This window comes from Podarcis tiliguerta, assembly GCF_965153285.1.
Source record: "Podarcis tiliguerta genome assembly, chromosome: Z".
NCBI classification, from domain to species: Eukaryota; Metazoa; Chordata; class Lepidosauria; order Squamata; family Lacertidae; genus Podarcis; species Podarcis tiliguerta.
In genome coordinates this window covers 16,671,866-16,742,345 of record NC_139553.1, presented here as the reverse complement: position 1 = coordinate 16,742,345, position 70,480 = coordinate 16,671,866, and the positions used below count along the sequence as shown (strand labels likewise).

General features: G+C 47.8%; 3 protein-coding genes and 1 long non-coding RNA gene across 15 annotated transcripts in view; 2 read left to right on the top strand and 2 right to left on the bottom strand.

Annotated features, from left to right (window-relative positions):
* Positions 1-32,516: 32,516 nt before the first annotated feature.
* On the bottom strand, positions 32,517-37,017 carry LOC310669941 (ankyrin repeat and SOCS box protein 6-like; the record flags this gene model as incomplete). The annotated part of the gene is made up of 5 exons (XM_083424405.1): positions 36,561-37,017; positions 35,285-35,393; positions 35,044-35,130; positions 33,968-34,195; positions 32,517-32,605 (listed from the first exon to the last, which is right to left on the bottom strand). The coding sequence occupies exons 1-5, from the start codon at positions 36,690-36,692 to the stop codon at positions 32,517-32,519; spliced, it is 645 nt and encodes a 214-aa protein (XP_083280531.1). The 5' UTR covers positions 36,693-37,017.
* Positions 37,018-37,402: 385 nt separating this feature from the next.
* ASB6 (ankyrin repeat and SOCS box containing 6) lies at positions 37,403-50,119 on the top strand. 6 transcript variants are annotated; one of them, XM_083423870.1, is made up of 8 exons: positions 37,403-37,581; positions 37,935-38,011; positions 42,436-42,609; positions 43,179-43,360; positions 45,112-45,218; positions 46,392-46,500; positions 46,665-46,751; positions 48,982-50,119. In XM_083423870.1, exons 3-8 carry the CDS (start codon positions 42,479-42,481, stop codon positions 49,659-49,661), a joined length of 1,296 nt encoding a protein of 431 aa, XP_083279996.1. In that variant the 5' UTR covers positions 37,403-37,581; positions 37,935-38,011; positions 42,436-42,478; the 3' UTR covers positions 49,662-50,119. The 6 variants fall into 6 exon arrangements, with proteins under 6 accessions (XP_083279996.1, XP_083279994.1, XP_083279998.1 ...); XM_083423868.1 differs by lacking the exon at positions 37,935-38,011 and having other exon boundaries at positions 37,438-37,581; XM_083423872.1 differs by lacking the exons at positions 37,403-37,581; positions 37,935-38,011 and adding an exon at positions 37,619-37,638.
* A 2,692-nt stretch (positions 50,120-52,811) lies between these two features.
* Positions 52,812-64,469, bottom strand: NTMT1 (N-terminal Xaa-Pro-Lys N-methyltransferase 1). Of its 7 annotated transcripts, none has more exons than XM_083424017.1 (4): positions 64,345-64,469; positions 57,295-57,505; positions 56,191-56,443; positions 52,812-53,376 (listed from the first exon to the last, which is right to left on the bottom strand). In XM_083424017.1, coding segments are annotated over exons 1-4 (723 nt in total). In that variant the 5' UTR covers positions 64,347-64,469; the 3' UTR covers positions 52,812-53,119. The 7 variants fall into 7 exon arrangements, with proteins under 7 accessions (XP_083280143.1, XP_083280145.1, XP_083280148.1 ...); XM_083424019.1 differs by having other exon boundaries at positions 64,314-64,452; XM_083424022.1 differs by lacking the exon at positions 64,345-64,469 and adding an exon at positions 63,206-63,232.
* A 2,653-nt stretch (positions 64,470-67,122) lies between these two features.
* Positions 67,123-70,480, top strand: part of LOC310669738 — an 8,061-nt gene continuing 4,703 nt past the window's right edge. The window contains exons 1-2 of the long non-coding RNA XR_014507341.1: positions 67,123-67,141; positions 68,147-68,295. This is a non-coding gene — a long non-coding RNA (uncharacterized lncRNA). The remainder of the gene's footprint in view (positions 67,142-68,146; positions 68,296-70,480) is intronic.

The following is a 70,480-nucleotide window of genomic DNA, read 5'->3' as shown; positions in this document are numbered from 1 at the left end:
CAGTGTTTCCCAGTTGTCAGTATTTATTCTACATTTTTTTAGATTTGCCTTGAGACAATCTTTAAACCTCTTTCATTGACCACCAGCATTATGCTTTCCATTTTTACGTTCAGAATAGAGTAGTTGCTTTGGAAGACTATCATCAGGCATCCTCACAACATGACCAGTCCAACAAAGTTGATGTTGAAGAATCATTGCTTCAGCACTGGTGAAATTTGCTTCTTCCAGTACACTGATATTTGTTCGTCTGTCTTCCCAAGTGATGTGCAAAAATTTTTGGAGACAACGTTGATGGAATCTTTTGAGGAGTTGGAGATGGCGTTTATAAGTGGTCCTTGTTTCACAAGCATATACAGTGGTACCTCGAGTTACATACGCTTCAGGTTACATACGCTTCAGGGTACAAACTCCACTAACCCAGAAATAGTGCTTCAGTTTAAGAACTTTGCTTAAGGATAAGAACATAAATCATGCTCCGGCGGCGCGGCGGCACAGGAGGCCCCATTAGCTAAAATGGTGCTTCAGGTTAAGAACGGACCTCCCGAACGAATTAAGTACTTAACCCGAGGTACCACTGTAGTAAGGTTGGCAGTAACCCCTCTGCAGAGCCACAAATCCAACTCAATGGTGTAATGTTGGAAAATGCCGATCACTTCTCCTACCTAGGCAGTTATCTTTCTACAAGGGCCAACATTGATGCCAAAGAGTAAGTAATTAATAAGAGCAACAACAACAACAACAACAACAATAATAATAATAATAATGTAGAGCTCTGTCCTGATTGTTGACTCCTCTAATTAAAAGCTAGAGAAGGAACATTTATCAGCCTGATAGCCACATTCCCTTCTGGGGGAGGAATCCATGCCTGTGGTGGATGGGGCCGTCAAAAGTGAATGGAGCAACAGTAGGGTTCATTCCAGCTATGCAAAACCCAGAATTTCTCTATATACACATGTCTTCATCCTGAAGGGAACCACTGAGGGATGGGCTTGGGGAGGTCCATATAGAGAGGACCTGAGGGCCGCATATGTATCCCAGGCCTGAGATTCCTCTATCCTTGTACTAAACAGTTCTGAAAGTGTGTGGATTCTAAACATCTACGGCAGCAAAAGCACGCCCGGAGGATAAGGGATGAGTGAATCTGCCAATTTCAGATTTTTGCGGAGGGTTTTCAATCTTAAATTTGGGTCTCCACAATCTCCGTATTAGTTTGTGATTGATTGATTTTAAAGAAAAATTTATTCCAATATGCACAATTTTGCACGCATATTTGCATGTTATTTAAATGAACACGTGCATTTTTATACACACTTTACCTGAGTATATGCATCTCTCTCTCTCTCTCTCTCACACACACACACACATATACCCCTTTACTCAACTAGAGAAGAGTGTTGCAAATTTCGGAAAAGTGTGAATTTTTGAAGGCTGGCTGAGTTTCGATCCATGCTTGGGAGTTGTAAACAAGGTAGGTGAAAGTCCCAAATTCCTCCCTCATCCCATCTCTACTGGCGGGGTAAGGACTTATGGCCACAGGACAGGGGTACCAAAGACTCCAGGGCTGACCTTTTACCTCCTCCCCATCTTTTTAATTGGCTGAGTCTAGCCCTAGAGGCCGCCTCTTAACTGGGGTAACATCTTGCTGTGATTACTGCTTTTGAGAGCCTGGGGGCATCGTCAAGCTGCATCAGACAGGGTTAGAGGGGTGGAGAAGGGATCTGGGGGGGGGGAAGGGGGGTGCCTTTAATGATTCAAGGCTGTCTTCCTGCTCATTTAACTGAGGTTGGGACGACCCTACAGTTATCCTTTATTATAACCCATTCTTGAACCCACTGAAATCTGTTTCTCTTCCAGGAAAGTTGGGGAGGGAGTGTGGGGCTTGCCTCTCAGGGTGTGAAATTATTATACAGAGAGAATAATCAGTGGTGAAACCCCCTAACCCCCTCTGGATCCCCTCAGGATCTCCTCCACTCTGGTGATTGCTGGTATTTCTAAGGTGAAATATGACCTTTTATGATCAAAGAGGATCGGCGTTCCAAAGGATGTGGAGGAAAAGGGGAGTAAGAGAATGAAGGTTGGGGGGGGGGAGTTTTCTTTCTCCCCAGTCCTAGCGGTCTGATAAAGTTTCTTTAGACACGCCAAGATTTATAGTGCGTTCAGCAGGGGTCCTTCAAATTACCCTGCAACTCTTTGCACATTTCAGAAAGGGGAATCAGAACAGTAAGTCACTGAGAAATTAACTGGCTTTTCAATAATGTCCCATGTTGCTTTCTCTCTCTCTCATATATATATCTATATTCATTCTAGTACTTAAGAGAGACCTAGAGGATTACACAATTTATATAGGATTAAATACATTTATTTTAAAGGAGACATATAATGCCATTTTAAGAGATCCCAGTTGCCAGGCCTGTTGATTTTAGCAGCTGTTTGTTTTCAATTATGGAAAGTGATATACTCCTTTTTTAAACTAGAATGCTTAGATTTATTCGATCATCAGGATGATTAATTGATTAAAAGTAGAATGTACAGATTATAACACACAGAGAAAGAGAATGAATGTGGGGTTAACGACAAGCCTAAATGTGATATTTCTTAATTTTTCTTGGATCATATTCCACCTTTCCTCAAGATTGCACATGCAATTCCCTGCCATTTTATTCTCACCAAATGATCCCGAAAGGTTGGGTAGGCTGAGAGAGTAACTGGCCCGAGGTCACCCGGTAAGTTTCATGGCAGAGGGAGGAGTTTATTTATTACATTTTATTTATTAAAATGGTATCCCAAGGATCTACACTAGGTCAACATAGTCCTGGCCCAAGACTCTAACCCAGAAGAGACCCTCCTTTCCCCTCTCACAGCTACAATACCCAGAGTGGTTCAATAATCAATCCCTCTTCCCAGGGAACTCTGGGAATCATAGTTCTGAGAGTAGGAAAAAGGGGTCTCCTAACATCTCTCAACACTTCAAACAAACTACAATTCCCACAATTCTTTGGGGGAAGCCATGACTGTTTAAAGTGGCATGATACTGCTTTAAATGTATAGTACAGATGAGGCCCAAGCAAAATGATGTGTGAGCAATCCATAAATACCAGCAATCACCAGAGCAGAGGAAGTGAGATCCTGTGGCGGATTCAGCATTGACTATACTCTCCATATAATAAATAGTGCGCTTTGATTGCATCTATGACCACTTGCTGAATATGCCTACAAAGAAACACCAGTCTTGGGGGGAGGGTGGCAATCACTTTCCTGCTCAAGAGAAGTCAGTCCATCAATGTCCATCAATTGCAACAGGTCTATTCTTGAGTTCTTGTTTGGCAGAACCCTAAGACAAGGTAGCCTTTGCCATTCTGGGGTACCACAATTTAAGAAGGATATTGACAAGCCAGAATGTGTGCAGAGGAAGGCAACCAAGATAATAGAGGGTCTGGAATCCAAGCCTGATGAGAAAACAAGCTTGCTCCATCTTTCATGTGACAGTCTTTTAGATATTTGGCTATCCTATCTCTTCTCAGTCTCCTCTTATCCAGGCTAACATACTCAGCTCCTTCAACCATTCCTCAGAAGGCTTGTTTTCCAGGCTCCTGATCATCTTGGTTACCCTCTTCTAAACATGTTCCAGCTTGTCAATATCCTTCTTAAATTGTGGTGCCCAGAACTGGGCACAGGACTCTAGCTGTAGTTTGATGAAGTTAGTATAGAGTGGTACTACTACTTCCCTTAATCTGGACACTATACTTTTCTTAATGCAGCCTAAAAGAGCATTAGCTTTTTTTGCTGCTGCATCACACTATTAACTTTGTTAAGCTTTTGGTCTACTAAGACCCCTTGATCCTTTTCACATATATTACTGGCAAGCCACATATCCCCCATCTCATATTTATTTATCTTGTTCTTCCTGCCTAAGTGCAGAACCTTACATTTATCCCTACTGGTTATTCATTTTGTTAGTTTGGGCCCAGTTCTCCAATCTGAAAATGTCATATTGCATCCCAGTTCTGTCTTCTTCAGCATTAAGAACCTTCTGAGAGTAAGAGCCATTCAACAGTGGAACAGACACCCACAGGAGGTAATGGACTCTCCTTCCTTGGAGGTTTTTAAGCAGAGGTTGGATAGATATCTGTCACAGATGGTCCAGTTGAGAGTCCTGCAGTTGGGGTGGATGATTCTTGGTGTCCCTTCCAACTCTACAGTTCCATGATTCTATTATTTTATTATCTTCTCTGCATTTTCATGAACACTTCAGTTGTGATTTTCTGGTGGGGCCACTGTCTTTTTCTTCTCTCAAGAAGTGTAATCTTGGTTTCCTTTCTTTGACTTTGCCTCTCCCACTTGGTGTCCGTCCCGTCTCCCCCCGCCACTCCATCAGTCTTGAGCCAGTTGAACTTTTGACTTTTTCTGTTTCATTTTCTGGAGGTTCTCCCTTTACGGGCAATGATCCAGGAGGTCAAACCAATAAATTTGCTTTATTTACACTAGGAGTAAAGCGAAGCCATTTATAAGACGGGTGACTCCTTTTCCTTTTCCAACTGTTTTGAGAACAATGAGGATGTGGAGAAGACTGGAGATCACTGCCCTCGTGTGAAACCATAATATCATACACTTCTGGAGAGGAAAAAATAAAATAGATTTTGTTCCTGTCCTGGGCTGACTTCTTTGAAATCCAGAACTAGGGGTCACACTGTGACCTTGCATGGATTTTACTAAATCCTTGTGGGTTTAAATGGAGAGAAAAGGAAATGAAACAACAGCAGCAGCAGCAGCAAGGATGCATTGCAAGTTAGTTCTACTGAGAGTAAGTTATCTCCATTGCTTTCAATGGGCTGCCTCCAATGTTAGTCCTCCCCAGAACAGATCCAGTGAAATTCATGGGCATGACTCATTTAGGTGTGTTAATTGAATTGGGTTTGATCTGAGTGCAATTTAGTTGAGTACAACCCAACAGGTCAAAGACCCATAATATTCTGCTAGCATTAATCTATCACTAGTTGACAGAGGCTTTGTTTTGATTTATTAACAGCTTTCGCTCTCTCTCTCTTCTTCCAAGCAGAAGTAGATAATTGTTCCTTCCTTCCACTTTCAAAGAAAGCAAAAGCAGCAAACCTCCTTGAACCTCCCATTTCTGCTCACAGGACACCCCAGAGCGCTACAGTAGCCCAAACATCAAAAAAGGAAATGTTACATTTTCTCAGCAGGGCATAGTTTTTGCCTCATGCCTCCTTTTGATCTCCTGCTCTGGCTGAATTACTTTCTCCTGTTGCTTTGGAGCACTGGAACCAGACAAGGTGGGGCAGCCGTTTCAAACAGTGATTCACATCTTAAATCCCAAGGAACACACTGGTTATATGGAGGGCATTGGTCTAGCCCAAGGCTCTTATTCTTCTGCTGGACCAAACCAAAATATCTATTTAGTCATTAAAAACATCAGAAGAGCCTGGCTGCTGGATCAGCCAAAGCAGGCCCATCTAGCCCAGCCTCCTATCCTCACAGTGGTCAACCAGATGCCTGTTGTGCGAATCCCACAAACAGGATTTGAGCACAACAGCCCTCTCCCCTCCTCCAGTGGTTTCCAGCAAATGGTATTCAGAAACTGCCTTTGACCATGGAGGCAGGACATAGCTATCACGGCTATTAGCCATTGATAACTGGTGGTTGGGACATGGGTGGCGCTGTGGGTTAAACCACAGAGCCTAGGACTTGCTGATCAGAAGGTCGGCAGTTCAAATCCCCGCGATAGGGTGAGCTCCCATTGCTCGGTCCCTGCTCTTGCCAACCTAGCAGTTTGAAAGCACATCAAAGTGCAAGTAGATAAATAGGTACCACTCTGGCGGGAAAGGAAACGGCATTTCCGTGTGCTGCTCTGGTTCGCCAGAAGCGGCTTAGTCATGCTGGCCACATGACTTGGAAGCTGTACGCCGGCTCCCTCGGCCAATAAAGCAAGATAAGCGCCGCAACCCCAGAGTCAGCCATGACTGGACCTAATGGTCAGGGGTCCCTTTACCTTTTAAGTGGTGGTTAGATCCCACCTGGCCTTTATTGAGCATCCTTCTTTTTTAAAAATATATGTGTTTATTAAAGATTTCTTACTTTACCAAAATATGTGCGCTGTCTCTTTATTCAAGTTGTACTTTTTACAGATCAGTTTCATTTGTTGTGGGATATTAGTGTTGCATACAGTGTTGGGCTAGGAAGAAAAGAGGGGGAAAGAGGAATGGTGAGTGGGGTGGGGTGCAAATGCTTCTGTTCTTCTACTTAGTGTATGTGTGGGATTTTGTGTCAGCATCACTTGTGTGGGTTCTCTTACTATTCGCTTGTTGTGTTACCTTCGTGGTGAGAAAGGTTGGGAGTGGCCTAGGGTGTGGTTGGTCGACTTTGCTTGGCTGTAGTGAAATTTGTTTTTGTGTGTGAGTGGTGTGCGTGTGTGTTTGAATCAGGTTAGCCAGATTGATTCGTATGCTGTCAGTGGATTCTTGTTGTTGTCTTGTTTGGCTGTGTATGTGATAAAGGGGAACCACATCAAGGTGAAGGCATCTTCTTCTGTTTCAGTTTATTGGTTAGTTTTTCTAATAAGGCTGTTTCCCATACTATTTGACACCATTGGTCCATGCTTACTCCTGACATGTCTCTCCAGTGTCTGGCTATGATGCCTTTGGCTGCTGAGAGTAGGTGGATTATGAGCTCTTTATGATGTGAGTGAGCATTATTATCTTGGAAGATGTTCAGTAGGGCCAGTTCTGGGGTGACCTTTAATACTTGCTTAGTTATTTTGCATATTTCTTGTGTGACTGATGTCCAGAAGAGTTGGCTTTTGGGACATTCCCACCATATGTGGAGGTATGTGCCTGTGGAGCATCCTTATTTGTTTGTCCAGAGGTTATATGAAAAGTATCATGCATCTTGATTTGCTTACACATTGTATATACAGTACGTCTTCCTGTTAACCATCCCTCACTTTTCTGCTCATCTCTGCCCATCACCTTCCTTAGCTCTGCTTTTCCAAGGGATCTGTTGCAGTAGATGTCAAAAGCACACAAATCCCTAGCATGCTCTTGAACCCTGCTTGCAAAATGTGGCATTCTGAAGGCACCAGACACTCCTTCCTTCCTTCCTTCCTTCCTTCCTTCCTTCCTTCCTTCCTTCCTTCTTTTCCAGTCCCCCACTTTAAAAAAACAACCATCACCTTGTCTGATTGGGGCTGTTTTTAATTGCACCTTTTAGAGGTTTGATTTAAAGGCAAAACCAACCTAACATGTGCTTCCTAAGAAAACATGGATTGCAGCCAATGCTACTCTGGTCAGACCCATTGAAATCAATGGGCACGACTCATTTAGGCCCATAATTTCAAAGGGTCTACTGCAAATAGGGTTTTATTGGACCCTCTGCAAACCAAAACACGGATGATCCTTCAGAATTTATGTTTTTCTGAATTTTGCAATGCAGTTCTGCAACCATGTAATATTTATCCCCCCTCAAAAAGTATTTTTTTAAAAAGAAACAATTCATATGCTGCTGAACTGCAATCAGCAGATAAAATGCATATGATTAGGGTAGAATAACATACAAAAGTACATTATATTAGAGAGAACCACTTGCAAAATTGCATATAAAAATGTGAATAGTGAGAAACATTAGCATTAAAATGCTGATCAATTTCCATGAAGATAATGCGCTAATTCATTTGGAGTTCAGGTGGAGACCTGATCTTAAGACGGGGAAAATGAGAAGCTGAGTGAAGGCAAAATTGTCAGAATTGCCATTCCTATCTGACACCTTCTTTGGAACTAAAATGGACACATTTGCTCATGCCTTATCATTCCCTAGCACTGTATCTGCCAGGGAGGGAGAGAATTGTGGTTGTTTTTGGAAATGGGGCAACTTAAGTGAGAAAACACAGACATTTGCAGGATATGTGGAAGCCGCAAGATTGATGGGAAGGCAGAGGACAGAAGAATGCTGTTTTCTTCTGAAAATAAGAGCAAGTCTCCATGTGACATACATCAGACTCCATGTGGCAGGATCTCAATATGATTGCCTTTCAAGGTGTTCTAAGACCTCTTTTGGAAGGTGTGTGTGCGTGTGTGTGCGTGTGTTGCTGCAAGAGAGGCTTAGGCTAGCCTCGCCCATCTCAGGATGTTTTCTTCCAGGGAATGAGAGGAGGGCTTCCTGATGGGTGGAGTGCCATGGAGCCAATGATGAAAGGAAAAATCTGGTCACGGAATCCTATATTTGGAAGGAAGGCTCGCTTGTGATTCTGAATGTCAGACGAATGGCATTTCTGCCCAAAAGAGGGCCGGAGGAAGCAGTGGACACAGACCATAATATTTTTGCATCACAGTGCTTGGGGCTTGCTTTTGCATCACAATATTTATTTATCCAGGCTAAGGTTGCCAGGCCAGAAACACCCCAGACCCGGAGATTTCAGGGCCAGGATTTCAGGTTGCCAAGTCAGAAGTAACCTGAGACCCTGGGGATGAGCCTGATGATGTCACCTGAGGCCCTTCTCTGTGTCCCACCTCACCAAGAGGTCTGGAGGGTGGCAACAAGATAACAGGCCTTTTCTGTGGTGGCTCCCTGACTGTGGAATGCTCTCCCCAGAGAGGCACACCTGGCTCCATCATTACATCTCTTTAGATGCCAGGCAAAAACATCCCTCCTTACCCATACCTATGGCTATTAAATAATCTATGGCCTGTGAAAGTGTGGAGGAGAGGAGTTTTATTATGATTATTTTACTATTAGGCTGCCTGCCTTACTATGTTTTCCTTACGTTTTTATCATTGATGTTTTGTAATGTGTTTCTAATGTTGTACACTGCCCTGGGAACTTTTGATAAAGGGCGGTATATAAATTAAATAAATTGCTTTTATTTTTATTATTAAGAACCATTAGGACTAGAATCGTGCTTTACAGCTAGGGGGAGAGTCATAGCTCAGTGATAGAGCACAGAAGGACCCAGGTTCTATTCCAGGTACAGATGGCAATAAGGGAATAACCCCTGCCTGAAACCCTGGCGAGCCATTGCTGCCAATCAGTGTAGACAATACTGAGCTAGATGGCTCAATAGTTTGATTCAGTGCAGGACAGATTCCTATGGTTTCTACCTTGGTTGAGCTCCTCATCTCCCCTTTAGCCAAACTATGTGTTCTTTGCAAAAAATAAAATAAAAAATGGCTCCACTGTCTTCTCTGCACACACATTCCTTGTACCCTCCCCTCCCCACTCGCAATTCCTTTTTCTCTTTCTTTGCCATGGTTCTGTGGTTCTGCTGTTTTCCTCGCCCCACCACGTCCTCTGTCCCTCCTCGATTCCCCCTTCAACAACGATATGGGGGTGTGGGGAGAGAGAGAGAGTGTGTGTATCAAAGCGGGACATATTGGATCCAGATGTGTGCTCTTGTGTGCGAGCCTTCCAGTGATTTAATTAAATTTCCCCAGACAGCCAGGAGGGGTTTCTTAATGATCAAATTTCCCTGGCTCTCTTCCTAAAATGCCCTCTCTTTTCGTTCTCTCTCTCTCTCTGCCTCCCTGATGGATCGCCAAAATGCATTTTACTCAGGCCCAAACTGTCTTAAAGTCTGCAATTCCTGCCTGGGGCCAGAGAAAGTCGATAGGATCAGGATAGTAACCTCCTGCCCAGCCCTTTCTGCCCCCCCCCCCTTTCTGCATTTGTAAGGTGAGCTGGGTTACTTTGCATGATAATGCCCTTCTTGTTTCACTCTGGAATTCGGAGTATATTTCCTGGGGTGGGGGGCATGCCATGGAAGTACATGGGTCCCTAAAGACAGACATCCATCATTTCATTTCCTTTTTTAAAAAAAGGGCATTCCATGAAAATGATGCTTGTTTCTGAAATACAGTGCACATACATAACACACAGAAAAGAACATCAGGAGACCCTGAAGAATCAGGGCAACAGGTGCCCATATAAGTGCAGCGCCCTGCTCTCTCAGTGGCCAAAAAGATGTGCATTATGGGAAATCTACAAGCAGGAATTGAGCACATGAGCCTTCTCCCCTTCTGTGGTTCCCAGCACTGGCGTTCAGAAGCAGTTTTGGACTTCACTCAGGCCAATGCCCAGGGACGCGGGTGGCGCTGTGGGTTAAAGCCTCAGCGCCTAGGGCTTGCCGATCGAAAGGTCGGCGGTTCGAATCCCCGTGGCGGGGTGCGCTCCCGCTGTTCGGTCCCAGCGCCTGCCAACCTAGCAGTTCGAAAGCACTCTCGGGTGCAAGTAGATAAATAGGGACCGCTTACTAGCGGGAAGGTAAACGGCGTTTCCGTGTGCGGCTCTGGCTCGCCAGAGCAGCGATGTCACGCTGGCCATGTGACCCGGAAGTGTCTCCGGACAGCACTGGCCCCCGGCCTCTTTGAGTGAGATGGGCGCACAACCCTAGAGTCTGTCAGGACTGGCCCGTACGGGCAGGGGTACCTTTACCTTACCTTACAGGCCAATGTCCACACAGAAGCACACAGGTGCACAAATCCTTTGCTCATCAACTGCTCCATGTAGAGGGTGGGGGAGGTGTTGTCACCTCTCCCCCATAATCAAATGATATATCTGATGACTAGGGATGGGGGAAGGGACACAGGTGGCGCTGTGGGTTAAACCACAGAGCCTAGGGCTTGCTGATCAGAAGGTTGGCGGTTTGAATCCCTGCGACGGGGTGAGTTCCCGTTGCTCGGACTCTGCTCCTGCCAACCTAGCAGTTCGAAAGCACGTCAAAGTGCAAGTAGATAAATAGGTACCGCTCCGGCGGGAAGGTAAAGGGCGTTTCCGTGCGCTGCTCTGGTTCGCCAGAAGCAGCTTAGTCATGCTGGCCACATGACCCGGAAGCTGTACGCCGGCTCCTTCGGCCAATAAAGCGAGATGAGCGCCACAACCCCAGAGTCGGCCACGACTGGACCTAACGGTCAGGGGTACCTTTACCTTTACCTTTAGGGATGGGCGGGGAGAGAAGTTCAATTCTGCTCACATTTGAGGGAACCAAACTAATGTTGAGGGTGAACATAGCAGACGACACAGTGATTTCTCCAAAGCAGCTCTTTATTTGTAAGCTGGACAGAACTGAACAGCAAACAGTTCAGCCGGCCTGCTTATATAGGCAGCCGGCTGTCGACAATGTAGCAACAACAACCCAGGGTTTCCTGCCTAAAATAACTGACGTGGACCTGAGTGAAAACTACATACACAATACTTCTGATGGCCAGGGCGAGAACTTCAGTACATAACACCCCTCCCCACCAAGATAAGGCATTAGTTACAATCGTAATGGTTTCCTTATATACAGCACTACGCGTAATGGTTCAATTAGGCACAAAGCATATCGGTTACATTTCACATACTTCCATTAGACCAACAGTGATACATGTCCAACAACATAGTCCTTTAAATAAGTTGGGCGCTTGGAAACTCTGACAGTCCACCGGGGACTGGTAGCCAAGTCCAGGGGGCCACACAATTCTTGCTGAGGCTGTGGTGCGACCCTAGGTGGCGTTGAAACCAAATCCCCTGGATCCGCTGCTGTGGGTGGAGCCTCCGCAAGTGGAGTGGTCTGAGCCTGTGGTAAGTCTGGCAGACCCTCTGAAGTGGCTTGGTTCGGCTTCACGCTGGCAGTTTCCAAGGGAGGTGTAGGTGAAGCCTCGCCATCTGTAAGTGTCTCTTCCGGAGCCACGAGCGCAGTTGGGGGCACCACGGTAGTGTCCAAGTCCCCAACCCTGTGCCTAAGCTGGTCTATGTGCTGGCGCCACAAGCGTCTTCGAGTGCCACCTGGTACGAGCGAGGTCCAGTGACTCCCACTACTGTGGCTGGCACCCAAGGAATGTCCCCCACATAGTTCCGGGCAAAGACCTGGTTTCCTGGAACAAATGACCGTGGTGTGTTGGCACAGCCTGAGGGTTCAGCCACGGCAAAGTCTGGGTGCAGCCGGTCGAGCGGTGACCTGCGGCGGCCCATAAGCAGTTCAGCAGGACTCCGCCCTGTGGCCACATGAGGGGTGATGTGTTGCACGAACAAGTATTCGGCGACCCGCTCGTGCCAGTTTCCCCGGTCCAGGCGCGCCAGTGCCTCTTTTGCTGAGCGCACCATTCTCTCCGCTTGCCCATTGCTGGATGGATGAAATGCTGCTGCTAGGGCATGGCGGATACCCAGTCCCAAAAGATACCGCTCAAAAGTGCCTGACGTGAACTGCAGTCCGTTGTCGGAGACAAGGACATCAGGACACCCATGCGTCGCAAACAGGCCTCGCAGCACCCAGATGACGGCCTCGGTAGTGGTGGAGGGCATCAGGGCCACCTCCAGCCATTTGGAATAGGCATCCACCACTACCATAAAGGTCCAGCCGTGAAAGGGGCCAGCCAGATCGATGTGCACCCTCAACCAGGGTGTCTTTGGCATCTCCCAGGTGTGTCCCTTAGCTGCTGGTGGTGCAGGCCTCGATTCTTGGCACGCTTGACAGGCGGACACCCAGGCAGTGATGGCATCGTCCATGTTAGGCCACCAGACGTAACACTGAGCCAATGCCTTCATTTTGACGATTCCCGGGTGGCCAACGTGCAGAGCCTCCAGGATGCGTTGACGGAGTCTTTGGGGAATCACGACGTGGTCTCCCCACAGCAGACAGCCGCAATGAGCCAAGAGTTCATGTTGTCTGGTTGCGAACAGTTGGAACTCCGATGCAAAAGGCCCTTGTGGCCACCCCCTCCACACCCAGTTGAGCACACGGCTGATGGTGCGATCCTGGGCAGATGCAGAGGCCACCGTGGCAGCCAATACAGGCGCTGCCGGAAGATCCTCAATCAGGAGGAGTGATGAAGCTGGAGCCGGGTCTTCCACAAACGCTGGAAGAGGGCAACGGCTGAGGGCGTCGGCATGGCCCATTGATTTCCCCGGGCGATGGACGAGCCGGTAGTGGTAGGCAGCCAGGAAAACAGTCCATCACAGTATGCACGGTGAGAGGACCGGTGGAGTTGGACGATCACCGCCGAAGAGGTCCAGGAGCGGCTTGTGGTCAGTGATGAGGTCAAAAGTCCTGCCATAGAAGTATTCATGGAACCTCTACACTCCAGCCACAAGTGCCAGTGCCTCCTTGTCAAGCTGGCAGTAATTCCGTTCAGTCGGAGATAGCGTCCTGGAAAAGTAGGCGAGCGGTGCTTCTCTTCCGTCTGGAAAACAGTGATTAAGGACAGCGCCGATGCCAAAAGGTGAGGCGTCGCAGGCAAGGACCAGCAGCCTGGCTTCACTGTACTGTACCAGCACACTGTCCGATGAAAGGAGAGCCTTGACCGCGTTGAAGGCCACCGTCTCCCGATGACCCCAGGACCAAGGCGTCTTTGTGCTGAGGAGTCAGTGAAGAGGCTCAGCCACCGTGGCTTTGTGGGGCAGTAACATGTTATAAAAGTTCAGCAGCCCCAGGAACGCCTGCAACTCTGTCTTGTTCTTTGGGAGGGGGCCTGCTGGATAGCGCGGATCTTGGATGTGGTCGGGTGAAGGCCAGAGGCGTCGATAAGATAGCCCAGGAACTCCACCCGTGGAACAGCGATCTGGCACTTCTCCCTCTTTACCTTGAGCCCGGCCTCTTGGAACCTGGTCAGCACGGCACGGAGGCGCTCGAACAGCTGCTGATGTGAGTCTGCGGACACCAAGACGTCATCAAAATATGGTACCACGACCGGAAGCCCTTGCAGGAGACGCTCCATAAGGCTTTGGAAGATGCCAGGAGCCACACTCACCCCAAACTGCAACCGGCGGCAACGGAATGCCCTCGGTGGGTGACGATCATCTGGGCTTCAGCAGTGGCATCATTGACAGGCAGTTGTTGATAGGCTTGGGCAAGGTCCAGCTTAGCGAAGACCTTACCCTCACCCAGGGAATGCAGCAGGTGTTGGACAACCAGAACCGGATAAGCGTGCTGCTGAAGTGCCTTGTTGATCGTGTACTTGTAATCAGCGCAGATTCTCACTGACCCGTCTGGCTTGACAGGCGTGACGATGGGGGTTTCCCACTTGGCATGGTCAACTGGTTCCAAAACTCCTTGGGAGATCAGCTTGTCCAGTTGTTCGTCCACCTTAGCCTTGAGAGCAAAGGGAACCCGGCGTGGCTTTAGCTTGATGGGGGCGACTTGTGGATCAAGGCTAAAGGAGATGGGCGTACCTGTATTGCCCCAAAGTGCCGTCAAAAACCTCGGCAAAGTCTTTGACCAGACCCTCAGTTTCTGCGTTAGAGATGCAGTTGATGCCGGTGACTTCCAGGCCGAGGGCATCAAACCAGTCTAGCCCTAGGAGGCTTGGCCGCTTGGCCGCTGACCTTCAACCACCACCAGCCGGAGCAGGCCCGAAAAATCCTTGAACGCGATCCGGAACTGGCCAACGCCTACCACGGGAATGTCGTTTCCCTGGTAGTCTCTCAGGTGTACGCGGTGAGAGTCGAGTTGCCTTTTGGACACTCTGGGTACCAGTCTTTTGATGGTGCTCCAAGACACAATGGACAGGGCAGACCCGGTGTCGATCTCCATGTCACATGGAGCTCCTTCAATGAGCACCGTGACGTTCAGCTTGCGTCACGTAGGCGAGTCGGTTTGGCCAATCGTGGTTCCAGACGGGCAGCGGCAGTTGGTGAGAGCGAAACAGCTTCCCTTGGCAGACTGGAGTGAAGACTTGGACTTGCAAGTTGGTGAAGGGGGGGTGTCAGACGGAGCCGATTGGCAGACCTTAGCGATGTGGCCCCTTCTGGAACACATCCGACAGATGGCGTCTCTGAATCGACACTTGGCACGGGAATGGTTGCCTCCGCAGCCGGCACATTCCGGTTGGCCCTTGGACTTTTGTCGGAACTTCCTGCACTCCCGCTTTGTCTGGTGTACGTCATCGTCTTCACTGGAGGATCCCTCATCACTGCTGGCCTCTTCATGATGCACTGGAACTGGCTTCCTAGCAAGACGCGGGCTGCTGGACTTGCGGATCTCCTGGGTGGAGCGTTCAGCAGCTTCTGAGGCCACAGCCTCCTCAGTGGCTTTCTGTAGCATGAGGTCTGGCTTAGCGAGGAGACGCCATTGCAGATGGATGTCCCGGACCCCGCAGACGATTCGATCCATCAGGGCATCGTCTAACTCTCGGAACTCGCAGTGCATTGCAGCCTGTCGCAGGGCGGTTGTGTAGTTGTTGATTGACTCCCCCTCTGCCTGGTTCTGGTGGTAGAACGCATGGTGGGCAGCAATCTTGGACGGCTTTGGTGCGTAGTGGTTGCGGAGCTTCTCTTGGATCGTGTCCCACGGTGTTGCCTGGACTGCTTCAGGTGCAACCAATGCTCAGGCCGTCTCAAACACCTCAGGACTACAGAGGCTGAGGAATAGGCCCCGCTTACCCTCCTGTGATACTTGCGTTAGCTCGTTGGCTTGGAGGTAGCAGTCGAACCGAGCGAGGTAGGAGTCCCATGGTTCAGAGGCTGGCACAAACGGCGGTAGAGGCACAAGTGAAGCCATGATTCCAATGCCGGTGTGAAGGGCGATGGATGGAACACCGTGCTCTAGCCAGAACAGTCAGCTCTGAATTGGTTCTGTTCAGTGATTTCGCTCAGTGATTCAGCTCAGTGATTCAGCTCTGCTCAGAGGGTGGCTGCATCTGGCTGTGCTCTGATGTCCATCGATCCCACCTTCATCACCAGTGTTAAGTTGTGGGCGAACATAGCAGACGACACAGTGATTTCTCCAAAGCAGCTCTTTATTTGTAAGCTGGACAGAACTGAACAGCAAACAACTCAGCCGGCCTGCTTTTATAGGCAGCCAGCTGTCGACAATGTAGCAACAACAACCCAGGGTTTCCCGCCTAAAATAACTGACATGGACCTGAGTGAAAACTACATACACAATACTCCTGGTGGCCAGGGCGAGAACTTCAGTACATACATAACAGTCAGGGGTACCTTTACCTTTAGGGATGGGGGGGGGGAGAGAAGTTCAATTCTGCTCACATTTGAGGGAACAAAACTAATTTGTGCTTCCTGAAGCCACCTCCTTTGAATGCCCGAATTTTTCAAGGCAGTTCACCAGCCAAGTGTATAAAAATGTATATGTTAGGAGAAAGGTATGCCTAAATATGCATATATATATATATGAAAACAACACGCCAAAAATTACACTGGGGGGGGGAGAATTATTTGCAAAAATACTGTCTACAGTACCAGCAAAAAAAAATAGATGCAAGTATGTGCATGTGAGGAGATATTTGTGCTGAAATGCTGGCAACAACAAAAAGGCCAAGCACTGTGGGAAAGCGGAGAGCTGAATTTAAGACTGGAAAACTGAAAAATGGAGAGAAACCTAAATGGACATTTGCACTGATGACCGATGGAAGATTTCCCTCCTAGAAAGTTAATAACGGCTTTGGAAGGGAGCACTTCCCAGCCTGGGAGGAAAGGGTTAACCCATATTGATCCAGAGCAGACCCCAAAGTATAGTTAGCAGAGTAAAAACTTAACCACAATGCAGGGTTCCCGAAAAATAACTTGGGAGGCAATCAACTTCATCCAGTAGGCAAATAAGCATAATGGTCACAAACCCATATTCTTCAAGATTGGCACAGTCCATAAGAAATCCAGTTGCAGCATACTTAAACTTAACCCTAAGACTAAAACCTTAACACTTAAGCATATTATGTACAAAACACTACACCAGAAGAGAGACAGAAAGTGAAACTCAGGCTCCTTCTGGCCTATTATTATAGTCAGCATGACCCAGACAGAAAAAGATAACAGAACCAGTTTGAACCAGCTGTTCGGCTTCTTTGAAGCTTGCTGGTTAGCGTGAAACTTCCAGCTTGCACCAGCTTTTTTCACACAGAGAAGCTTCCAGAACCTTCTTGAAATTCTGGGCAATTCTGGGCTGCATCAATAGGAGTATAGCATCTAGATCAAGGGAAGTAATAGTGCCACTGTATTCTGCTCTGGTCAGACCTCATCTGGAGTACTGTGTCCAGTTCTGGGCACCACAGTTGAAGAAGGACACTGACAAACTGGAACGTGTCCAGAGGAGGGCAACCAAGATGGTCAAAGGCCTGGAAACGATGCCTTATGAGGAACGGCTAAGGGAGCTGGGCATGTTTAGCCTGGAGAAGAGGAGGTTAAGGGGTGATATGATAGCCATGTTCAAATATATAAAAGGATGTCACATAGAGGAGGGAGAAAGGTTGTTTTCTGCTGCTCCAGAGAAGCGGACACAGAGCAATGGATCCAAACTACAAGAAAGAAGATTCCACCTAAACATTAGGAAGAACTTCCTGACAGTAAGAGCTGTTTGACAGTGGAATTTGCTGCCAAGGAGTGTGGTGGAGTCTCCTTCTTTGGAGGTCTTTAAGCAGAGGCTTGACAACCATATGTCAGGAGTGCTCTGATGGTGTTTCCTGCTTGGCAGGGGGTTGGACTTGATGGCCCTTATGGTCTCTTCCAACTCTATGATTCTATGAAATCATAGAATAGAAAAGATCTCTACAATTTAAACCAATACTTTCTATAACAACAGATGCCAACCTGACAGCCTGCCCTCCCCAAACCTCATTTCTTATGGTATGGTCCTGTAATCACAATCAAGGTGACAAATGAGCATGTTTCCAACATGAATTTATTCCTTCAGGGATGTCAACAATGACAAAGCTAGAATGAGTCAGCTCTCCCTGTCATTGGCTCTTGCGTCACCACACCCTCCAACATTTCTCCGATGAAAATAGGGATGTCCCATTCCAGAATGATTCTACTATTTATACCCCACACATCTTACTGGGTTGCGCCAGCCACTCTGGGCAGCTTCCAACATATATAAAGACATAACAAAACATTAAACATTGGGGGGGGGGGAGACTCCCCTATGCAGGATTGCCTTCAGACGGCTCAGAGGTTGGATAACTCCATACCCTCCAACATGAAAATAGGGACATCCTAAGGAAAACTGGGACATTTTGGGATCAAATCAGAAACCGGGAAGGCTTCTCTAAATCAGGGACATCCCTGGAAAATAGGGGCACTTGGAGGGTCTGCACCACCGACTGTTGGGCTTGCTTTCACCCTACCACGTCCATCAAGACTCATTTCATTATTAATACTAACACAGGGCAGTTGTACCCCAGCGACCACCCTAGGTATTATCATGAAGAAAGCCCATCTAGCCATTGCTTCCCCTAATTTTCTTTCAGCTTAGCTCTCACCCTGCATCTTAGCACCCAAATGGCTCCACCATGACACCAGAGACAGGGGAGGCCCCACAGCTGCCAATTGTCCCAATTTTCCAGGGACAGTTGTGGATTTACATAAACTATACAGTTTCTGCTTTGATCCGGAAATGTCCTGCTTTTCCTTAGGACGTCTCTATTTTCACCTGAGAAATGCTGGAGGGTATGGAGTTATGTAACCCCCCGAGCCAAGGAGATAAGTAACTATACAACCTTTAGAAGACATTTGAGGACAGCCCTGTATAGGGAAGTTGTTTAATGTTTAATGTTTTACAGTCATACCTCGGGTTACAGACGATTCAGGTTGCGTTTTTTGGGGGGATACAGACTCGCCGAAACCCAGAAGTACCGGAATGGGTTACATCCGGGTTTCGGCGGTCGCGCATGTGGAAAAGCGCTAAATCGTGCTTTGTGCATCTGCAGAAGCACCAAATCGCAACCCGCGCATGCGCAGACGTGCCGCTGCAGGTTGCGAACATGCATCCCGCATGGATCACGTTCACAACCCGAGTGTCCACTCTATTATGCTTTTATGTATGCAGGAAGCTGCCCAGAGTGGCTGAGGCAACCAAGTCAAATGGACAGGGTATAAATAAAACTACTACTACTACTACTACTATTGAATACGGGCATGTCCAACAGGTAGATCATGAACTACTGGTAGATCACTGGACATCTGTGGTAGATCATGGTAGATCTCTCTCCCCCGCCCCCAGAAAAAGCTTTGGCTCCCCCCCAAAAGAGCTCAACAATTTTGCCTGTCAATAACAATGGGTAGATCACAGCCAGTATTTTTATAATGGGAGTACATCACAGTCTTTTGGGAGTTGGACGTGCCTGGAATAGAACGTCCCTATTTTCATTGGAGAAATGTTGGAGAGTATGAGCTGGCTTACACAAATTCATACTAGAACACTCTCTGGGACGGAGATTAGGCCACTATGGCATGTTCTGATTCTCTCAACACCTCCCTGTCTCTCTGAGTGCCCCCACCACTGACTGCATCCAACAATTGCATTTGCCTTCTTGGCAGGAAGTTCACATGTCTTCCTGGGATCAGCTGCAATCTTCCTGATGATCGGCCCCCCCTCCCCCGTTTCCCATACGCTGAGTCCCCAGCCGTTAATAAAAATGCTTTCATTGCTGGCCCTTAAACGCCTGACCTTTCACATTGGACTGTTGAATTTCATTCCATTGCTGTTACTTCAGTTTGTGAGGTCATCCCGTTCGTTGTGGAAAAAAGGGAAGAAGAGGAAAATTCTGATCCTCTCCTGCGCTACTTGTTTGCGAGAATGTTATACCGGAATAAAGCTGCATACCTTTCCTGTCCATTCTGGAACATCTATATCGAGCCAACCCTATCTAGCTGAATCCCTCTCCCTTAAAAACATACAAGAATCCCTACACATCACTTCTTTGGTATAACCCCCAATTCTCATCCCTGATAGAAAAGAAGGCATGCAGTGTGAAATCAAGCGCAGAATAATGCAGTGCAAGAACTGGAGCATGCTTACTCGCGTGTCAATCTATTAGAGTCAATGGAACTTTCTCACAATGCCCTATGGGAAGCCCCCAAGCACGACCCAAATGCTACAGCCATACTCTCCCCATTTGTGATTCCCAGCAACTGGCTATGGCCCTTTCTCCCAAATAAATTAAGGTTCCAGTCCTCATGTCTCTAAATAAAGCGATGGCCTAAACAAGAAGCTGCCTTATACTGAGCGAGATCATTTGGTCCCTCTAGTTCAATGTTATCAACACTGACTGGCAGCTGCTCTTCAGGATTTCAAATAAGGAATCTTTCCTGGCTCTACCTGGCACAGGTGTATCCTGGCTTCCTTTCATCCATAGCAAGGAACTGTCTCGCCCCCCCCCCCCCAAAAAAACTGATTTACTACAATAGCGGCATTAGAAATTCCTACATTTTACATGACTTAAGTACTTGAAGGTGGGACACGGGTGGCGCTGTGGTCTAAACCACTGAGCCTAAGGCTTGGCGATCAGAAGGTCAGTAGTTCAAATCCCCGCGACGGGGTGAGCTCCCGTTGCTCGGTCCCAGCTCCTGCCAACCTAGCAGTTCGAAAGCACATCAAAGTGCAAGTAGATAAATAGGTACCACTCTAGCAGAAAGGTAAATGGCATTTCCGTGTGCTGCTCTGGTTCACCAGAAGTGGCTTAGTCATGCTGGCCACACAACCCAGAAGCTGTCTGCGGACAAACACCAGCTCCCTCAGCCAGTAAAACGAGATGAGCGCCACAACCCCAGAGTCGTCCGCAACTGGACTTAACGGTCAGGGGTCCCTTTACCTTTAAGGGTATTATTTTACTGTTGTTAGCCGCTCTGAGCCTGGCTTTGGCTGGGGATATAAATAAATTTTTATTATTATTATTATATTATTATTATTATTATTATTATGTACTTAAAGCAACCAGTGTGAGGGCAAGGCGAGGAGGAAAGACCAAAAAAAAAAAAAATGCACACCTTTGTGCTGATGTGTGCTGGAATATTGAGAAGCTGCAACAGCAGTGGCACATTGCCACTCATATAGTCTGATAGGATAGCTGATTTTTGCGGGTTGTGGTGGTGGGCCTGTGCCCCCTGCAGGTTCCGGTTTCACCAACCCCTAAGAACGGCTCTGCTACCTGGCGATGCCATTGGGGATTAAACCCAAAGGAAGGAAGCAAATGCTCTAACCACTGAGCTATTGGTCCTTCTCTTTTCCTCTTGCCTTGGACATGGAAGGAAAGATTTCACAACAGCATTTTCAGAATAATGCTGAATCACTCAGAACTCTTCCATTTCTGCCCTCTTGCCCACTGGGAATTTGCCTGAGTCTAAAGAATAAAACCAACCCGTTTGATTGCAGAAAGGGAGCAAACGAAATAAGAAGCAATCAAGTTCCCTCCCTTGGCTTCACTGTCCCAAAACATAGGAGTGCCTGGAAATTCCAAGTCTGTGATGGAAAGAAAAAGGCGAAGCCAGTGAGACTCCTACTCTATTAGTCAGTGTTGCTGCCAGCTCTCTTCCTGGCAGGGCTCCTGTGCTCTTAACAGCCTAAGTCTGAGCAGTAGAGAATAAGTCCAACAAATTTCCCCCCTGAATGGGCCTGTGGAAAAGCCAGAGGGATGACAGGCCTCTTGTATCTTTCTAACAGCTGTGCAGAAATGGCTTTTCAAAAATATACCTGTGAATGAAATAGTCTCAAATTCTTCTACATGGCCCCATTTATTTTCTGGCTGTTTCGCTCACCCTGCAGTTAAATGCAGTGTCTGAATCCCCATTTGATGCCACAGAGGAGCACCTAAATTATCGGCCCTTTACCAGGAGGGAACCTCTGGTCCGAGGTCCAAATGCAGCCCCTGCCCCTCCAGCAACTAGCCCCACTGTTGTTGGTGTTGTTTTTCTTTCCCACTCCACCCCCAACTTCAACTACCCCACTGTTGGTGAATCAGCTTAAGTGGCCAGGCTGTGGAGGATCAAGCCCACCTCTTCTGGGATCCTGAATCTGTCCACGCATCAAGGGGAAGAAGCTAGGGAGAACATAGTCAGAGCATTAGGTCTATCTAGCTCAGTGCTGCCTGCACTGACTGGCAGAAGGTCTCTGGGGTTTCAGGCAAGGGATGTTGGGATGCAGTGATGGGCATCAGCTTGAGCAGCTTTAGAAGAGGATTGAAGAAATTCATAGAGGAGGCTACTAGGCACAGTGGTCATGTTCTGTGTTATGTACTGTAGTTCTCACCCTGGGCCAGCAGGGGGATACTGTAAATAGTTATGCAAAGAAAGTGACGTTCAGTGATTGGATAGTTTTAGAAAGTTGTTACAGTTACGCTGTACTGGAGCTCTATATAAGCAGGCTGACTGAATCCTTCAGTTCAGTTCTGTTCTGGCCTGTGAATAAACAAGAGCTGTTTGAAGAATCGCTGTGTCATCTGATATGTTCACCCACAACTTAACATTCTGCCTCCATGGTCAGTGGCAGTAATGTTTCTGGATACCAGTTGCTGGAACCTACAGGAGGGGAGAGGGCTCTTGTGCTCAGGTCCTGCTCGTGGGCTTCCCTTTGGGGCATCTGGTTGGCCACTGTGAGAACAGGATGATGGACTAGATAGGCCATTGGCCTGATCCAACAGGCTCTTAAACCCCGCCTGGAGACGCCAGGGATTGAACCTAAGACCTTCTGCATGCAAAACATGTGTACTGCCATTGAGATTACTCTTCTCCTAAAAAGTAAGATACTAGCCCTCATAGTTCTGAAGAAGAGACTGAATTAAATAATTGAAATTGAAATACTTTATTGTCACTTGTACAACTTGTATACAGTTAGATTACATGAGCACCTCCCATTCAGTTCTCTTAGTCTTATTTCCCCTCGTTTACTGAGGTGCACACACCAAACTCAAAGGTCAGTTGCCCTGTTGTTATCTTTTCATTCAGCAGCCTAACAGCCCACGGATAGAAGCTGTTCTTTACCCTGTTGGTGCGACTAATCATGAGTCTATATCTTCTGTCTGAGGGCAGGAGATCAAGAAAGTGCCGGCCAGGGTGTGAATCATCCCTGAGAATTTTCCTCCCTCTCCTGAGGCAACGTTCTTCCATCTTGTTCAGTACTGTCTACACTGACTGGCAGTGGCTTTCCACTGTTTCATACAGAAGTCTTTCCTAGCCCTACCTGGAGATGCCATTGGTGGTTGAGCCTGGGACCTTCTGACCACAAAGTAGATGCTTGGCCACAGAGCCACGACCCTTCCGTTAAACAGAAAGCAAGATTATTCATCATTCTGAATAAAGGGCTGAATTAAACAGGAACACTGGAAAGTCCCATATATTGAGCCAGACTATTGGTCCATCTAGTTCAGCGTTGTCCACACCAACTGGCAGCAGCTCTCCAGGGTTTCAGGCAGGGGATATTCCTAACCCTACCTGGAGATGCCACTGGGGACTAAACCTACGACCTTCTGCACACAAAGCAGATGCTCTGCCACTGAGCTATGGCCATTCTCTAAATGTGGCTCCCTCACAGTTCACTTTCTTTGCATTCAGCAGAGAGAGAGAGCGCAAAGGCCCTGCCATGGTGCCCTCAGCACTTTTCTGACCAGGCCTTAAGTAAACTTCTCTGAAAAGCTATCCGGTTGTCAGGAATGTAGTAGAAAGATAAATATGGGGCTGTGGGGGAGGCTGGGAAATGCAGTTGGGGTGTGATTGATGCCTTCCTGAAGTTCTGTTTGCCTCTCTGAGCAGCCTTAGGGGTATGGGTTCAAATTACTCAGAAGCCCCTCGACCTATTTCCTCCGGCCCCAGAAAACTAACCCCAAGGCAGAAGGCAGCAGCAATGTGGATGTATTATCATGGCTTTATTGCAGACAACAGACCCTTCTAATATTTGATAAGAATTTTATAACTGTTGGCAATTAATAACATGAATAAAAAATACACAATAATGCAACTGAAAAACAGAACTGCAATACTAAACGTATACATAGTTATCTTGCCTCGATAATGGACTGGATGAGAGCCAACAAACTCAATCCCGATAAGACGGAGGCACTCTTAGTGGGCAGCTCCCTAGACGGGAGTGCCTTCCATCAGTTTTGACTGGTGACTCAACTGTGCCTCTAACTGGACAGGGATAGCCTAACATCTGCTGCCTATGCTCTGGTAACCTCTCGGTTAGATTACTGCAACTTTGAAGATGGTTTGGAAACTTCCACTGGTACAGAATTCAGTGGCTGAGTTGCTCACCAGGACAAGATGCTTTGAGCATATAACACCAATCCTGGCCCTGCTCAAAGTAGAGCAACCCAAGACAATCAGGTAGCCCTCCCACCACATGTCAAAGAGAAAAACAGCTACAGTGGTACCTCTAGATACGAACGGGATCTGTTTCGGAGCCCCGTTCGTATCTAGAAGTAAACATAACTAGCGGGCGCACACACCGCTTTTCGCCACTTCTGCGCATGCGCATGACGTCATTTTGAGCGTCGTTACTTCCGGGTTGCCGAGGAGCGCAACTCGAACGCGCTCAACTCGAAGCGTCTTCAACCCGAAGTATGACTGTACCAAACTTTTAGAAGACATCTGAAGGCAGCCCTGTTTAGGGAAGCTCTTAATGTTTAATAAGTTGTTGTATTTTAGTGTTCTGTTGGAACACTAAAATTCCCCAGAGTGGCTGGGGAAATCCAGCCAGATGGGCGGGGTATAAATAAATTATTATTATTATTATTATTATTATTATTATTATTATTATTATTATTATTATTTACAAGTATTATAAAGTCTGTCACATAGATGATGAAGCAGATTTTATTTCTGCTGTTCCAGGGGGTCAGATCTAAACCAACAGGTTCACTTCCAGGCAGAGAGGGAAAGATTTAGGACACACTCCCTGGAAGCCAGCAGACTCTCCTTCCTTAGAGATTTTTAGACATCCTCCCAGAGGGTACTCTTAGACCTACCCTGGAGATACCCTGGCTGCCAATAACACACACACGATTCTAGTTCTCATGGTTTTGAATAAATGAGAACCAAAGAAACTGTCTTGCACCAAGGCAGTCTGCTGGCCCATCTAGCTCAATACTGCCTACAGGGGTCAGCAAACTTCTTCAGCAGGGGGCCGGTCCACTTTCCCTCAGACCTTGTGGGGGGCCGGACTATATTTTGGAAAAGAAAAAAGAGAACGAATTCCTATGCCCCACAAATAACCCAGAGATGCATTTTAAATAAAAGGACACATTCTACTCATGCTGATTCCTGGACCGTCTGCGGGCTGAATTTAGAAGGCGATTGGGCCAGATCCAGCCCCCAGGCCTTAGTTTGCCTACCCATGGCCTACACAGACTGACAGCTGTTCTCCAGAGTTGCAGACAAGGGGTCTGTCTCAGCCTTTAAGGTTGGAAATTGAAACTGGAACCTTCTGCAAGCAAAGTAATGCTCTACCCACTAAGCTACATCCCGCCAATAAATAAAGCAAATGTCTACTCTTCACTAAGGATTGAATTAAATCACTCTATCTAAGCTCAGCATTGTTGACACTGACAGGCAGCAGCTTCCCAGGGTTTCAGACAGGGAATCCTTCCCAGCCCTACACGGAGACTCCTGAGCCATGTCCATGCAGCTGAGGCATAACCCTTTCCCAGACCACAAAAAGGACTCTGCAGGTGCCCCAAGAGACCATTCAACTTTAGTGTTACAGATTTGCAAGGCTGGCACTGAAATAACTTGCGGCGGGAGCTCTGATAAAACCCTATCAAGCAAGGCTTAAGCAGTGGCAACTCCAGCCATGGAGCTAAAGCCTGCATGCATTTAATGTTTATAAAGAGCGGATTAAAAATAATTATTCCAGTTCAACTGAGTCTATAGATGTACAGTAGTACCTCGAGTTAAGAACTTAATTCGTTCTGGAGGTCGGTTCTTAACCTAAAACTGTTCTAAACCTGAAGCACCACTTTAGCTAATGGGGCCTCCTGCTGTCGCTGCGCCGCCGGAGCACGATTTCTGTTCTCATCCTGAAGCAAAGTTCTTAACCCGAGGTACTATTTCTGGGTTAGAGGAGTCTGTAACCTGAAGCATCTGTAACCTGAGGTACCACTGTATTTGACGTTGAGAATATATTGCGGCAATGCATGATTATTCGTATTTCTTTCAATTAACCTAAAATAAAGAATAGTGTTCTTAAATACAAATACCGGTATACAGTGGTACCTTGGGTTACATACACTTCAGGTTACATATTCTTCAGGTTACATATTCTTCAGGTTACAGATTCCGCTAACCCAGAAATAATACCTCGGGTTAACAACTTTGCTTCAGGATGAGAACAGAAATCGTGTTCCGGCAGTGTGGCAGCAGCGGGAGGCCCCATTAGCTATAGGGTTGCTTCAATTTAAGAACAGTTTCAGGTTAAAAATGGACCTCCGGAACAAATTAAGTACATAACCAGAGGTACCACTGTATCTTGTTTGCCTAAGTAATCTATATAGATCATGTATCTTGTAACAATAAATTTGGATTAATCAGTGCTTGCACTTTTATCATTCCAGCCCACCCAGGCAGGTCGTTTTAGGGAGAATGCCATGTGCTGGCAAGAGGGTGCCAGCCTTGATCCCTGGTTCACATTCACAAGTGTCACTGGGTTTTTAAAAAATGTATGGTGTGAATGTAGCCTGTGTGTTTGGTTAAATGCTTTCCGGGGGGTGGGAAAATACAGCTGAACCAAGGGGCCACCCTGAAATGATGTCTATCTTGTACTTATAAACAATGGATATTTTTCCCCAATTGGTGGTGAGCACATGGTCATCACCCTTTCTGAGGAACAAGGCTGTTTTTTTCCAAATCAGTACCACCCATCAGCCAGTTGACAGTGCTGGGTGACATCAGGAAGGCATGGGGTGGGTGCTGCGTTGCTAGTTTGTTCCCCTCTGGAAACACTAGTAAAGTGAACCCCTCCCCTATCAGTCTTGCTTCAGTTGTGCTCTGCCAGATGAATGGCAGGTGTGTGGCCTTCCCACTTATCAAGGATCTGGCCCAATGGGTCAAAAAAGTTCTTCACACTTAACCTTGCTGTGTATCAGCTTACAACAACCATCATCATACTGCCTTTGAAAACACACAAAAATGGTTGAGTCACTGTGTGGACTAGATAAGGCTGCCCTTGGCTCATGGCCTAGCACAAGAAAGCCTCATGAGGAATGCTACTGTTATGTACTGAGTTGAATAGGATCGAAACTGCAGCAGTCTGATTGGTCCTAGAACAATAGGATCCAAATCGCAGCAGTCTGATTGGTCCTAGAACAATAGGATTCAGAATGCATCAGTCTGATTGGTCCTAGAACAATGCAGCAGTCTGATTGGTTGGCAGGAACCACCCAATCATGCTCCAGATAGAAGTGAATCCACAACCTGATTGGCTTACAGTAGAATTCCAGAATTAGCCAATCATGTGCAGCCCATTGTGTAAATAATGTATATAAAGCAGATACTTTGAGGGGACATTCATTCATTCCTCCTCACCACTATGAGCTGAATAAAGAGCATGAAATCACTTTGCGACTCTGAGTATATTTCACTGGCGACGAAGGTGGGATCCCGCTGAGCTGACTGCCACACACCGCACCGCAGCACCGCCACCTGCCGCACCGCTGCCTCGCACCGTGTATCCAGGCTTCAGCTCCTGGACACAAGGAACTCAGAATGGCAACCAACAGCAGCTTCTCGCCGTTCAACCCAGCATCTGGAGACTGGGAAGCGTACGCCTCCCGTTTCACCTTCCTCCTAGAAGCCAAAGGGGTCACCGATGAAGAAGACGCCAAGAAGAGGGCAATATTCTTCAGCGTCTGTGGAGAGGAGACGTTTGAAATCGCCCGGGCTCTCCTTGCGCCTGAAGACGTTGCTACAGTTCCATACAAAACAATAATGGAACAGCTGAAGGGGCACTTTTCGCCACAGCCCTCAGTGGTGGCTCGTCGAAATGCCTTCTACGCAAAGCGGCAAGCCCCTGGGGAAACCATAACTGGGTTTGTGACCTCTCTCCGCCAAGCCGCCCGGTTCTGCAACTTCTCAGAGCTGGAGAACATGCTTCGTGACCGCCTCGTCGGTGGCCTGAAGGATGAGAAGCTGCAACGACGCCTCTACGCCAAGAAGGACCTAACGTTCCAGGTCGCTCTGGAGGAGGCCCTGGCGACGGAAGCTGCTGAGAGGTCGACGCAAGAGGCACGGCCGAGCCAGCCGTCCCAACCGAGGGTCCACCACGAAGACCTCACCGACGACTCAGGATCCAACAGGGAGGAGGTGCACCGTGTACAGCAGCGCACTCAAGCAGCCCACATACCACAGCTGCCTCGACGAGAAGGAGGGAACTGCGCAAGCTGTGGAGAAAGTCACGAGAGGAGGACCTGCCGTTTCCGCAACGCAGAGTGCAGGCAGTGCAGAAAATCGGGACACATCGCCCGGGTGTGTCGGGCTCGGCCTACCCGACGCCAGGCATCAGATGACCACTCCAAGAGCCCCAGGTCCCGGGGCCCAACGCACCAAGGCAACTCAACGGAGCTCACGGACATCCAGGTATACCAGTTGCCCTACCCCAACGTAGAGAAAATTTATGTAGAGGTACAGATAGAGGGGGCCCCATGCCGCATGGAGCTAGACACGGGTTCAAATCTATCCATAATCTCGGCAAAGACCTTAAGGAAACTGTGTCCTACTGGGGGTCCCAAACTCAGGCCGGCCCCATTCACCCTCCGGGACTTCCAGAAACGTAAGGTCCCCACAATGGGGGTGGGGACCTTCAGGGTGCAATACCAAGGGCGGACGCGGCAACTGGACTTGCTTGTGGTCAAGGGCCCCTACATTAGCTTACTGGGATTGGCATGGTTTGGACCACTGGGGCTAGCCGTCACCGGGGTGAACAACACTAGCTTACAAGTGGACGTGGACGCCATATGCAAGGAATTTCCGGGGGTTTTTGATGGGAAATTGGGACAGTATACGGGCCCCCCCATTGCTCTACAGCTTGACCCCGCAGTACGACCAGTCAGGCTCAAGGCCCGCCGGGTCCCGTTCGCCCTGAAACCCCGTATAGACGAGGAATTGGACCGGCTCGTGGAGCAAGGAGTGCTGGAGCCGGTGCCTAATGCCCCCTGGGAAACCCCAATCGTCACACCCGTCAAGCCTAATGGTTCGGTCCGCATCTGCGCAGACTACAAATGTACCATAAACAAGGCCCTCACGGCCCATGCATACCCAGTGCCAGTGGTCAGCCATGTCCTTGCCACCCTGGCTGGGTCGAAAATTTTTGGCAAGCTGGACTTGGCCCAAGCATATCAACAGCTACCAGTAGATGAGGCCACAGCAGAGGCACAGACGATTGTGACGCACAGAGGAGCGTTCAGGGTAAAGCGGCTGCAATTCGGCGTCAGCGTGGCACCAGGCATATTCCAGAACCTAATGGACTCTCTCCTTAAAGGAATTCCTGGCGTCACCCCCTTCTTCGATGATGTGTTGATTGCCGGGCCCACACCAGAGGAGTTTGAGGACCGCCTCCGCACTGTTCTGCACCGTTTCCAGACGGCGGGTCTCAAGGTAAAGCGGGAAAAATGTCTACTAGGAGTGCCTCAGGTGGACTTTCTGGGATTTATGGTGGACGCAGAAGGGGTCCACCCGACTGGGGACAAGGTACGGGCCATTTGTGATGCCCCAGCGCCCAAGAACAAGACTGAACTTCAGGCCTTCTTGGGACTATTGAACTTTTACCATTCCTTCCTTCCCCACAAAGCGGCGGTAGCAGAGCCCCTACACAGACTTCTGGACAAGCGGGCCCCTTGGGTGTGGGGCCAGCGCCAGGAGGCTGCATTCCAGGCAGTCAAGGACTTGCTTGTCTCAAACTCGGTCTTGGCACACTTCGACGAGAGGCTGCCGGTGGTGCTAGCATGCGACGCCTCACCCTATGGCATTGGCGCTGTCCTGGGACACCAACTCCCGGATGGAAGAGAGGTACCAGTAGCATACTTTTCCCAGACACTCAGCGCAACCGAACGGAACTACTCACAAATAGACAAGGAGGGGCTGGCAATTGTGAAGGGAGTAAAAAAATTCCATGATTTCTTATACGGGCGGCCCTTCACCGTGGTGACTGACCACAAGCCGTTGCTTGGCTTGTTGCCCCCGAAAAGCAGACCCCCCAAGTGCTGTCTCCTCGCGTCCTCAGGTGGTCAATCTTCCTTGCCAGCTACCAGTATGCACTGATTCACCGACCTGGGAAGGCGATGGGCCATGCGGACGCCCTCAGCAGGCTACCACTACCGGAAACAGGCCCCGACCCAGCACCTGCACAAGAGGTTATGAGCCTGGAGCTGCTTCCCGACCGCCCCATTCAGGCACAAGAAGTTGCACACCATTCCAAGAAAGACAGGGTCATCTCCCGGGTCCTGGACTGGGTGTGGAGGGGATGGCCCAGCAACAGCCCTGGGCCAGAATTCGCTGGCTACACAACCCGCAAACATGAACTGTCGGCCCACAAGGGGTGCCTGTTATGGGGAAGCAGGGTCGTTGTTCCCCAGCCCCTCCGCAAAAGGGTCCTCACAGCCCTACACGAGACACACCCAGGGGTAGTAAGAATGAAGGCCCTGGCCAGGAGTTATGTGTGGTGGCCGGGGATCGACGGAGAGATAGAGGCCTGGGTCAAACACTGCCAGGCCTGCCAAGAATCCCGCCCAGATCCCCCAAGGGCCCCAGTCCAGTCCTGGGAGTCCGCCCGAGCACCATGGTCACGCCTGCATGTGGACTTCGCTGGGCCCTTTCAGGGGAAAACATTCTTCATAGTGGTGGACTCCTACACCAAATGGCTGGAAGTCGCACTGGTACCGTCCACTTCTACATCCGCAGCCATCCGGGCACTACGCAGGCTGTTTGCAACCCACGGGCTCCCTGACACTCTCGTCTCAGACAACGGGACTGCATTCACGTCAGGAGAATTCCAAACCTTCACAGCGCAGAACGCCATCCGCCACATCCGTTCGGCGCCATTCCACCCTGCCACCAATGGCCAAGCAGAACGCATGGTGCGGACCACCAAGGACACCCTTCGCCGCATGACGCAAGGGGATTGGGAGTACCGCCTTGCCACATTCCTCCTAGCACAGCACAGCACCCCCAGCTCAACGACTGGCCGGAGCCCCGCTGAACTACTAATGGGTCGGCGCCTTGCAATCAGATTGGACCGCCTTCACCCCGATAGAGCTCAGGATGAGGTAGTGGTGGGGGAAGGCAGGAACCCCCGGACCTTCGAGGCCCAGGACCCAGTGTACGCAAAGAATTTTGGGGCAGGCCCAGCATGGGTACCCGCCACAGTCACCAGGGTCACTGGCCCCGTGTCATACGAGGTGCTAACGGATGGGGGGCAATGCTGGCGCCGCCACTGCGACCAGATACGGCGACGATTCCCGGGAGAAAACCAGGAGGAGGAAAGGTCAGAGGAGTCCCAAGGGAACAGAGCGGCAGTGAGGCCCATAGAGCAGGAGGGGCCAGCAGGAGAGGCAGAATCAGTAAATACAGAGAGGACCCACGAGGCCGAAAGGACACCGGAACCAGAACCACGACTGAGCGAGCCGGTTGCGCCAGACCAAACAGGCCCATCACAGCCAGCATCCTTGGAACACGAGCCAGAACCTGAACCCCGGACCAGGGAACACCACAGGCCGCAACGTACACGTAGGCCGCCGGCGTACCTCGAGGACTATGAATGTGACCTCCCGGGCAGGACTGGAACTTAGAGGGGAGGGGTGTTATGTACTGAGTTGAATAGGATCGAAACTGCAGCAGTCTGATTGGTCCTAGAACAATAGGATCCAAATCGCAGCAGTCTGATTGGTCCTAGAACAATAGGATTCAGAATGCATCAGTCTGATTGGTCCTAGAACAATGCAGCAGTCTGATTGGTTGGCAGGAACCACCCAATCATGCTCCAGATAGAAGTGAATCCACAACCTGATTGGCTTACAGTAGAATTCCAGAATTAGCCAATCATGTGCAGCCCATTGTGTAAATAATGTATATAAAGCAGATACTTTGAGGGGACATTCATTCATTCCTCCTCACCACTATGAGCTGAATAAAGAGCATGAAATCACTTTGCGACTCTGAACAATAAATTTGGATTAATCAGTGCTTGCACTTTTATCATTCCAGCCCACCCAGGCAGGTCGTTTTAGGGAGAATGCCATGTGCTGGCAAGAGGGTGCCAGCCTTGATCCCTGGTTCACATTCACAAGTGTCACTGGGTTTTTAAAAAATGTATGGTGTGAATGTAGCCTGTGTGTTTGGTTAAATGCTTTCCGGGGGGTGGGAAAATACAGCTGAACCAAGGGGCCACCCTGAAATGATGTCTATCTTGTACTTATAAACAATGGATATTTTTCCCCAATTGGTGGTGAGCACATGGTCATCACCCTTTCTGAGGAACAAGGCTGTTTTTTTCCAAATCAGTACCACCCATCAGCCAGTTGACAGTGCTGGGTGACATCAGGAAGGCATGGGGTGGGTGCTGCGTTGCTAGTTTGTTCCCCTCTGGAAACACTAGTAAAGTGAACCCCTCCCCTATCAGTCTTGCTTCAGTTGTGCTCTGCCAGATGAATGGCAGGTGTGTGGCCTTCCCACTTATCAAGGATCTGGCCCAATGGGTCAAAAAAGTTCTTCACACTTAACCTTGCTGTGTATCAGCTTACAACAACCATCATCATACTGCCTTTGAAAACACACAAAAATGGTTGAGTCACTGTGTGGACTAGATAAGGCTGCCCTTGGCTCATGGCCTAGCACAAGAAAGCCTCATGAGGAATGCTACCTTCTGTTCTGAAGGGCAGAAACAGAATCTGCAATATGTTGTGAACCTCCCCGAGACCTATGGGTGAAGGGCAGTATACATATCAATAAGGCAACAAGTATGAAAACATCTGCTTCCCATTTGCAAAAGCAGCACCCAACGTAGCATAGGATGTCATGAAGATGTTATTGCCACCCCTTTTTCCTGCTACTTGGCCTACTGTTGCTTTTATTTTATTTAAATTAAATTTGTCGAGTCACTGTTACCCAGGACAACCCAAAGCAACTTGAAAACAACCAAGCAAGACACTAGAGGCACAACACTTTGCTGGTGCAGAACACATATTTAATGACCCAGAGGAATGGACGCTTCGCTCCCTGTTAGAAGCCAGGTTGCTCAGAACAGCTGTTTAGAAAAGTCACGAGGTAATATTGTTCCAGATAAATGAAGGCCTCCAACCTTCTGCAGACACTGAGCAGAATTCAGTTTAGTCATGACTCAGGTCCAGAAAATGGACTTGTCCCTCCTTCAGAACAATCAGCAGTTGAGCTGCAGATTTGGAAACATCCAAGTGTTATGCATTCGTCCATTGTAGGGCAAAAGGCCAGTCCACGTGTGTGAATGAGTATGGTGCAGTAGCACCCTGTGCGGCAATCCCGCAAATGTCATCCTGTGCGTGACCAACACCCATGTCCACAATTGACTGGTGTGTGTGGCTTGAAGGCCTCAGGCTGGAAACACCCCCTTGGCAGATCAGTCTTCTTTTTTTTTTTTTTTTTTCAATTCATTATACAACACCAAACATTTAGGCAACAGAAAAGACAAACCAAATACCAAAAAAGAAGAAAAAGAGAGACAAACAACGAAAAAAAAGAAACATCACATAACCATAAAACCCTAACAAATTAAACTTACATTAACATATAACATATTACATTAACATATAACAACTAACTAGATCACACAAAAGGTCCGTATAGTAAAAGGTATGGTTTTCCCAGTAGTGATGTATGGAAGTGAGAGCTGGACCATCAAGAAGGCTGATCGCCGAAGAATTGATGCTTTTGAATTATGGTGCTGGAGGAGAGTCTTGAGAGTCCCATGGACTGCAAGAAGATCAAACGCATCCATTCTTAAGGAAATCAGCCCTGAGTGCTCACTGGAAGGACAGATCGTGAAGCTGAGGCTCCAATACTTTGGCCACCTCATGAGAAGAGAAGACTCACTGGAAAAGACCCTGATGTTGGAAAAGATGGAGGGCACAAGGAGAAGGGGACGACAGAGGACAAGATGGTTAAACAGTGTTCTCGAAGCTACAAACATGAATCTGACCAAACTGCGGGTGGCAGTGGAAGACAGGAGTGCCTGGCGTGCTCTGGTCCATGGGGTCACGAAGAGTCAGACACGACTGAACGACTAAACAACAACAGATCACACAACATTGAAAGTGGAGCCGGAAGTTCTTCAGGCACAGGTGGGTGAGGGACTCATAGGTTGGGCACGCACTAGGGTTGGCCCCATGGGTCATCAGCAGCTGAGTGACCTGGAAGCAGAAGCTCTTGATGGTCTGGACCTCCTCTTCGTCACCTCCCACTGTCTCTCCAAGGAGGAAGATGATGTAGGAGAAGACGCTGTCACCATCTTTTGTTGTGGCCTTCACATTGGCTCCTGATTGGCGGGAACAATAAAGAAACAGGCAGTTTAATTTTTTTTCCCAGTGACCCTTGGCATCACCACCACCATTTTCCTATTTTCCCCAATCAATTTTTACTAAAAGTATTCAACAAAATACAATAAAAGCCAAACTAAGGAAGAGAAAGAGAAAATAAATATAAGGCCCTCTATCACAAATATATCTTAACCCTTATTTAAAGTAATACCAAAGACATTTAATAACATGTTTAGAATAGTGCTGGAAGTACAGTGGTACCTCTGGTTAGGAACTTAATTCGTTCTGGAGGTCGGTTCTTAACCTGAAACTGTTCTTAACCTGAAGCACCACTTTAGCTAATGGGGCTTCCCGCTGCCGCTGCGCTGCGGCTGCACGATTTCTGTTCTCACCCTGAAGCAAAGTTCTTAACCCGAGGTACTATTTCTGGGTTAGCAGAGTCTGTAACCTGAAGCATCTGTAACCTGGGGTACCACTGTATTTGAAGTTGAGAATATATTGCGGCAATGCATGATTATTTGTATTTATTTCAATAAACCTAAAATAAAGAATAATGTTCTTCAATACATATACCGGTATATCTTGCTTGCCTAAGTAATCCATTATCTATATAGATCATATATCTTGTAACAATAAATTTGGATTAATCAGTGCTTGCACTTTTATCATTCCAGCCCACCCAGGCAGGTCGTTTTGGGGAGAATGCCGTGTGCTGGCAAGAGGGTGCCAGCCTTGATCCCTGGTTCACATTCCTGCTCTGAGACCACTGATAGTTTTGCACTGGATCTGGACCCCTGGAAAAGGAAGCAGCAGGGCTTGGTGAGGCGGGTGGGTGGAGGAAGCTCACCTCCTTCCAACAAAAGGCGAATGTTTTCCGTATTGTGGATCTGAACCCCATCACTGCTGGCTAGAGCATGCAGCAGAGCGGTCTTTCCTGGGGAAGGAGGGAAAAAAGAGCATAAGAATGTGAGAGAAGCCTGTTTGGGGCCTATCAAGCCCAGCCTCCTGTGACCAACCAAATGCCCACAAGCAGGAGCCAAGGAGGAAAAGGGGGAAAGGCCAAGCCCAGGAGGATGGAGGCAACTGACCATGTTTATCAACTGCATTGACATCGGCTCCAAGTTCCAAAAGTCGCTTTAGGCAAGGGAGGCGTTCTGGCTCTTCGCTAGCCAGATCTAGGGGGCTGCTTTCATGAACCTAAGGAGGAATGGGATAGAGGAAACATAACTGGCTGCTTTTATTGATGCCTTTACTGCAGCAGTGATGAATTTTTCCTGGTTTGAGGGCTGCATTCCCTCTTCTGCAGTGGGCAGTTGGCACAGTGAATGTGAATTTCCCCTCTATGTATATGGTCAGCTGGTTTCTACACGCACTTGGACACCTGTGTCCTTCAACTGGGCGAGCAAGTGACGTGAGCAGAGCTGAAGCATTTGTTTCCATCCAGGCAACACTCAAGGATGAAATCTGGGACCCTGGACCCTGCCTTGACCCCTGCTTTCTTGACCAACAATATCTTATCTTATTCTATTTTTCATACAAGTTATTTGGCCTAGAAAGGGGAGGGGGAGAAAGTCAACTCACAGCCTTGTGGCAACTTTTGAAAGCTAACTTTTTAAAAGAGCATAAGGTTTTAAACCCTACATGCACATTGCATCCTATGAACAGAGAAGCAAAATTTGGGATGGGGATTTTGGATCAGGATCTCAATGGTTCCATATTATTTCTCTCTTCCTCCCCACCCCCAGCCTGCAATGTTGTTATCAATCTCCCTCTCCCTTTGTTAGTGCACCTGCTCCTTTCACTATACAGGTGGTGGCCATTTTGGGTGGGGGGTTGTGTTTCTGACCCCTGTATGCGTTGGCAGAGTCCGAGCCCTGTTTCCGGGACTCTTCTGGGTCGGCAGTGATCATGTGCCAATCAGACATGCATAAAATTGTTGCTGCCTGTATGGTTCCTGTCATACACCAAAGATGTGCCTCTTTACTCTGCCCTGACACTCAAGAGGCAAGAATAAAGTGGGTCCTAAACAGATGCAATCGTAATTGATCTCAAACCATTTTTTTTAATGCTTGCATTTTAAATGGCTTGCGAGCAGGCCGCTGAGAAACCAAATCCATGATAAGCATAGTGCCAGCATGGTTTAATGGTTAGCATGCTGCGCTCGGAGCTGGGAGTGACCAGGGTTCAAATCCCCACTTGGCCATGAAGCTAACTGGGTGTGACCTTCGGCCAGTCACTGCGTCTCTTAGTCTGCTCTAGCTCACAGAGTTGAGAGAACCATCTGCACCACTTTGAGTTCCTCGTGTGTGTGTGTAAGGTTTGACATAAATGTTAATAATGGAAATAAAAATGGCAGCAGCTTACCCTGTCTCTCCGGTTGATGTCTGCCCCTTCCTGCACCAACAGCTCTACCATGTCTGGCTTGTTCCGCATCACGGCGATGTGCAAAGATGTATAATAAGTGATTGGATCTTTTGGAAACACAGAAACACACATTTATTAATTTATTCACCAATTTGGCACAATTTGTTAATTTGTCACACTGAAACATCCTTACCTTTCTTCCAAAGACCTCAAGGTGACCTGGTTCCCATGCCCTCACATCAATCCTACGAGGTAGGCAAGGCTGCAGGTGAGATAGGGACCGGCCCAACTGTCGCTCAAGGGACCTTCATGTGGTTGCATGGGAAATTGGAACTCTGGTTTTCTAGTTCCACAGCTCTTATCCACTGTGCCTGACTGCCTCTCCTAGCAGGCTAACTGGCTGTTGGTCTTTAGGAAACACTGAGCCCTTGCACGTTCAGGGATGTTGTTCTGATTTTCAAGGAGCTTAAGGTGGGGTACACGTTTGCAAGGCTGGGACTGAAATAACTTATGGTGGGAGCTCTGATAAAACCCTATCAAGCAAGACTTAAGCAGCTGCAATTCCAGCCATGGAGCTGAAGCCTGCATGCATTTAATGTTTGTAAAGAGTGGATTAAAAATAATTATTCCAGGTCAACTGAGCCTATAGATGTACAGTGGTACCTCAGGTTAAATACTTAATTTGTACTGACTGGGTTAGCGGAGTCTGTATCCTGAAGCATCTGTAACCCGATGTACCACTGTACTGTACAGTATCTTCCTTTCCGCTGGGGAAGTCTGCCCCCTGGTGGCCGCTTGATCCGGCAGCGGTTTAAACCAAAACCTCCAGCCTGCAGAGGGCACTTAGATGAAAAGATACATGAAACTGTGGGAAGAGCGAGAGCGAGCGAGCGAGCGAGCAACCAAGAGAGAGAGAGAGAGAGAGAGAGAGCTGCAGCTGTTGGCTGCAAACTGTATAAAAGTGCAACTCGAGAGCTCGGCATCCTTCCGCTTCCTGCTAACCCGGAGGCACGCCGTGCAGGTAGGAGACGTGGGACCAATAGGACGGGAAGGGAGTTGGGAATTCGCGGAGAGGAAGGTGGTTGAAATAAACGTTTTAATGGGCTGCCTTGATACAGGGGTTTTGTTTTTACTGGTTTTAGCAAAAAGGCTTCATTTATTAAGTTACTTAAAAATACAGAATTTAAAAATCTTGCTAATCGTTAAACTGTAAGGCTCTTAAAAAAATTTAATTGCAAACTAGGGTCGTCGGAATTGCAGACTGGGGGTTTCGGACGCGCAAAGGGATTTTTTCCGGCACGGTGTGTAGCGGGGAGAGAAGGCTGCTCTGGTTATCCATACTGAACGTAGTAATAATTTGGTTCCATTTTACAGAGCACTTCAAGCTAGTTCAGGCGCTTGGTTCGAGAAAGCTCCCCTGCCCGTGAAATCGTTCCTAACAGCCTTGTGAGGTGGGCTCGTTCCCATGTTTGGTAGCGACTGGTTTTGGAAGCAGGTGGCAGTCAGGATGCTGACTTTTGTTTGATCATTTGTATTTTGCTGCGTATAAACCTTACTTTGTCTGCGTTAATTTTCCTGCCCTTACTTGGGGGGGGGGGGGCGCGGAGGGGATTCACGTATTTCTATGGGGAAAAGAGAAATGTCATAAATTCATGTAGTGACGATGACAAAGCACTTGAAAATAAATATTAGCTTGGCAGGTTCAAACTTTTTAGCTTTGTTTACAAAGTGCAAGAAAAATAAGTAGGCTAAATTGGATAGCTCATTAGTCCCGGGATGGGGAATCGTTCGTCAGCGCTCGCAGTCGTCGCAATGGCTAGGGATGGTTGGAGTTGGAGTTCAGCAACATTCAGGGGTAGGGGAAGCAGCGTCCCCCACACCTGTTCTTGGTCATGAGAATGTTTGCCCCATTCAAAATTTTACCCCAGGTGGTTAGCATTAATTGCAGTTGTCGTTGGTTTTTTTTACTGGAAGTGAAAAACGAAGTAAAATGCCTTTTCTTGGGGAAACACCCCCCTTTTTTGTCAGAAGCGTCAGTGGCGTAGCGTGGGGGGTGCAGGGGGGGCGGCCGCACCGGGTGCAACATCTGGGGGTTAGGGTTAAGGGGCGCAAATCCACGGGTTAGGGGGCGCAAACCCACGGGTTAGGGGGCGCAAATTACTTGCCTTGCCCCGGGTGCTGACAACCTACGCTACGCCACTGAGAAGGGTAGCCTTTCCCTTTAAACCTTTTCCACGGACTTCCTTTTAGTCAGATTCATGGAGTTAACAAGCTACAGTACAGCTGCAGTGGTAATTTGGGGGCAGTGGTAGTTTGGCGGGGCCAAACATTCAAAGAAAGAAAGACTCTTGAAATGGTGCAGCATTCCCTACTTTTTAAAAAAGATTTTTTCCATGAGTGCTCCTGTACCATTTACAGGGAAGTGATTTCCTCGGCAGAAATGAAAACATCAGAACTTTGAAAATAATCATGTTATGTGGACATGGACTAGACTAGAGTGAGGCAGTGCCCCTTCGCTAGCAGCAGCACTTATCACAGAAGCTGTGACTTTGCAAAGTGGAAGAAAAAGGTTCAACCCCAGTGCGAGCAGTGTGATGTAGTGGTTAGAGTCTGTAGGACTAGGACTGGGGAGACCCAGGTTCAAATGCCCACTTAGCCATGATGTTCACTGGGTGTTACTGTCCTATACATGCCTAAACTTAAGTCCCACTGTGCTCTCTGTACTACCTGTTTTGCTGTGGCTGGGTAAAGGTAAAGGGACCCCTGACCATTAGGTCCAGTCGTGACCGACTCTGGGGTTGTGGCGCTCATCTCGCTTTACTGGATGAGGGAGCCGGTGTACAGCTTCCAGGTCATGTGGCCAGCATGACTAAGCCGCTTCTGGCGAACCAGAGCAGCGCATGGAAACACCGTTTACCTTCCCACCAGAGCGGTACCTATTTATCTACTTGCACTTTGACATGCTTTTGAACTGCTAGGTTGGCAGGAGCAGGGACCGAGCAACGGGAGCTCACCCCGTCGTGGGGATTCGAACCACCGACCTTCTTACTGGCAAGTCCTAGGCTCTGTGGTTTAACCCACAGCACCACCTGCATCCCTCTGTGGCTGGTTACAACCTTCCAAATGCCACAAACTGCAAAAAGAACCAAATAAATTCTCTACAAAAAAAAAATACAGTGGTGCCTCGCAAGACGAAAAGAATCCGTTCCGGGAGCCTTTTCGTCTTGCAGTTTTTTCGTCTTGCGAAGCAAGCCCATTGACGGAGTAGTGCTATTAGCGCTATTGGCTAAAAAAGGGCTAAAAACAGCTTTTTTAGGGGGGGATTAGCGGTTTTGCTGCTAAAATGCTTTTAGCAGCTTAGCGATTCAAAATAAGGGGTTTTGGAGCAAAAAAAAAAAAAATCAAATTTTTTCATCATTTTTCGTCTTGCGAAGCAAGCCCATAGGGAAATTCGTCTTGCGAAGCGCCTCTGCAGACGGAAAACCCTTTCGTCTTGCGGGTTTTCCGTCTTGCGAGGCATTCGTCTTGCAGGGCACCACTGTAGAAGGTGCTGCTGCATTTGGGGTGGGGAATAGCCATTCTGTTTTTGCGCCTGTAACCCAGGTTCCAGGAGCCATGTGGCAAATAGGTTTTCTATCCTACAGTGGACCCTCTGCCAGTCAGTTTTGGCCAGGCATAGGCAACCTTCGGCCCTCCAGATGTTTTGGCCTACAACTCCCATGATCCCTAGCTAACATGACCAGTGGTCAGGGATGATGGAAACTGTAGTCCAAAACATCTGGAGGGCCAAAGGTTGCCTATGCCTGGATTTGGCCATACTGAGCTAGGTGTAGTTTCTTTGGGCATTGTGTAGGATCATTGAGTAGCATTGAGCCCTTGCAACTTGCCTCATGGTAGATTTTAAAAAATGTGGTAGATTAAAAAATAAAGTTTCCTTGGGTGTGTGGATCTGAAATGCAGACCCACCCTGCCCCTGGAAAGAAAAGTCACAGGTGGCCTTCTTGATAAGGAGGGGGTCTCTTTAGCTTTTGAATGCTGTGAGATCACACCTCTTGCTGTGGATTAATTTCATAGAATCATAGGCACAGTTAACTGTTGCAGCTTGCCCTGCTCCTAGTTGTGAAGAATATTCTTATGTTATGAATGGCCCTACAGCTCTGATTCTATATCAACAGTGCAATGGCAGTTGCAGTGGAGAGTTCTTATCTGGGATGGGAGGGGCAAGGAAACTCTAGACCTGTTGGGTTTAATGACTGTGCTACTCCACGCAAAGGCATGCATTTAAAGGATGGGGGGTAACCTTCCACTTGCCGCTTTATCACTCCTTCCCAAGGCAGGAACGTCATGTATTGAGCTACTAGTCTCTGACTCCTGGGTGGCACGGCCCCAGTTCCATCCTGTAGCTACTGGTCCTAGCAAGCTGAGAGCAGGAACTTGGCAAGACATCAAGTGGTTTTGTTGCTATGGCAGCTTAAGGATGGACCCTGGCAAAGGCTGTCTCCTTAACCTCTGACAGCCTTGCAAAATGTTCCCTTTAATGACTAGCCCTGAAAGGCGTACAGCTGGCCCAGGGGCCCATGTTTACCACAAGTCATTGGCGGCTCATTTGCTACCTGGCAAAGGTGTCATCCAGTCCTTACTTTAGGTAAGTAGTCAGAGTTGGTAATTACAAGGCTGGGGTTGGTCTGGGTCTCTTAGCTCTGTTTGCGCGTGTGTGACCAAACAGAAACGCAACTGGTACAGCTTCCCTTTCTCTTAACTCACCTGGTGACTTTCTGTCTGGCACATCTAGAGTTTCCCCTTCAAATGCACTATACTCATGGCAATTTACCCTGAAAGGTTTAAAACTGGCTTAAACAGGTCCTACTTTTTTGAGAGGTGAAAAAAGGCAAGTTCCCTTTACAGTTTGCGGCCAAGGTCACAGCATTCCCCTCACACTTTTAAGATGGTGCTTTTTCAAAAGCAGGAGTAGGGAATGTTAGGCCTGGGGCAGTGGGGGTACAGATTTGGCCCTTGAGGCCTCCCTGTGTGGCCCTTGGGACTCCCTCCAGGCCACACCCTCCTTGAATGATTGCGCCTGGCTGCAACACACCGACCCGATACACACATGCCTTATGCCTCACCCTCCATGCTCTGGATGGGCTGAAACTACCATTGAGGGCTGGGCACGTGTTCCATTAGACCCAGGCTACCTGAAGGACTCTATTCTCACATACGAACATGCCCTGGCTCAGACATTCAGGGGAGGCCCTTCTCTTGCTCCTGCGACCCTCACAGACAGGCTGGGTGGGGGGCGCAAGAGAGGGCCTTCTCAGGGGCTTCTCCCAGACTTTGGAACTCCCTCCCTGGAGAAGCCTGACTGGCTCCCTCCTCACTGTCCTTCCTGCCAGTGGTGAAGACCTTCCTGTTCCAACATGTCTTTGGGAACTGATTGGGTTTTGTTTGTTTGTTTAGGAAAAGACCTTTTAAATAGTGCTGTACTGTTTTTACTATATCAATTTCTATATTTCCATAGATTCATTCTCATATTGTTTAAGTTCTATTATAGTTTTAGTTAAACTACTATTTTTAAATAAGTTTTAGCTTTCTGTATATGATCTGTGTTTTAATTTGTATCAGTCACCTTTAGTCACAATCTGGGGGAAAGGCAGGATATTATTATTATTATTATTATTATTATTATTATTATTATTATTTATTACTTAATAGCAGCAGCAGCAGAAGCAAGAGAAGGGTTGAAACATTGCTATGCTACTTAAATGGTTAACCTGTACTGTTTTGGGTTTTGGGAAGGATGTGCTAACAAGCCCTATAGGATACATATAGTTGTGAATGACAGCGATGATTATGAAGATTTTTTAATTTTTTTTGGTAGGCCAAGGAAGCAGCTTTAGATTGGCTCTCAGACCATTTCCTAAATGAATCACAGAAGGGAGTCGAGCAGAATGCCTTTCCTCCATGGCTTCCGACGGATCATCTTTGAGTACCAGCCGTTAGTTGACGAGATCTTGGAATGTATGGATCCTCTTGTGCAGGACATGATGGTCAGGTAACTGGGAAACTGCTTCCCCGTCCGTGTAGACAATACTGAGCTGGGGTCTCATTCAATTCAGCCCATTCTTCAGAATTATGAGGACTAGGATAGAATTATGAGGACTAGGATCTTTGAGGGTTTTCTACAATCAAGCGGTATATAAAAATCATGAAATGCACAAACAGAATCCCACCTTTCAGGGAAAGGGCCATGGTTAAGGGTAGAGCACCTTATGTGCATACAGAAGGCCCTAATGGCATCTCCAAGTTGGCACTTATAATATCCCCTGCCTGAAACCCTGCAGAGCTGTTGCTGCTGTCAGTCAGTGCATACAGTACTGTGCTAGATGGTAAAGGGGGGCGGTGAAATTACATTAGTTTCTCCTACCCACTCTGGCCCTACCCACCGCTGGCATGTGGCCCCCAGAATGTGGCCCAGAAGGACATGTCTTCTCATTGGCACACAGCTCTTACCTCTGAGCTGACTACTGATTGGCTCTTAATCGTTACCAAACCACCACCGCGGAACTTTGCCCTCCTCCTATGGTCATTGTGGTGTTTTATTTGCCTTGTTTTCTTGTGAAGCCCCAGCGCTGTGGTAGAAGACGACAGGCGGATTGCGGCCCTTAACAACCTGCTGGAGAGGAACGCCAACTCCGTTTACTACCAAGAGGGTGTGAGCTATTCATTGCTGAAGATGGCGGAGTATGGGGTAGTCCAAGCCGCAGAAGCCCTCCTGCGTGCTGGGGCGGACATCACCTTTGAAGGTTGGAAGGGGACCTGGTTCATGCTTCCGGTCTTGCATATATTTTAAAATTACAGAAATCATTGGGATAGCTGTATTTTTATATACAATTCTTTCATGATTCCTCCCCTCCCCCCCAAAAAATGTTTCCTTTCTGGTTAGGAGCGACCTGTTTTGGTTCTTTGTTTCTGCTGGGAATTGCAATGCCCTGTTTTATGTGACACCATTTTAATTCAATACAGGCGACCCCCGTTTTGCATGCGTTCCAAGAACGTGTGGCCATGCACGTCTGTGGGACGTTTTCAGAACCGGAACAGGGCAGAGTGGGGGGAAGGCAGGGTGGGGCTGAGGGGCTTATGCGAGTGATGATCCAGAACGTAACCCGCAGGCAAATAGGTCGTTACCTGTATTAAAGGCAAAAAAAGCTATTCCACCAGTGTGGTGTAGTGGTTAAGAGTGGTGGACTCGTAATCTGGTGAACCAGATTTGCGTCTCCGCTCTTCCGCATGCAGCTGCTTGGTGACACTTTTCCGAAGTCTCTCAGCCTCGCTCACCTCACAGAGTGTTTGTTGTGGGGGAGGAGGGGAAAGGAGATTGTTAGCCGCTTTGAGACTCCTTCAGGTAGTGATAAAGCGGGATATCAAATCCAAACTCTTCTTCTTCACCTGGCCTGATAATCCATTTTGAGACCCAGATGAGGAAGCCAAAAGTGGGCTATAATTTTTCAATTCAGTAGTAGCACCCCAGATGTCCATTAGGCTCCACCTCCCTAAGTCGCTCCTTTCTACTGTCAGGTACTGCTAGGTTCACCTCTCTGCCATCAGGTTCCGCCTTCCTTTTCCCCAAGCTCCACCCCTTGTCTCCTAAGCTCCTCCCCATGACCTTCAGTGTTCTAAAGCGCTGGCCGCTGCAGGCTCAGGTGCCCATGGGTGTGTGATGTCACACAGAGGTTCCTTCATAGGCTGTCTCTCTAACAACATGACCGCCTCCCAGCAAGGCCGGTTAGACAGTTGGGCCAGGAAGGAGGGCCTTTGACTGCTGGGAGCCATGAGGAGGAAATGGGTAGGGGGATGTTTCCTGGCCTGCTGGCTCCCGTATTACGGGCCTGATGTGAACACCGGTAAGCATCTTTCTCTCCCCCCAGTGCTAACAACAGCCTTGTTGTGTGGGCAGACAGTCCCCATATCCAAAGGACCAATGATCAGGAGTCTTTATTAGGCGATGCAGCAGGGTGATGTAAGGGTTAGGATGTCAGACTACAAGACCTGGGAGACCAGGGTTCAAATCATGCACACAGCCACATGAAGCTCTCTGGATGCAACCCTTGGGGCCATTGTCATTGTTTCTTAGCCTAAGCATACTTCGCAGGGTGGTTGTGAAGATGGAACAGGGAAGGGAGAGAACCCCACCTTAAGCTCCTTGAAAATCAAAATAACATCCCTGAATGTGCAAGGGCTCAGTGTTTCCTAAAAACCAACAGCCAGTTAGCCTGCTAGGAGAGGCAGTCAGGCACAGTGGATAAGAGATGTGGAACTAGAAAACCAGAGTTCCAATTTCCCATGCAACCATGTGAAGGTCCCTTGAGCGACAGTTGGGCCGGTCGCTATCTCACCTGCAGCCTTGCCTGCCTCGTAGGATTGTTGTGAGGGCATGGGAACCAGGTCACCTTGAGGTCCTTGGAAGAAAGGTAAGGATGTTTCAGTGTCACAAATTAACAAATTGTGCCAAATTGGTGAATAAATAAATAAATGTGTGTTTCTGTGTTTCCAAAAGATCCAATCACTTATTATACATCTTTGCACATCGCCGTGATGCGGAACAAGCCGGACATGGTAGAGCTGCTGGTGCAGGAAGGGGCAGACATCAACCGGAGAGACAGGGTAAGCTGCTGCCATTTTTATTTCCATTATTAACATTTATGTCAAACCTTTCACACACACGAGGAACTCAAAGTGGTGCAGATGGTTCTCTCAACTCTGTGAGGTAGATCAGACTAAGAGACACAGTGACTGGCCGAAGGTCACACCCAGTTAGCTTCATGGCCGAGTGGGGATTTGAACCCAGGTCACTCCCAGCTCCGAGCGCAGCGTGCTAACCATTAAACCATGCTGGCACTATTCTTATCATGGATTTGGCTTCTCAGCGGCCGGCTCACAAGCCATTTAGAACCCAAGCCTTAAAAAAAATGGTTTGAGATCAATTACGATTGCATCTGTTTAGGACCCACTTTATGCTTGCATCTTGAGTGTCAGGGCAGAGTAAAGAGGCACATCTTTGGTGTATGACAGGAACCAACCAGGCAGCGACCATTTTACGCATGTCTGATTGGCACATGATCACTGCCGACCCAGAAGAGGCCCGAAAACAGGGCTGGGGCTCTGCCAACGCATACAGGGGTCAGAAACACAACCCCCCCCCACACCCAAAATGGCCACCACCTGTATAGTGAAAGGAGCAGGTGCACCAACAAAGGGAGAGGGAGATTGATAACAACATTGCAGGCTGGGGGTGGGGAGGAATAGAGAAATAATATGGAACCATTGAGATCCTGATCCAAAATCCCCATCCCAAATGTTGCTTCTCTGTTCATAGGATGCAATGTGCATGTAGGGTTTAAAACCTTATGCTCTTTTAAAAAGTTAGCTTTCAAAAGTTGCCACAAGGCTGTGAGTTGACTTTCTCCCCCCCTCCCCTTTCTAGGCCAAATAACTTGTATGGAAAATAGAATAAGATAAGATATTGTTGGTCAAGAAAGCAGGGGTCAAGGCAGGGTCCAGGGTCCCAGATTTCATCCTTGAGTGTTGCCTGGATGGAAACAAATCCTTCAACTCCTGCTCACGTCACTTGATCACCCGGTTGAAGGACACAGGTGTCCAAGTGCGTGTAGAAACCAGCTGACCATATACATAGAGGGGAAATTCACATTCACTGTGCCAGCTGCTTTCTGCAGAAGAGGGAATGCAGCCCTCAAACTAGGAAAAATTCATCACTGCTGTAGTAAAGGCATCAATAAAAGCAGCCAGTTATGTTTCCTCCATCCCATTCCTTCTTAGGTTCATGAAAGCAGCCCCCTAGATCTGGCTAGCGAAGAGCCAGAACGCGTCCCTTGCCTAAAGCGACTTTTGGAACTTGGAGCCGATGTCAATGCAGTTGATAAACATGGTCAGTTGCCTCCATCCTCCTGGGCTTGGCCTTTCCCCCTTTTCCTCCTTGGCTCCTGCTTGTGGGCATTTGGTTGGTCACTCCTGAGAACAGGAGGCTGGGCTTGATAGGCCCCATACAGGCTTCTCTCACATTCTTATGCTCTTTTTTCCCTCCTTCCCCAGGAAAGACCGCTCTGCTGCATGCTCTAGCCAGCAGTGATGGGGTTCAGATCCACAATACGGAAAACATTCGCCTTTTGCTGGAAGGAGGTGAGCTTCCTCCACCCGCCCGCCCCACCAAGCCCTGCTGCTTCTTTTCCCAGGGGTCCAAATCCAGTGCAAAACTATCAGTGGTTTCAGAGTAGGAATGTGAACCAGGGATCAAGGCTGGCACCCTCTTGCCAGCACACGGCATTCTCCGTAAAACGACCTGCCTGGGTGGGCTGGAATGATAAAAGTGCAAGAACTGATTAATCCAAATTTATTGTTACAAGATATATGATCTATATAGATAATGGATTACTTAGGCAAACAAGATATACCGGTATATGTATTGAAGAACATTATTCTTTATTTTAGGTTTCTTGAAATAAATACAAATAATCATGCATTGCCGCAATATATTCTCAACTTCAAATACAGTGGTACCCCAGGTTACAGATGCTTCAGGTTACAGACTCTGCTAACCCAGAAATAGTACCTTGGGTTAAGAACTTTGCTTCAGGATGAGAACAGAAATCGTGCAGCCGCAGCGCAGCCACAGCGGGAGACCCCATTAGCTAAAGTGGTGCTTCAGGTTAAGAACAGTTTCAGGTTAAGAACCGACCTCCAGAACGAATTAAGTTCATAACCAGAGGTACCACTGTACTTCCAGCACTATTCTAAACATGTTATTAAATGTCTTTGGTATTACTTTAAATAAGGGTTAAGATATACCGTATTTTTCGCCCTATAGGACGCACTTTTTCCCCTCCAAAAATGAAGGGGAAATCTGGGTGCGTCCTATGGGGCGAATGCAGGCTTCGCGGACCTCTCCGCAAACAGCAGGAGCGCTCCCGCTGCTGGCGGAGAGGTGCCTGCATGCTGAAGCCTGCGCGCGCTGAGCTCAGCGCGCCCAGGCTTCGCGGACCTCTCCGCTAGCAGCGGGAGCGCTCCCGCTGCTGGCGGAGAGGTGCCTGCATGCGGAAGCCTGCGCGCGCTGAGCTCAGCGCGCCCAGGCTTCGCGGACCTCTCCGCTAGCAGCGGGAACGCTCCCGCTGCTGGCGGAGAGGTGCCTGCATGCGGAAGCCTGCGCGCGCTGAGCTCAGCGCGCCCAGGCTTCGCGGACCTCTCCGCTAGCAGCGGGAGCGCTCCCGCTGCTGGCGGAGAGGTACCTGCATGCCGAAGCCTGCGCGGGCTGAGCTCAGCGCGCCCAGGCTTCGCGGACCTCTCCGCTAGCAGCGGGAACGCTCCCGCTGCTGGCGGAGAGGTGCCTGCATGCGGAAGCCTGCGCGCGCTGAGCTCAGCGCGCCCAGGCTTCGCGGACCTCTCCGCTAGCAGCGGGAACGCTCCCGCTGCTGGCGGAGAGGTGCCTGCATGCCGAAGCCTGCGCGCGCTGAGCTCAGCGCGCCCAGGCTTCGCGGACCTCTCCGCTAGCAGCGGGAACGCTCCCGCTGCTGGCGGAGAGGTGCCTGCATGCCGAAGCCTCCGCGCGCTGAGCTCAGCGCGCCCAGGCTTCGCGGACCTCTCCGCTAGCAGCGGGAGCGCTCCCGCTGCTGGCGGAGAGGTGCCTGCATGCCGAAGCCTGCGCGCGCTGAGCTCAGCGCGTCCAGGCTTCGCGGACCTCTCCGCTAGCAGCGGGAGCGCTCCCGCTGCTGGCGGAGAGGTGCCTGCATGCGGAAGCCTGCGCGCGCTGAGCTCAGCGCGCCCAGGCTTCGCGGACCTCTCCGCTAGCAGCGGGAACGCTCCCGCTGCTGGCGGAGAGGTGCCTGCATGCGGAAGCCTGCGCGCGCTGAGCTCAGCGCGCCCAGGCTTCGCGGACCTCTCCGCTAGCAGCGGGAGCGCTCCCGCTGCTGGCGGAGAGGTGCCTGCATGCCGAAGCCTGCGCGGGCTGAGCTCAGCGCGCCCAGGCTTCGCGGACCTCTCCGCTAGCAGCGGGAGCCAGCACTGGGCTCCCACGGCTTGCAGAGAGCTGCCTGTTTGGGGGCTGGGGTCGGGGGAAGCTCGGGCTTCCCCAACCCCGCGCCTGGGGGGGAAATAATTTTTTTCCTTTATTTCCCCCCCAAAAAACTAGGTGCGCCTTATGGGACGGTGCGTCCTATAGGGCGAAAAATACGGTATTTGTGATAGAGGGCCTTATATTTATTTTCTCTTTCTCTTCCTTAGTTTGGCTTTTATTGTATTTTGTTGAATACTTTTAGTAAAAATTGATTGGGGGAAATAGGAAAATGGTGGTGGTGATGCCAAGGGTCACTGGGGAAAAAATTAAACTGCCTGTTTCTTTATTGTTCCTGCCCATCAGGAGCCAATGTGAAGGCCACAACAAAAGATGGTGACAGCGTCTTCTCCTACATCATCTTCCTCCTTGGAGAGACAGTTGGAGGTGACGAAGAGGAGGTCCAGACCATCAAGAGCTTCTGCTTCCAGGTCACTCAGCTGCTGATGACCCATGGGGCCAACCCTAGTGCGTGCCCAGCCTATGAGTCCCTCACCCACCTGTGCCTGAAGAACTTCCGGCTCCACTTTCCCCTCCTGTGCTTCCTCCTGGAGTTTGGGGCATCATACAACTGCACCCTCCATGGGCCCTCCTGTTGGTCGGGCTTCAATATTATCTTCGAGCAGCTTTGCTCCCACTTGAGCGGGTCAGAGGACGACGCCTTCTCCGCCGACCTCTTTCAGAAGGCCGAGACGGTGCTGGAGCTCATGGCCTCAAGCTCCCAGACCATCAAGCTGCCCATCAACTTTGAGATCAACCTCAGCCACCTCAGTGGGTTCCACAGGAAGAGGATCTCAGACCTCTTCACCAGCGTGAAGCAGCTGGAACACTCCCCTCCTACCTTGAAGCAGTTGTGCCGGGTTTCCCTGCGGCAGCATCTCAAACCCTGCCCCATCGATGAAAAAGTCAAGGCCCTCCCGCTTCCCAACTTGTTGAAAAAATATCTCCTTATAGACCCAAGCAGCTCTGCGGAGGCGGCCGTCTGACTTCAAGGGTGGACCAAGAAGACTGATCTGCCAAGGGGGTGTTTCCAGCCTGAGGCCTTCAAGCCACACACACCAGTCAATTGTGGACATGGGTGTTGGTCACGCACAGGATGACATTTGCGGGATTGCCGCACAGGGTGCTACTGCACCATACTCATTCACACACGTGGACTGGCCTTTTGCCCTGCAATGGACGAATGCATAACACTTGGATATTTCCAAATCTGCAGCTCAACTGCTGATTGTTCTGAAGGAGGGACAAGTCCATTTTCTGGACCTGAGTCATGACTAAACTGAATTCTGCTCAGTGTCTGCAGAAGGTTGGAGGCCTTCATTTATCTGGAACAATATTACCTCGTGACTTTTCTAAACAGCTGTTCTGAGCAACCTGGCTTCTAACAGGGAGCAAAGCGTCCATTCCTCTGGGTCATTAAAACATTTGTTCTGCACCAGCAAAATGTTGTGCCTCTAGTGTCTTGCTTGGTTGTTTTCAAGTTGCTTTGGGTTGTCCTGGGTAACAGTGACTTGACAAATTTAATTTAAATAAAATAAAAGCAACAATAGGCCAAGTACCAGGAAAAAGGGGTGGCAATAACATCTTCACGACATCCTATGCTACGCTGGGTGCTGCTTTTGCAAATGGGAAGTAGATGTTTTCATACTTGTTGCCTTGTTGGTATGTATACTGCCCTTCACCCATAGGTCTTGGGGAGGTTCACAACATATTGCAGATTCTGTTTCTGCTCTTCAGAACAGAAGGTACCATTCCTCATGAGGCTTTCTTGTGCTAGGCCATGAGCCAAGGGCAGCCTTATCTAGTCCACACAGTGACTCAACCATTTTTGTGTGTTTTCAAAGGCAGTATGATGATGGTTGTTGTAAGCTGATACACAGCAAGGTTAAGTGTGAAGACCTTTTTTGACCCATTGGGCCGGATCCTTGATAAGTGGGAAGGCCACACACCTGTCATTCATCTGACAGAGCACAAATGAAGCAAGACTGATAGGGGAGGGGTTCACTTTACTAGTGTTTCCAGAGGGGAACAAACTAGCAACGCAGCACCCACCCCATGCCTTCCTGATGTCACCCAGCACTGTCAACTGGCTGATGGGTGGTCCTGATTTGGAAAAAAAAAAAAACAGCCTTGTTCCTCAGAAAGGGCGATGACCATGTGCTCACCACCAGTTGGGAAAAAATATCCATTGTTTATAAGTACAAGATAGACATCATTTCAGGGTGGCCCCTTGGTTCAGCTCTATTTTCCCACCCCCCAGAAAGCATTTAACCAAACGCACAGGCTACATTCACACCATACATTTTTTAAAAACCCAGTGACACTTTAAACCATCACAGCTTCTCCCAAAGAATCCTGGGAACTGTATGGGAGACTGCTGTTCCCCTCAAGGCGCTACAATTCCCAAAGTTCCTTAAGTAGGAGGGATTGTTAAACCACTCTGGGCTGCTCCACTGGCATTCTCCAGAGACCCCTCAACTGGGGTCTTATCAACAGTCATTTCATCTTTTGGCAAAAAGGACAGAAGGGCCCCACTCCGTTGGCTGTATTGAGGGACCAGCTTCATTTGGCACCCCTGAGCAGTCATTCCAACTGCTTTGGCAACTCCTCTGGGCTTTGATTTTCCCCTTCCTATCTGGTTCTTATAAGAACACTTACCGTATTTTTCGCTCTATAACACGCACCCGACCATAACACGCACGTAGTTTTTAGAGGACGAAAATCCGTAGGCATGCCACCCGTAGGCATTCCCCCCATAACACGCACAGACATTTCCCCTTACTTTCTAGGAGGAAAAAAGTGAGTGTTATGGTGCAAAAAATACGGTACACTTCAACAGTGCCTGAGTTTTGCTTGCCTTCATCCCCACCCCCTTCCTTTTCCTCCTTCTAGGTTGCACCTGCAAATCTTGTATAGGAAGGAATTTGTGTGCTGCTGACCTGGCACTATGTGCTCTGGGCACCTTTTCTGATGAAGTAGAGGGGTAAATAAAAACTCTTCACAACAAAAAGCAGGAGCCTCAATGTTTCTCTATGGTTGTGACCTATAGCGAAGAGTAATTTAGCATTTAGGTGAAAATTGGACCCACAAATGGTGTTATTGTTAGGGAAGGGTGATCTGGGTCCAAACTCCTCTGCACTCCCTTTTTGAGCTGTTGTGTTCACCTTAATTTCCATACAGTAGCATATATGCATTTATGCAAATGTGTTTTGTGCAAATTTAAAAGTGCCTAGCAGCACCCAATGGGACGTGGGTGGCACTGTGGGTAAAAGCCTCAGCACCTAGGGCTTGCTGATTGAAAGGTCGGCGGTTCGAATCCCCGCGGTGGGGTGCGCTCCCGTTGCTCGGTCCCAGCACCTGCCAACCTAGCAGTTCGAAAGCACCTCCACGCGCAAGTAGATAAATAGGGACCGCTTACTGGCGGGAAGGTAAACGGCGTTTCCGTGTGCTGCGCTGGCTCGCCAGATGCGGCTTTGTCACACTGGCCACGTGACCCGGAAGTGTCTCCGGACAGCGCTGGCCCCCGGCCTCTTAAGTGAGATGGGCGCACAACCCTAGAGTCTGTCAAGACTGGCCCGTACGGGCAGGGGTACCTTTACCTTTAGCAGCACCCAATAATAATAATAATCAACAACCAGAATCGTAAGTTGGAAGATGTCCCAAGGTGTCATTTGTCCAACCCCCTGCAATGCAGGAATCTTTTGCCCAACATGGGGCTTGAATCAATGACGCTGAGATTAAGAGTCTTGCACTCTCGCAAAGAGAGCACTAAACGTAAGAACATAAGAGCTTGCTGGATCAGGCCAATGGCCCATCTACTCCAGCATCCTGTTCTCACAGTAGCCAACCAGAAGCCCATTATGGGAAACCTGAAAGCAGGACCCATTAATAACAATCTATGAATTTGTCCAATCTTCATTTAAAGCAGCGTTTCCCAAACTTTGGGGTTTTAGACTACAATTCACTGTTCTGGCTACCTAGGGATAATGGGAGTTTTAGTCCAAAAACAACTGGAGTTTGGGAAACCCTGGTTGGAAGCCATTCAGGTTGGTGGGGATCGCCACCTCCTGGGGGAGGGAATTCCACACTCCCATTTCTGCCCCTCCCACTGAGTATATAAAACAGTTCAAAACAAGTTGCTGTTACAACCATACAAAGTATATTTTGACAAGTGTTTTTCCCCCTCCACCCATCAAACAATAAAGAACCAACAACATTAGCAGCAGCAGCTTCGAAAAAAAGAACATTTACTTCCCCCCAGCATTCCTAAGCCAGTCTCGACGACGAGTCTCAGCCAGACCCCAATTTCTGGACTATCTCTTTTAGGATGTTCAGTTGGGGCCCTCCGTCGCCAGGGAGGCAGCCAGTCTTGCTTGGGAAGGGTGTCTCAAGGCCCCCGCAGGAAGGCAACCTCCCTCTCTATGGGGCTCAGTGATGGAGGGGTTCATCTCATTGCTAGTGTGTAAACGTGGTAGATTTCGTCAGGAAAATTCTCCTGCTTCTCCTGGGCCAGCAGGTTGAGGCCAGCACAGCGGATGATCTTGCAGACAACATTCAGGTCCCGGCAGACACTGCTGTCCACGTCGTCCATGATGACCCCTTCCTGGGCCATATTGTCCTTGATGACTATGATGCCATTGGGCTGCAGGCCCAGGCGGCAGCGCTTCAAGAAACTGGAGAGGTGGTCGTCTGTCAGGTGCCCTGTTTTTAAGAGCATAAGAGCATTAAGACTCTGGCTAATAGAAATTCTTAAATAAAAGGTATATCGGTGGGCCAAAGACAATAAAAGAATCTTCTTATACGCTACAGCTGCCGCTAGACTATTGATTGCCAAAAATTGGAAATGTGAAGAAGCACCATTAGTGATAGATTGGCAATGTAAATTATTTGACTTTATTAAATTAGCGAAAGTGACGGTAACAATTAGAATGCAATCAAATCAGAATCTGAAACAAGAATGCAAGTGTGTAGAGGAATACAGTGGTGCCTCGCAAGACGAAATTAATTTGTTCTGTGAGTTTTTTCGTCTTGTGAATTTTTCGTCTTGCGAAGCACGGTTTCCCATAGGAAATGCATTGCCGGTTTCCCATAGGAATGCATTGACGGTTTTAAGAAAAAGGCGCAAGACGTTTTCGTCTTGCGAAGCAAACCCATAGGGGAATTCGTCTTGCGAAGCAACTCAAAAAACAAAAAACTCTCTTGTCTTGCGAGTTTTTCGTCTTGCGAGGCATTCGTCTTGCGAGGTACCACTGTACATGGCTAATAGGTGCTCCAACAAAAACCTATTGATCTCACAAAGTTAATATAGAACACAAGAATAAATATTTAATAAATAAATTATCAAACATAGTAACAAATTATCAAACATAGTAACAAATTTTAAAACAAAATTAGGAAGTCACACACGGGTGGAGGGAAGTCTTTTGAGTCACGAGGGCGGAAAGTATGAGATAATTAAGTAAAAACTAAATGTGGATTTACAATGTACTATAATAGAAAATGTGAATGTATAAATTATAAGAAATATGAAATTCTATGTAAATATTATGTATATGCATTGGAACATCAATAAATGGTTTATGGAAGAAGAAGAAAAAGACTCTGGCTACTGGATCAGGCCAGGGGCCCGCCTCTACTCCAGCATCCTGTTCTCACAGTGGTCAACCTGACTGATGTCCCCCAAAATGAAAACCCCATGTCTGCTGCAGTAGAGTAGCAGTGTCACTATTGCAGCAGCAAAGGATTGCTTTTTGCACTGCTGCTTTTGAGAGCCCTTTTGAGGTGAGTGGAGATATGTCCAGACACGAGCTAGTTTGATGGCATGCCTATTATTATTATTCTTCTTAGAGGAAGAAAGGGAATAAGAAGCTGTGTGTTTTAATATCCTGTGTCACTACGGGAAAGTGCCCTGTTATTCAAGTGCTGTGTGTTTTTAAAGCGATTTTCCTTCCAAATAAAATTCTATACTTTAAGATGATATTTTACAAACTGCATTAGAAAACCATTAGTTTCCTAATGTTCAGGCCAGTGTAACATGTGAAGAGAAAACTGGGAAAAGTAACTTTGTTCCTGTATTTTTTTAATGCATAGCTAAATGCTTTGGAAATTTTTATGAGAGTTGATGCTGCTAGATGACTGAGTCTCAGTTATCATACATTGATACTTGCCATCTAAAGCATGTTAGATTTTCTTAAAGATTTCCTGTAAGTTTAAATTGAATTTTGAAATGCATTAAAATGTTAAACGGAAAAAAAAAAATGAAAACCCCAAGCAGGACCTGAGCACAACTGTATTCTCCAGTTGCAGTTCCCCATTATTTGGTATTCAAAGGTAGACTGTTCTTGTTCATGGGGGTTCATGGGGACCTCTCTATATGAAGAGCCCTACTGGGCCAGGCTAGAAAGGGCCCATTTTATCCTGCACTCACAGTGGCCAACCAGATACCTCAATGGAAAGCCTGCAAGCAGGGCCCATGCACAAGGGCGCTCTGTCCTCCTGGGGTTCCAGTAACTGGTATTTAGAGGCTGCTTTTGACTGGGGGGGTACAGCAGAGGCATCACTGGTTGGTTGCCATCGATAGCCTTATTCTCTATTAATCTGTCTAATCATCTTATAAGACCATCTAAGTTGGTGAATATCACTGTGGGAGGGAGTTCCATAGTTCAAACTATGCTCTGTGTGAAGAAGTCCTTTCTTTTCTCTGTCCTGAATCTTCCAACATTCAGTTTCATTGGACAACAACCTTAACCTAAAAGGCAGTGGCTGGAATCCAATGCTGTGATAATTAAGCATCTGAACAGTACAAAGGGGACAGATTGAGGCAGCGTGGGTTCAAACCTCTCTGCTCAGCTCTGAAGTAACCTTAGGCTGTTTGCCCTCTCTGACAAGCCTACCTCGCAAGCCTGTTGTGAGCAAAACAGAAAGGACGTTGAAGGAGGGACATTTACACTGCCCTTTAAATTCTTCAGAGAGAGTTAACTGATGAAATGAGATACCTTTCCTGTCTCTATCCTAGGCTCCAATCACATTATGCATTTAAAGGACTGCCACTTAGAGCAGTCATGGTTCCCTGACAATTACGGTAATCTTGGGAACTGTAGTTTGTTCAGAGTGCTGAGAGTTGCTAGGAGGACGGAAAAAACCCTCACAGAGCTACAGCTTCCAGAGTGATTTAACAATCCATCCTCCTTCCTCAGGGAACCCTGGGAATTGTAGCTCTGTGAAGGGGGCAATAAAGTTCTAGAAACTCTCAGCACCTTGAACTACAGTTCCCAGGAGTCTTGGGTGGGGGGGCAGAATGCCTTTTAAAGAGGTACTGTAGCATTTTAAATGTGCAGTGCAGATGAGACCTTTTGCCAGTTGTACCCAATGGCAATCCCATTTGGAGTAAACTCATTGAAGTCAATGACTAAGATTAACTGAGGTTCACGGATTTCATTAAGGTCTACTCTGAGACAGAGAAAGTAAGCTGGATAAACAACCCTTCTTTTACAGGTAGCGGAGGGAGACTCTTACCTATCACCCACTGGATCCAGATGACGTCGTAGGCACTGGGCTCGGGGCTGAAGTCCTGCAGGCCACAGCAGTAGTAGTTCCTGACACGCCGACCCTCCTCACCCAGGTAGGTCCGGGCCTGGTTAAGGAAGTCCGCTGTGACATCCACCATGTCCACCGTTCCGAAAAGTGGCAGCAGGAGCCGCTTGGTAATCCGGCCAATGCCAGCCCCACAGTCCAAGGCACGGGAGGTCCCTGTCCTGTTAGGCTCATCCTAGACAGAAATTAAGTTAATGAGGGCTAGAACCTTGAATGCCTCTCAACGCTTTCAGAAACAGGGTCTTTCATTGTTTCCCCCCCACACATACCCTTCTCTGTTATACTGCATCTGGCAAGATGGCATCCATGTTTGCAGATACAGCCTCCATTTCCCCAGGTTTCAGGCAGGGAACAATGACCAGCCCTGGGGATCAAACCTGTGAAGTTCCTCATGAACAGCAGGTATTCTAGTAGTAAAAAAGCACTGGGTAACTCCCAGTGGTGGCACCATCACCAAGGCCTCACCAGCTTATCATAATCACAATTTTGCCCAATATGCATTTTGGCAAAGGACTCTTAGCCTAATACAACAGGGACAGGTGCACCTCACTAGAAAGTGCATTCTGCAGATAGGGAGCCGCCACCAAAAAGGCCCTGCCCCACAATGATGGGAGTTTGAATCTAAGAATATCTGGAGGGCTACAGGTCAGCCATCCCTGCCAGAGATTCTGCAGTCAACTCGGCTTCCTTGGAGGTTTTCAAGCAGAGCTTGGATGGCCATCTGTCAATGACTTTTCTGCTGTGATCCCTGCATTGCAGGGGGTTGGACTAGATGACCCTCCCAACTCCACTATTCAATGGTTCACTGCTTTAAAGGGGGGGAAAAATAAGTGTATTTCCCACACTCCCCCTAAACCAGCCTTGACCAACCTCCAGGTGTTTTTGACTACATTTCCCATCAGCCCCTGCATTATTTGGCAGGGCTGGTTCAGGCTGCTGGGAGATGTAGTCCAAAATATCTAGAGGAAAGCAGGTAACCCCAGGCTGTTCCTGCTCAGCTTGGTAGAGAGAGAACACCTTGCTTACCAGCAAAAAACGGAGCAGGAACTTTTTGGAGCTGTCGATGTCGATGCTGGAGATGTGCCCATAGCCCCCCAGCATCCCATCCACTGTTGCGGGGATGTCCTTCCAGTATTTCTTGGCCTTGGAGTAGAACTCCTTCTCGTTCTCCACAACGTCGCTCGCCATCGGCACCTTTCTTCTCAAGGAGAAACCAAAGCAGGCCAAAAGGCGTTCCCTTTGACAGAGAAGAGGAGGAAAGGTGTGAAAGGGATTGGGGAACAGAGACCCTTAAAATTCGTTTCCAGTTTTCTTAGGGAAATTACTTCACAGATGGCATCGCGATGCTTTGCAAATGTCAAAAAAATGTTGTCTTCTATGTCACCTAAATGTTGGAAGGGTTGTGATAAACTTAGTACATATTATCATTTATGGTGGGAACGTCAACTGGTCTTTGGGATTTAATTTTGGGAGAAATGATACATAATACTGAAGAAACTATTGATCGTTGTCCTACTGAATATTTTTTGACAATACCAGTGTAGATGTATCGTCAAAAGAATTAGTCTTATATATTATCTAGGAAGCTCAAATAGTAATTGCAACAGTCCAAAATCTTACACTGGCTGCTTGGAGTCACTCTCTCAGGAATATACCGTATTTTTCGCTCCATAGGGCGCGCCGGACCATAGGGCGCACCTAGATTTTAGGGGGGGAAATAAAGGGGGGGGATTTATCCTCCGCAGTCCCAAAGAGCAAAGAAGCCAAGACAGCTGTCTTGGCTTCCTCTTTAGCTACACGCAACCTCTCCAGCCGGGAGAAGCTGCGTGCGGCTTTGTTTTTAGCCGCGGGGCTGGGATGGGTGAAACCCGAGCTTCCCCCGACCCCAGCCCCCAAAACAGGTCCAGGAGCGGTGGTGAGATTGCGCACAACCTCGCCGCCGCTCCTGGGGCTTGCGGGGCTGGGTCGGGGGATGCCCGAGCAACCTCGCCACCACGCTCAGAAGGCTTGCGGAGAACAGGCAGCTATCCGCAAGCCTTCTGAGCATGGCAAGAGTTCCCGCCGGGCTCCGCAGGCTTGGGGAGAGCTGCCCGAAGGCCGGGGTGCCAGCGCCGTGCTCCCCAGACTTTGGGCTGCAGGCAGCTGTCTGCAAGCCTGCAAAGCCCGGCGGGAACTCCCGCTGGGCTCAGAAGGCTTGCGGATAGTTCCTGAAGCCTGCATTTGCTCCATAGGACGCACACACTTTCCCCCTTCATTTTTGGAGGGGGAAAAGTGCATCCTATAGAGCGAAAAATACGGTAGCTATAATAGAGAAAATCACGTGTTATTTTAGATTTTGACAAGAACTAGAACCTCCAGATACTTCTCATATTTGGCACTCTAAACACAGTAGAGTGGAACCACCATTTTCAGGATGACCCTCATCACAAGCATGGCAAATCTGGAAGTACACTTGATAAATCTGGTAACGCTGAAAGTCGTTACCTGAAGTTTATTATTTTGACCCATGTGCAACTGTACTCAGATTCCACGTGCCCATCTCATAGTTTTATATTTTTGACCTGTGGCTATAACTGTTCTCTGTGTTGCATGTAAAATTAAATAATCTTTACAAAAGAAAAATAAGGTGCTAGCATAGTGACCCCACCCCCCAACCAACAGGCCCAGAATGCAAAAGGGCGTTTAAAAAGATTCCAAAAGAGAGCAGGTGATGTTCAACCCGCCCCGTTAGATATGTACAACCCTGAAGGATGAGATCTCGAGCTAAATATATACATGGCTCCGTAGGGCGTGCCCTACACCAACCCAAACATGGAATCAGGACGATCGGTTGCCAGAAGTGTTCTTAGCTTAGCTCAAGTTGAGGCACTCACCAGGTTGTGAGATGGACAACACACACACACACACACCCCAGCTGTAGTACCTGTAATCAGAATCACAGAACTGTAGAGAACCCAAAATTCAACTAGTCTGGCAGGTAGGTTTGTGGCATGTTGATTTACTAGAGCCCTTAGGTCCACTCAAGAGCTATCCAATTGTTCCTCACCCTCCCAAAATCTCGGTTTTTAAAACCAAACCCTGGATGTTAATTCTGTGCTAGACGAAGACCATCTTGGCTGCGAGGCCTGGAAGACCAGCTGCCTGCCTTGCAGAGCTTTTCCCACCTGGCCTGGCAGGGTGGGGCCCTGAATGACTCCAGCTACAAAAGCTGAGGCTGCTGAACAGACTTTTGGGCTGGGGTAAGGGGCTTTGGTTGGGAAGGTTGTTGCTATTATTGCTATTAATTTTTGGTACCTTTATTTTAGATCTTATTATGATTTATGTGGAAATCATTTGATTGGGTTGTGTATTTTTTGCATGTTTTATTTACGACAACTTTTGTTGTCATTATGAGGTTTTTTCATGTTGTAAGCTGCCTTGAACATGCCTCAACTAATGGAAAGGAGGCATACGAATAAAATTATTTGTAAAATTATTGTATGTAAAATTATTTGTACATGTATGTAAAATTTTACATGTATGTAAAATTATTTGTACATGGGGAAAAGGTGCATAGGGAGCGCTTCTGTACACATGCCTAGCCCTATACAGCATATTTGATGTTTATGGTCTGCAAGCCAAAGAAAGGGGTTTGTGCTAAATATACTTACGTTCTTAATCTACTTAAGTTCTAACACCAAAGTTCTATTTTACACATGAACCTCAGCTATGTGGGTTTTGTAAAAAAAGATTGAACCAGGCAATTTTTGATGCAAACTGGAATAATTTGGATAGGGTAATTCACATCAGAAAATGTCCGCCTTACACCCAGAAAACTTTGCAGCACCTTCGACAATCACCTAATTTACCATAACTATCTTGCTCTTATTTAGTCAACAGCGCAGCAACAACAACAGTCAACTTTGAAACTGCTAATCTTGCCCGATGTTGCATTTGCAATTGACATCTTTTTGCAAATCCTTTCACTGTAATGGGTGTGAGCTAAAGGCCTTGCTGAATAAATGTATTTTCAGCTGGCACGCCAAAATCCATCAGGATTGAAGCCAGTAAAATCTGAGGGGGAGGGCTTGCCTCATCTAGTACTTGAACTCCGCATCCAATTGTGGCTACTCATGAACTTCTGGAAATGGAAGATTTTCTGCGGGAAAAATGTAAGTTAAACATACACTTTTTCATTCTACATACTTAGCAGAAATGTTTTTAGTAGGCAGGGGAAAAAAGTTAGTACAATGAAGGCACTTGCTGTTATGTCAAGAGGCAGGGAGTTCCAAAGTGTGTGTTACAAATGTGGAACATGCGTTATGTGGCACGTGTAACTGTGCCAGTTCCACAGAACAAAGTGGTTGCACATGCACTAACATTAACCTCAATTCATGTCAAGTATAGTTCCCTAGAACACATGAATTTGAAAGCACTTGTTTGCCAGTTTAGCGCCAACTTCCCAAAAGAGAATTTACAACTGCAAACAACACACTAGCATCTTTGGCCCTCTTCACACACTGCCTTGCATACAGAAAACAGCTAATCTTGCTTTTATTTGACAAATATAATAATTATAAGTATTAATAGCATTACTTGTAATTATTAGAAGAATTACTATTCGTATTAATAGTAATAATGAATTGGTTACTTTTCTGCCACAGAAACTCAATGCGACCCTTTTAAGCAAAACAAAAAACCCACGTGAACATTTAAAAACCACCTTCAGCTGCTTGGAGAAAAGGGTGGGATATTAATGTAATTAATAAAAAAATCACTACCCATTTCCTGGTGCTCAAACTATATGAACTTTATAAACTCTGTCTATATTGGTGCATGGAGCGGGGGGCATTCACCTTAACTTTTGAACCCTGGCACAAAGGCGGTGGAGACTAAAGAAGGGTTATCCAACGGGCTTCTGTGGGTTCCCTTCTTGCACCAGCCGCAGCTCCCTCCAGAACAAACCCTTACTAGGAAAGATTCCCCCCCCCCCCCACTTCCCTCCCCCGACAACCCATGAGCCACGTGGACTGCAATTCTCTTTTTCCCCCGCCTCCGAAGCAGTCACTCCGGCTCTCTGTGTAAACTCACCCCACCGAGCGCCGGCTTCCCTTGCGCGCGGGCGCTGCGGCAACGTGCAAGGAGGAGGAGGAGGAGGAGAAAGGGGAACCTAATAGTGGGAGGGCACTGGGAGGGGAGGTGTCCAGACAGGCCTCTTCTGCGAAGCTTCCTTCTCCTCCAGGCTGGGAAGCCTCTCTCGCGCTTTCTCTCTCTGCTATTCAGGCAGCTACAGGTCTCGCCTCCCCGTCGCTGAGCATTGGGCCCCACAATCTCCTCCCTCTTCGGCACGCAATTTCCTTACATAGAGCGCATGGAGGTGCTCCCGAGGAGGCGGGAGGAGGAAGAAGCCGACCAGAAGGGTGGGCCGGCGGGATGCTGGGGGCGGAGGCGGGGGCGGGGTCCGCTTATATTCCCTCGGCCGGACGCAGGCATAGCTGGGGGGGGCGGGGGGCGGCAGTGCGGCCCCGCCCTCCCTTCACAAAGGGCTGCACCACAGCTGCGCGCGCGCGGGAGGGCGCGCGACTTAGGATCCCCCGCCTGGCTGCACGCGCTCCGTTACGCTGTGTATACCCACACGCTGAAACATACACAATCAAATTTTTTTTTTAAAAAAATTGTTCATTATGATAGTTGTTGCTACTGCCTTTATTTTTATATCCCTCCTTCTTTCCAGACCGGGACTCAAGGCGGCTGGCAAACATCAAAGCAAGGACGGCTAAAACACAGAAAACTAAAAACGTAGAAAAGAATGGCAGCTAAAACGCCATTAAATTATAAAGGAATTAAAACAGTGTTTTAAAAAAAGAAGTATATATATTTGGGTTCCTATTGAGGGTACTGGGCAAGCCAACATGACAGTGAGGAGGGATTGAGGATTGGAGTGATCATTTTGTGATGTGGCAATAGACGAAGTTGTATTGTAACTTTTGAATAAATGTTTTTTTAAAAAAATCTTCAAATTTGATACGGAGCAGCATACTAGTATTACTACTACTACTACTAATAATAATATTTCAGAACCCAACCCAATTTATTCCAACTTTTAATTTTTAAATTTAAATCATTTTTAATACTGTATTGAATTTTTAGCAAACCACTTTGAAGGTTTCTTCTGAAAACTGAGCAAAATATACATTTTATGAAATAAATAAAATTGCAACCCACTCTGAGACCTTAGGGTGAAGGGTGGATAAGAAATCATTCATGCGTGTACTTGGGAAAAGAGGAAAGTTTTCACCTGGCACCTAAGGATAAGTAGTGAAGGCGCCAGGTGAGCCTTCCTGGGGAGAATACACCACAAATAGGGAGCCACTACACAAAAGGCCTCGTTCTGCTGTTGCCACTTTCCAGAACTCTCATGCACACACACAAATAGATAGTGTTATGGAATGGTTAGTGACTTAGCACATGGGAAACCCATGTTCAAATCCTCACTTATCCGTGGAACACGTACATACATTAAAATCAGAATTTTAAAAAATCTAAAATGCTATTCTGGGTTTTTTTAAATAATATCGATGAGAGTATCAATATAACCCTAAATTACAAACCTGCCATGAACAGTATTTCAGGATTTAGATTATGTTTCTTTAAAACACATCATATCCGACAGGTAGGATTAAGAATCTTCTATTTAGCATCATCTCTGATCTAATCTACTAGATCATGTTACTCTCCACCGCCTTTTACAGCATTCGTTGTTTTCTATATATTATAAAAAACAAAGAACTCTACTGATTAGATCTGCGTTTCATTTGGCTTCATTCATCTAACCCTTCTTCCATTGCTCCTATTTTTCCTTTAAAACATAAAAACATTTTATCTTGTAATTAGAACTGATCCTGCCAAATTCCTGGCTATTTAAAAATAAAAATAAAAGTCTCCATGATTTCTCCACCCTGCATCTTCAATTTTTGAACAAATATGACCGTTGTTGTTCTAGAACATTGAGTTTCTTAACTGCCATTTTTTGAATCACTAAATAATAATCACAATATAAAAGATGAGTGGGGGCGAGAGGAGGTATCTGATCCCTGCCAAACACCCAAGACTGGAGAGGGAAGGAGACTTCCCTTTGAAGGCAACCCAAAAGCTTCAATTGGTTGAGAATTCGGCTGTGCAAGATCTCCCATCTGGTCCAAGCTCACATATTGCACAGATTCATAATGTATATTTCAAGGTCACAAGTTCCCCCAAAGAATTCTGGGAACTGCAGTTTGCTAAAGGTGCTGGGAATTGTAAGTCTGTGCTGGGGAAACTACAGTTCCCACCCAGGATTTTTTGGGACGAACTCACAGACTTTAAAATGAGAGCCTATGTGGTGTAATTGGTTGTTGGGAGTATAACCTAGGAGAGACCAGGATTCAAATCAACCCACCGCCCCCCCTCGGCCATGAAGTTCACTAGATGGTCTTGGGGGCCAGTCGCCATCTCACAGCCTAGCCTACCTCACAAGGGTGTTGTGGGAATTAAATGAGGACTAGGCACCTGTGAGAACAGGATGCTGGGGTAGGTAGACTTGGTAGTCACCGCATATTCTTAAGGCTCACACCTCCATCAGTCATAAAAGAGCTGGCATACACAACCATACCCACATGGCAGTATACCCTTTTGTATACCCATATGGAGGGACGTGGGTGGCGCTGTGGGTTAAACCACAGAGCCTAGGACTTGCTGATCAGAAGGTCGGTGGTTTGAATCCCTACGACAGTGTGAGCTCCCATTGCTCGGTCCCTGCTCCTGCCAACCTAGCAGTTCGAAAGCATGTCAAAGTAGACAAATAGGTACAGCTCCGGCGGGAAGGTAAATGGCATTTCCGTGTGCTGCTCTGGTTCGCCAGAAGCGGCTTAGTCATGCTGGCCACATGACCCAGAAGCTGTACGCCGGCTCCCTTGGCCAATAAAGCGAGATGAGCGCCACAACCCCAGAGTTGGTCACAACTGGACCTAATGGTCAGGGGTCCCTTTACCCTTTACCTTTTATACCCATATGGTACACAATCATACCCGCTGTTGGCACATGAATACAGACTCTTACATGGGCCCAGCACCACCTCTTGGTTGAACTGTCCTCGTCAGATGAAGGTATGGATGGGTGGAGAAAGCAAAAGAGGTCACCTTGCTGTGTGAAATTAAAGTCCAGCTGATAGATTCCTGTGGAAACAGGATTCTGTTGACAGTGCCAGCTTTTCCTACTGACCAATGAGGACATTGACCAATAGGAAAGAGATTAGCATCAGTGGCGGTTAGACTTCTGGAACATTTCCTTTTTACGTACTAAGTTTATGAAGTTTTAATTATTGCACTTGCCCTCCTGTGTATCCTGCATCAGGACTTTGGAACTCCCTGCCTATTGATATCAGGCAGGTACCTTCACCATGGGCATAAGCAGGGGGGCAGCTCCCCTCCCAGCAAAAAAATCAAGTACATAAACAAAAATACTTAACTAACTGACCAATTGTGTTGCAGATAACTCGGTTCTGCCCTCCCGCCCCCTTCCAGCATAAAGCCTGACTACACCCATGGCCTTCGTTGTACAGTGGTACCTCAGGTTAAGTACTTAATTCGTTCCGGAGGTCCGTACTTAACCTGAAACTGTTCTTAACCTGAAGCACCACGTTAGCTAATGGGGCCTCCTGATGCTGCCGCGCCGCCGGAGCACAATTTCTGTTCTCATCCTGAAGCAAAGTTCTTAACCTGAAGCACTATTTCTGGGTTAGTGGAGTGTGTAACCTGAAGTGTATGTAACCTGAAGCATATGTAACCTGAGGTACCACTGTACTGTTTTCAGCACCTGCAAAAACATTGTTCCTGAGACAAGCCTGCCCAGATATCTAGAAAACTGGTGTGTTTTTAGTTTATTGCTGGGGTTTTTAAAATCTTTTTGAACATTTGATTGTTTTTTTGTCTTTTTACATGCATACCTCATTTTGTTCATATGCCACCTTTCCATACAACGTTAAAAAGTTCCAAGGCAGCTTACAACATTTAAAAGTTGCACGACTACAGATATGACAAAAGTAGTGCTAAACGCTAAATAAAACACATCAAAAAGTACACAACCAAATCAAATAATTGCCTCATAAATCATAATAAGATATAAAAGTAAAGATAGGAAAAATTAATAACAGCAATACAGTGGTACCTCGGGTTAAGAACTTCATTCGTTCTGGAGGTCCGTTCTTAACCTGAAACTGTGCTTAACCTGAGGCACCACTTTAGCTAATGGGCCTCCTGCTGCTGCTGCACCGCGGGAGCACGATTTCTGTTCTCATCCTGAAGCAAATTTCTTAACCTGAGGTACTATTTCTGGGTTAGCGGAGTCTGTAACCTGAAGCGTCTGTAACCCGAGGTACCAATGTACACACACCAAACAATTCCCCAGCACAAGGGTCTGTTCAGCAACCTTAGCTTTTGTAGCTGGAGTCAGTCTGAGCCCCACATTTGCCAAGTGGGAATAGGCCAGCAAGGCAGGGAGCAGGTTTTCCAAGGGCACAGCCAAAATTGTCTCTTTTTGTAAACTGTTTTGAGTTTTCCACAATCAAGGATACATAATTTTTTATGAATAAAATAATACAAGCAAAGATTTGGACAATTGATCCATTTCGCTCAGTAGTGTCTGCACTGATTGGCAGCAGCTCTTCAGGGTGTCAGGCACGTTTTCCCCAACCCTATCTGGAAATGGCAGTGGGGATTGCACCTGGGAACTTTTGCATGCAAAGTGTGTGCTCTACCATGGAGCTACAATCCCTTCCGCTAGAGCAGCCTTTCTCAACCTGTGGGTCCCCAGATGTTGTTGAACTACAACTCCCATCACCCCTAGCTAGCAAGGCCAGAGCTCAGAGATGATGGGAGTTGTAGTCCAACAACATCTGGGGACCCATAGGTTGAGAACTGCTGCGCTAGAGAGAGAGAGTAGGATTCTAGTTCTCATTGTTTAGTAGGATTTTAGTTTTCATTGAGTAAAGGGTTCAATGTTTAGTAGGATTCTAGTTCTCATTGAGTAAAGAGCTCGATGTTTAGTAGGATTCTAGTTCTCATTGAGTAAAGGGCTCAATTAAAAGAGGGAGGCAGAAAACTGGCCCATGCCACGTCAAACCATGACAGTGTTTCTCCAGGGTTTCAGTAAAGGAGCCTTTCCTCAGGCCTACCAGCACCTCTCCAGGGTTTCAGTCCTACCTGAAGATTGTCAGGGACTGAACCTGGGACCTTCTGCATGCAAAGCAGATGCTCTACCACTGAGCCACAGCCCTTTCCCAGAACAAGGGCACGTGAAGCTGCATTCTACAGAGTTGGACAGTTGGTTCATCAAGTCCTAAGAGTCTTCATAAGAATCTCTAAGGGGTCTTTCTTCTGACCCTTTAGGCTGAGGCGTAAATGTATGTATTTTAGAGGGTGCTTCAAGTGATCGCCAAAGAAGAAGAAAGTTAGAAGCAGGCAGAGCATAGTAGCCATTAATAACCCTCTCCACCATGAATCTGTTCCAGTCCTCTTTTAAAGCCTTCTACGTTGCTGGGCACCACTGCCTCTTGTGGGAGCGGGTTCCGTAATTTAACTATGGGGCCCTGTGTGCAGAAGCATGTTCTTTCGAAATGTCCTGCAGTACCCACTCTCAAACACATGGAGGGAGTGTTGCATTTTCTTTGCCTCCGCTCGGTACACTCGGGTTTGCCTTGCACTTTTAAGCCAGCCAACTATGCTCTGCACAACTTTCTTCCTTTCTTTGTTAATGGATTGGAAACTTTTTCTCTCTCCCCCCCCCCCCCGCGCCTTCCTAGCCTCTCTGTCTCTCCCTTTTCTTTCTTTTTGTTGTGCAGAGGTCCTCCCTATGCCAGGTAAACTTGGCTACCCACCCTGATCTCTCTTTATGGAAAGCGGGGGTTCTCTCTCTCTCTGTGTGTGTGTGTGTGTGTGAGAGAGAGAGAGAGAGAGAGAGAGAGAAACAAAGGGCAGAGAGGCAAGGAGAAAATTCTGCCACGCAGACTCTTTCACACAGCAGCCCCATTTGCCAGCTCTCTGAGCCTTGGAAACTGAGTCAGAAACGAATTTCAAACAGATGGGGGAGGATGAAGAAGCAGAAAGGTTTAGACACAGTTCCCAGCCTCAGCCTTGCTCAATTCATTCCCCCACCTGCTTTTCAGACACCCCCATTGCATTTTAATCCCCCCCCCTTTTTAGATATAATGGGGGGACACCACTAAGGAGCCCACTGTCAGAAATTGAGAGCTGGGTTTTTTTTTTTTTCATTTATCCAGGATTGCAAGAGAAACCTCTTGAGGTTCTATTCATTTGCAGATTTGCTTGGTAATGCCTTCCTTTGGGTCTTGTGGGCAGATAAGCGTCTTTCACATTGGCCGGTGGGTTGGTTTGGATTACCTTTGGCTATTCCTGACTCTAGATCCATTTAGCTGGAGACGCTGTGGACTGAAGGGGATAAGGGTCTTCTGCAATGCCGAGCAGGCCAATCGGCACCAGCTCTGCAAGGTCTTAGAGAGGGATTGATCCAGGCTTTGGGGAAAACAGAGGCCTGAACCTGGTTTTCTGCTTGCAAACTGTGTTATGGTGGATGGAACCCCTTCTACCCTAAGAAGGTTTTGGTCAAGTCCTTTCTCAGCCACTCACTCTGTTTATGTGCTTATTACATTTATACCCCACATTTCCTCCAACGGGTCCTCCATAGTTCTCCTCCCTATTTATCCTGTGAAGTAGGTTATGTTAAGAGCGAGTGACTTACCCAAAGTTGCCTAGTGCGCTTCATAGGTGAATGGGGATTTGACCCCTGGTTCTCCTGGTACTTTAACCACTACACCGCACTCTTGTGCCTCTTGGATCATGCCCAGGAGTCAGGAGCTGAACCTCTCAAGAACTCCAGAAGGGCCTCAACAGCAGAGGTTGTCATCATCATCCCTTCCAGGCATGGCTAGCGTCCAGCTATGATCAACGTCAGCCAGAGTGATGCAATGCAGGCAGAAAGCTCCTTTGAATCCAGGTTGGAACCCCACCTCCCAAACCATCAATTACCCCTTTCATAACCAGTGGTGACTTCTGTCAATTATTGAGACTGGTAGGGCAGAAGGCCAGCAGCAGGTGGTGCCAGAGCCAGCAAGAGGCAGGGGCGGAGCCAATGAAAGGAGTCCCTGAGAGGTGGAGCCAACTCATAGAATCATAGAATCATAGAGTTGGAAGAGACCACAAGGGCCATCGAGTCCAACCCCCTGCCAAGCAGGAAACACCATCAGAGCACTCCTGACATATGGTTGTCAAGCCTCTGCTTAAAGACCTCCAAAGAAGGAGACTCCACCACACTCCTTGGCAGCAAATTCCACTGTTGAACAGCTCTTACTGTCAGGAAGTTCTTCCTAATGTTTCATTCATTCAACTCATTCTAGTTGCATTTTTAAACTTTATTTTATTGCATTTCTACCCCAACGCTTCCACCAAGGAACTCAATGTGGCGTACATGGTTCTCTCCCACCTCATCTAAGCCCTACAACAACCCTGTGAGGTAGGTTAGGAAGAGAGGCAGTGATTGGTCAAAGCTCACCTAGTGAGTTTCATGGCTGAGTGGGGATTTGAACCCTGGTCTCCCAGGATCTTATTCCAACACTCTAACCACTACGCCACACCCATCCTCTTCCCTGCTGAGTTCCCTCCAGGCAAAACAGAGGTGAAGGTCTTCTCTGCACTACACATTACATTCAGTGGATATCCTACCACTTTAAGCAGTCACAGCTTCCCCTAGGAATCTTGGGAACTGTAGTTCTTCAAAGGTGCAAAGAGTTTGTAGGAGACAGCTGTGTTCCCCCCTCACAGAGCCACAGCTCTCAGTGTTCCCTGAAAAGAGGGATTGGTTGTTAAACCAGCCTGGGAACTTTATCTCTGTGAAGGGGTCAGGGGTCTCTTAGCAACTTCCAGCACCTTTAACAAAATACAGTCCATAGGATTCTTTTTGGGAAGGTGGCAGGGGGAGAGCGGTATGATACCGCTTTAAACAATTAGTGCAGATGGGGCCTAAGGCTGTGTCCACACCAAACACATTTAAAGCACATGGATTCTTCCAAAGAATCTTGGGAACAGTAGATTACCCCTAACAAAGCTACAATTCCCACAGTACCATTAAACTACAGTTCCCAGAACTTTTCTGGAGTGTGTGTGTGTGTGTGTGTGCTTTGCATGTATGGTGGATATGCAGTTTAAGTAGTCAGCAACAAATAATCAGGGAAACTCTGCACTTGAGGCAGCTGAGTTGGAAGTAATCAATATTAAAGTTGGTGGAGCCCTAAATTGTTTATTTAAATAATTTATATACCGCTTAGTCTCTAAGTGGTTCATAAAAAGGTAAAGAACCCCTGACAGTTAAGTCAGTTAAGTCCAGAACAACTCTGGGGTTGCGGCGCTCATCTCGCTTTACTGGCCAAGGCAGCTGACATTTGTCTGGAGACAGTTTTTCCGGGTCATGTGGTCAGCATGACCATGCCACTTCTGGTGAAACCAGAGCAGCACACAGAAACGCAATTTCCCTTCCCGCCAGAGCGATACCTATTTATCTACTTGCACTGGCGTGCTTTTGAACTGATAGGTTGGCAGGAGCAGGGACCGAACAACGGGAGTTCACCCCGTCACGGGGATTTGAACCGCTGACCTTCTGATCAGCAAGCCCAAGAGGCTCGGTGGTTTAGACCACAGCACCACCCGTGTCCCCAAGTGGTTCATAGACAAGGGTAATGTGCACTGACCTCCACCATTAATCCTGACCATACACAAGAAGTGGGTTGGTTGAAAATAGTTTTGAAGTACCCTTTGTCAAATGAGTACTTCATTGGAGGTTTTTAAGCAGAGGCTGGATGGCCATCTGTCATGGACTAGATAACTCACAAGGTCTCTTCCAACTCTACAATTCCATTCCTTGTGGAACATCCTCCCATCAGATGTCAAGGAGATGACCCTTAGAAGAGATCTGAAGGCAGCCCTGTATTGGGAAATCTTTTAAGGTTTAATGTTTTATTATGTTTTTAAATATGCTGGAAGCTGCCCAGAGTGGTTGGGGCAACCCAGTCAGATGAGCAGGGTATAACTAACTAACTAACTAACTAACTAACTCACTCACTAACTAACTAGTAGCAGTAGTAGTATTACAATTGGGAAATCATCCAGTTTGCTTCTATGAAAACCAT

Coding starts and splice junctions, on each gene's coding strand:
- ASB6 (XM_083423870.1), top strand. CDS start 42,479: ATGAATCACAGAAGGGAGTCGAGCAGAATGCCTTTCCTCCATGGCTTC. Junction 43,361..45,111: donor GGCGGACATCACCTTTGAAG/GTTGGAAGGGGA, acceptor TGTTTCCAAAAG/ATCCAATCACTTATTATACA. Junction 46,752..48,981: donor TCGCCTTTTGCTGGAAGGAG/GTGAGCTTCCTC, acceptor CCTGCCCATCAG/GAGCCAATGTGAAGGCCACA.
- NTMT1 (XM_083424016.1), bottom strand. Junction 56,444..57,294: donor TCCTGCTCCGTTTTTTGCTG/GTAAGCAAGGTG, acceptor ATTTCTGTCTAG/GATGAGCCTAACAGGACAGG. Junction 53,377..56,190: donor CTGGATCCAGTGGGTGATAG/GTAAGAGTCTCC, acceptor TCTTAAAAACAG/GGCACCTGACAGACGACCAC.